This window comes from Chiloscyllium plagiosum, unplaced genomic scaffold (genome assembly GCF_037043375.1).
Source record: "Chiloscyllium plagiosum isolate Xiang-an unplaced genomic scaffold, Cpla_swu_hap1 HiC_scaffold_19, whole genome shotgun sequence".
Classification (NCBI taxonomy): domain Eukaryota; kingdom Metazoa; phylum Chordata; class Chondrichthyes; order Orectolobiformes; family Hemiscylliidae; genus Chiloscyllium; species Chiloscyllium plagiosum.
Genome location: NW_028270157.1, coordinates 76,103,809 through 76,175,897, shown reverse-complemented (window position 1 = coordinate 76,175,897; position 72,089 = coordinate 76,103,809). Strand labels below are relative to the sequence as shown.

The window sequence follows — 72,089 nt, the reverse complement described above, 5'->3', positions numbered from 1 at the left end:
CTGGGATGCCAGGGGCGAGATTGCAGATCCTTTGGGCTTTGATCTTTATGTAATCATTGTCTACAGGAATAGAGACAAAAGACTGGGGAAAGCAAATGTTGTTCCCTTGTTCAAAAAATGGAGTAGTGACAACCCTGGTAATTATAGACAAATGAGCCTTATTTCGGTTGTGGGTAAAGTGTTGGAAAAGGTTATAAGAGATAGGATTTAAATAATCTAGACAGAAAGAAATTGATTAGGGATAGTCAACTTATGTGAAGGCTGTGAAGGTTTTGTGAAGGACAGGTCATGCCTCACAAACCTTACTGAGTTCTTTGAGAAGGTGACCACATAGATGGATGCAGGTAAAGCGGTTGATGTGGTGTATATGGATTTCAGTATGGCATTTGATAAGATTCTCCACGGTAGGCTATTGCACAAAACAAGGAGGCTTGAGATTGGGGGTGATTTAGTGGTTTGGATCAGAAATTGGCTAGCTGATTGGAAATGTTCATCCTGAAGTTCAGTTATTTGTTGTGTACCGCAAGGATCTGTTTTGGGGCCACTTCTGTTTGTCATTTTTACAAATGACCTAGATGAGGGCATAGAAAGATGGGTTAGTAAATTTGTGAATCTTACTAAGGTCAGTGGAGGTATTGATAGTGCTGAAGGATGTTGCAGTTACTGGGCTGAGAGATGGCAAATTGAGTTTAATGTGGAAAAGTGTGAGATGATTTACTTTGGAAAGAGTAACAGGAATAAAGAATCCTGAGCTAATAGTAAGATTTTTGGTAGTGTAGATGAGCAGAGAGATCTCGGTGTCCATGTACGTAGATCCCTGCAAGTTGCCACTCAGGTTGATAGGAAGGCATATGGCGTGTTAGCTTTTATTGGTAGAGGATTGAATTTCAGAGCCACGAGGTCATGTTGCAGCTATACAAAACACTGGTGTATTACGTACAGTTCTGGTCACCGCATTTTAGAAGGATATGGAAGCTTTGAAAAGGGTGCAGAGGAGATTTACTCGGATGTCACCTGGTATGGTGGGAAGGTCTTATGAGGAAAGGGTGAGGGACTTGAGGCTATTTTTATTTGAGAGAAGAAGGTTGAAAGGTGACTTAATTGAGACATATAAGATAATCAGAGGTTTGGATAGGGTGGACAGTGAGAGCCTTTTTTCTCAGATGGTGATGGCTAGCATGAGAAGACATAGCTTTAATTGAGGGGTGATAGATATAGGACAGATGTCAGAGGTAGTTGTACTCAGAATAGTAGGCATGTGTAACACACTGCCTGCAACAGTCATAGAATCACCAACTTTAAAGACATTTAAATGATCATTGGATAAACATGTGGATGAAAATGGAACAGTGTAGGTTATATGGGCTTCAGATTGGTTTCACATGTCAGAGCAAACATCGAGGCTGAAGGGCCTGTATTGCGCTGTAACGTTCTACGTTCTATGCCTGCAGTCAAACCTACATTGAGTTTGAAAGGATCAAACAAAGTAATTTTGATAGATTGTTAAGGACATTAAAATAGAGCAAACTTATGACACTGTTAGAGAGACAATTATTTTGGAGAAGTTCAAAAATTCACTTCCTGAAGTAATGAGAACTCATGTGGAAGAGTAGACTGTTAAAACAGAAGGATTAGCGCTGAAGTGGCTGATGATTACCAGTTGGTCCGCAAATCAAAGTTTGGTTTCCAAAATCAATTTCAATCCATGGGGAGAAGAGAAATCCTCATGTCAGAAGGGAAAGGTAAATCTTGTTGAAGATCATAAGGGTAACTTACCACAGGGTAAAAAGAAAACCTTTGAAGGGGAAAGAGAAGTTAAAATGCTCTGGTATTTTCACTGCAATAAAGTAGGACACATGAAATCACTGTTAGGAAAATCCCTGGGGAGTCAGATGTAGGAAAACCCGATATGGCTGTGGATTTTGTAGTGGTAACGGCTTGCCCAGTGGAGGCTAGAAAACTGCACGAGAATGTACAACTTGTTGGAGGTTGGTAAAGGTAGAAGTGCCTGACCTTCTTAAACCATATACCTGAGAAGGTAACATTTACCCGCATATGTCAGGAGCAAGGTAAAGAAGTTACAATATTAGAATGTACAGAATCCTCTCAATCTTTCATGTTGAAAGATAAGGAGATATGTACCTCGGAAGGATTATTGCCAGAAAGTGTGTGAGTAGTGATGGAAAAGGGTAGACCAGATCTAAAAGTTGAAGTTCTAAATTGGAGAAAGACCAATTTTGACTGTATTAGGCAAGAACTTTCAAAAGTTGATTGGAGGCAGATGTTCGCAGGTAAAGGAACGGCTGGAAAATGGGAAGCCTTCAGAAATGAGATAGCAAGAATCCAGAGAAAGTATATTCCTGTCAGGGTGAAAGGGAAGGCTGGTAGCTATAGGGAATGCTGGATGACTAAAGAAATTGAGGGTTTGGTTCAGAAAAAGAAGGAAGCATATGTCAGGTACAGACAGGATAGATCGAGTGAATCCTTAGAAGAGTATAAAGAAAGTAGGAGTATACTTGAGAGAAATCAGGAGGGCAAAACGGGGACATGAGATAGCTTTGGCAAATAGAATTAAGGAGAATCCAAAGGGTTTTTACAAATATATTAAGGACAAAAGGGTAACTAGGGAGAGAATAGGGCCCCTCAAAGATCAGCAAGGTGGCCTTTGTGTGGAGCCATAGAAAATGGGTGAGATACTAAATGAATATTTTGCATCAGTATTTACTGTGGAAAAGGATATGGAAGATATAAACTGTAGGGAAATAGATGGTGACATCTTGCAAAATGTCTAGATTTCAGAGGAGGAAGTGCTGCATGTCATGAAACGGTTAAAGGTGGATAAATCCCCAGGACCTGATCAGGTGTACCCTCGAACTCTGTGGGAATCTAGAGAAGTGATTGCTGGGCCTCTTGCTGAGATATCTGAATCATCGATAGTCACAGGTGAAGTGCCGGAAGACTGGAGGTTGGCAAACGTGGTGCCACTGTTTAAGAAGGGTGGTAAGGACAAGCCAGGGAACTATAGATCAGTGAGCCTGACCTTGGTGCTGGGCAAGTTGTTGGAGGGAATCCTGAGGAACAGGCTGTACAAGTATTTGGAAAGTCAAGGACTGATTCGAGATAGTCAACATGGCTTTGTGCGTGGGAAATCATGTCTTACAAACTTGATTGAGTTTTTTGATGAAATATCAAAGAAGATTGATGAGGGCAGAGTAGTAGATATGATCTATATGGACTTCAGTAAGGCGTTCGACAAGGTTCCCCATGGGAGACTGATTAGTAAGGTTAGATCTCATGGAATACAGGGAGAACTAGCCATTTGGATACAGAACTGGCTCAAAGGTGGAAGCCAGAGGGTGGTGGTGGAGGGTTGTTTTCCAGACTGGAGGCCTGTAACAAGTGGAGTGCCACAAGGATTGGTGCTGGGCCCTCTATCTTTTGTCATTTACTCCAACCGAGCATAAGAGGTACAGTTAGTAAATTTGCAGATGACACCAAAATTGGAGGTGTAGTGGACAGCGAAGAGGGTTATCTCAGATTACAACAGGATCTTGACCAGATGGGCCAATGGGCTGAGAAGTGACAGATGGAGTTTAATTCAGATAAATGCGAGGTGCTGCATTTTGGGAAAGCAAATCTCAGCAGGACTTATACACTTAATGGTAAGGTCCTAGGGAGTGTTGCTGAACAAAGAGACCTTTGCGTGCAGGTTCATAGCTCCTTGAAAGTGGAGTTGCAGGTAGATAGGATAGTGAAGAAGGCGTTTGGTATGCTTTCCTTTATTGGTCAGAGTATTGAGTACCGGAGTTGGGAGGTCATGTTGTGGCTGTACAGGACATTGGTTAGGGCACTGTTGGAATATTACGTGAAATTCTGGTCTCCTGCCTATCGGAAAGATGTTGTGAAACTTGAAATGTTTCAGAAAAGATTTACAAGGATGTTGCCAGGGTTGGAGGATTTGAGTTACAGGGGGAGGCTGAACAGGCTGGGGCTGTTTTCCATGGAGCATCGGAGGCTGAGAGGTGACCTTATAGAGGTTTACAAAATTATGAGAGGCATAGATAGGATAAATAGGCAAAGTCTTTTCCCTGGGGTCGGGGAGTCCAGAACTAGAGGGTATAGGTTTAGGGTGAGCGAGGAAAGATATAAAAGAGACCTCAGGGGCAACTTTTTCACGCAGAGGGTGGTATGTGTATGGAATGAGCTGCCAGAGAAAGTGGTGGAGGTTGGTACAATTGCAACATTTAAGAGGCATTTGGATGGGTATATGAATAGGAAGGGTTTGGAGGGATATGGGCCGGGTGCTGGTAGGTGGGATTAGATTGGATTTGGATCTCTGGTCGGCATGGACGGGTAGGACCTAAGGGTCTGTTTCCATGCTGTACATCTCTATGACTCTATGACTCTAGTGGGAATTCATGGTGAGAGAAGAAGTGCTCAGTTATACAGAGTAAGATTAGAGTATCCAGTGAAGAGTGGAGAAGTCATGGTAGGAGTACTGGACAATTCTCAGTTACAGGACTACAAGTTGTCCTTGCTAACAATAAAGCTGGCTCACAGGTAGGAGTGCTGCCTAATGTAGTTGAAAAGCCAGAAGAAACTCAGGCAACTGAACTATTGGAGTGCACATACCTTGGGAATTTTCTTGACTGCCTGGTAACAAAGTCATAAAGTCACCAGTTGAAACAGGAGAGATCAAAGAGCAGAGATAAGAAAGTTGAAGTGAAGTTAACAGAGAGCCTGTTTGATTAAATGGTTGAGAAAAATTAGGGGACGATAGATGGCAAAGCAGACATCTTGAGCTCAGATAAATTAACTGAGTTACAGCAGAAAGAAGAAAATTTAAAGTGATTATATCAAAAGGCACACAGAGACAAAGAATCTGAATGCTGTCTTCATGAGGAAATGGAGACAATTAGATTACTTACAGTGTGGAAACAGGCCCTTCGGCCCAACAAATCCACACCGACCTACCAATCACCCAGACCCATTCTCCTATATTTACCCTTTCACCTAACACTACGGGCAATTTAGCCTTGCCAATTCACCTAACCTGCACATTTTTGGATTGTGGGAGGAAACCAGAGCACCCACAGGGAGAATGTACAAACTCCACACAGAGAGTCACCTGAGGTTGGAATTGAATCCGAGTCTCTGGTGGTGTGAGGAAGCAGTGCTAACCACTGAGCCACCATGCCGCCCTCCAGGTAGATAGGAAATGTTTCCCATTGTTCTTCAAGTCGTATTGCCAGTCAGTTACAGAAAGGAGCTGTTGTGGGTGGCAGATGGGCTACCAATAGGGGATTACTGAGCAGTGAGAAAAACTCCAGGTAAAATCCAAAATAGAATTACTACCTGGACTGCACAAGGATGTAGTTGAATTTTGCCAGACATGTCATTCATGTCAGGTAACTGGAAAACTACAGGCAGTAATTAATTAATTGCGCTTCGGCGGGTCGGTGTGGACTTGTTGGGCCGAAGGGTCTGTTTCCACACTGTAAGTAATCTAATCTAAACCTTTAATATCTATTCCTGCATTTCAGATGAGTCTAAATTGATTGTGCAGGATCAGTATTTGTCAACAATAATGAATGCGTTCACTAGATTTCCAAAAGGCTTTACATTACACAATAGCACAGCTAAAACAATTAGAAAATAGAACATAGTACACAGAACATAACAGCGCAGTTTAAATCCTACGACCCTGGATGTTTGCACCAACCTGTGAAACCAATCTGAAGCCCATCTATCCTACACTATTCCATTTTCATCCATATGTTTATCCAATGACCGTTTAAATGCCCTTAAGATTGGTGAGTCTACTACTGTTTGAGACAGGGTGTTCCACACCTCTATTACTCTCTGAGTAAAGTAACTACCTCTGACATATCACCCCTCAATTTAAAGCTCTGTCCTCTCATGTTAGCCATCACCATCCAAAGAAAATGGCTCTCACTGTCCATCCTATCTAACAGTCTGATTATCTTATATGTCTCACCTTACCTTATTTGCATTAAACCCCATTTGCTATCTCGCAGTCCAGCTCTTCAACTTATCTATGTCACTCTGTAACTTGCAACATCCTTTGGCACTAGCCCCAACTCCACTGATTTTAGTGCCATCTGCAAAGTTACTAACTCATCTTTCTGTGCCCTCATCCAGGTCATTTATAAAAATGACCAAACAGCAGTGGTCCAAAACACATCCTTGCTGTCCACCAATAGTAACTCAACTCAAGGATGAACATTTCCCATCAACCACCAGCCTCTGTCCTCTTTCAGCTAACGAATTTCTGATCCAAGCCTCTAAATCACACTCAATCCCATGATTCCATACTGTGTTCAGTAACCTACCACGGGGAACCTCTTCAAAATCCTTATTGAAATCCATATACACCACATCAACCACTTTATCCTCATCCACCTGTTTGGTCATCATCTCAAAGCACTCATTAAGGTTTGTGAGGCATGACCTACCCTTCACAAAACCAAATCAACTTATTCCTCTCTAGACGATTATGAATCCTATCTGTTATAACCTTTTCCAACACTTAACCCAAAACTGGTAGATGGACCCCATCCACCATCCCCTGAGAAAAGGAACAGAAAGTGACTTCATCACAGGAAATGACATCACCAACCCCAAGAAACCCAAACATATAAATAGAAAGCAGGAATTTTCAGTATTGCTTCACCTGAGGCCCACTGACGATGTTACCTAGTAGGGTAATGGAACGTCTGGAAATGAACCTTGCAGCTCAGTGAGCAAACCTACATCCAAAACCTCAACCTGAGCTACAAATCTTCTCAAACCTCGCTACCAGGATTGTCACTAGTCCCTTTCTTGAACAAGGGGACAACATTTGCTATCCTCCAGTCTTCTGACACTATTCCTGTAGACAATGACAATATAAAGATCAAAGCCAAAGGATCTGCAATCTCCTCCCTGGCTTCCCAGAGAATCCTAGGATAAATCCCGTTGGCCCAGAGGACTTATCGATGTTCATTCTTTCCAGAATTGCTAACAATTCCTCCTTGCAAACCTCAATCTAGTCTAGTCTCGTAGCCTGTATCGCAGTACTCTCCTCAACAATATTCTCTTTGCCCAGTGTGAATACTGACCAAAAATATTCACTTAGTACTTCTCTGATCTCCTTGGACTCCACGTACAAATTCCCGCGACTATTCTTGATTGGCCCTAATCTTACTCACGTTATTCTTTTCTTCCTGATATACCTGTAGAAAGCTTTAGGGTTTTCCTTGATCTTATCTGCCAATGAGTTCTCATGTCCCCTCCTCGTTGTCCTTAGCTCTCTCTTTAGGTCTTTCATGGCTAATTTGTAACTCTCAACTGCCCTAACTCAGCCTTCACATCTCATCCTAACATAAGCTTTCTCCTTCCTCTTGACAAGAGATTCAAGTTCTTTTGTAAACTGTGGCTCCCTCGCTCGACCACTTTCTCCGTGCCTAACCAGAACATACTTATCAAGGACACGCAGTAGCTGTTCCTTGAATAAGCTCCACGTTCAACTGTACCCATCCCCTGCAGTTTTCTTTCCCATCCTATCCATCTTAAAACTTACCTAATTGAATCATAATTGCCTTTTCCCCAGCAATAACTCTCGCCCTGCAGCATATATCTATCCTTTTCCATTGATTGGAGAGGAATTGCTCAAATTTTTAACTAGATACGGAATACTCACAGACAGACAAACAGATAAAGGGTCAAACTTCACATCGAAGCTATTCAAGGAAGTTATAGACAGCTTAGGAATAATACAATTTAAATCTGCTGTGTACCATCCAGAATCACATGGAGCGTGAGAAAGTTGGCATCAGATATTAAAGACCATGTCAAGGGCTTATTGTGAAGTCTATCCAGATGGCTGGGATAAGGGCATTCAGTTTATACTTTTTGCGATCAGAGATGCAACAAATGAATTGACCAAATTCAGTCCATTTGAATTAGTTTTGGGCATGAAGTGAGAGGACCAGCAAAATTCATTAAGGAGAAATTGGTAAATCAGAATTAGATTAGATTAGATTAGATTAGATTACTTACAGTGTGGAAACAGGCCCTTCGGCCCAACAAGTCCACACTGCCCCGCCGAAGTGCAACCCACCCATTCCCCTACATTTACCCCTTTACCTAACACTACGGGCAATTTAGCTTGGCAAATTCACCTGACCTGCACATCTTTGAACTGTGGGAGGAAACCGGAGCACCCGGAGGAAACCCACACAGACACGGGGAGAACGTGCAAACTCCACACAGTCAGTCGCTTGAGGCGGGAATTGAACCCTGGTCTCTGGCGCTGTGAGGCAGCAGTGCTAACCACTGTGCCACCGTGGCGCCCACATGTGCCAACGTGCCACCCACAATTCAGACACCACAAATTTGGACTATGTGTCATATTTTAGAGACCAATTAAATAAAGCGGGAGAATTGGCTCGACAGCATTTCAAACGATCACAACATACAATGAAACAGGAAGCAGACAATGAATCAAAAACTTGCAAGCCTGCTATCGAAGATAAGGTGCTAGTGTTATTTCCACTGATAGGTGAACCTTTCAAAGCCAGCTTTAGTGGACCTTATCAAGTCCAATGGAGATTGAGTGAGCTGAACTATTTGATAAGAACTATAGACAGAATGAAATCCTACAGAGTATGCCATGTGAATATACACAAGGAATATTTTGACAGGGAAGGAAAGCCAAAGGAGACCGTGTTATTGGTTACAACGCAGAGAGAAGATCTAAGTTCAGAAGATTGGACATTCCTCAAATTAAATTGGACAATGAGGGAGTTGTCAAACATTGCGATAAATTATTGAGTTCCCTTCCAGAGGAGAATTGAAATGATTTGAAAGGGTAATAAATATCGCATAGAGAGATTTTTGGAAATAAGCTGGGAAGTACTAACTAACTTAATTATGCATGATGTGGATATAGGAGATACTGTTCAGATTAAGCAACATCCTTGTAGGCATAACCCTGTAATGATGGCACAGGTTCGAATGGAGATCCAATGCATGCTCCATGTTAACACATTCAAAGTAAGTTACAGCGACTGGAGCTCACCCATAATAATTGGTGTCAAAGCAAGATTTGTAGGCAATGGTTATGTGTGGACTATCGCAAAGTCAATGCAGTTTCAATGGCTAATGCATATCTGATGCTGTGTTTGGAAGGCTGTGTTGAAAACTGAGACAAGCAACTTACATTTCTAGGTTGGATTTGCTCAGAGGATATTGGCAAGTACCTTTGTCCGAAAGAGCGAAGACAATTTTGTAATTCTGAATGCAATGTATCAGTTCAAAGTCATGCCATTTGGTATGAAAAATGCGCCAGCCACATTTCAGAGACTAACTAATAAGGCATTTCCAGTCTACCCAATTGTGTAGTTTATAATGATGATCTGGTGAGTTTTAGTCATAAATGGAAGGAACATTTACAACATTTATCAGAATTGTTTGATTGACTTCGGGAGGCTATAAGTGAATTTGCCAAAGCCACAGTCACCTTCATGGGCCTCATGGCATTTATCCTAGGATTCTCTGGGAAGCAAGGGAGGAGATTGCAGAGCCATTGGCCTTGATTTTTATGTCCTCTTTGTCTACAGGAGTAGTGCCAGAAGACTGGAGGATAGCAAATGTGGTTCCCTTGTTCAAAAAGGGGAGTAGGGATAACCCTAGTAACTATAGGCCGGTGAGTCTCACTTCTGTTGTGGGCAAAGTCTTAGAGAGAATTGTAAGGGATAGGATTTATGCACATCTGGATAGGAATAATGTGATCAAGGATAGTCAGCATGGTTTTGTGAAGGGCAGGTCGTGCCTCACAAACCTTATTGAATTCTTTGAAAAGGTGACGAACGAGGTTGATGAGGGGAAAGCGGTAGATGTGGTATATATGGATTTTAGTAAGGCGTTTGATAAGGTTCCCCATGGTAGGCTACTGCAGAAAATACGGAGATATGGCGTTGAGGGTGAGTTGGAGGTTTGGATTAGGAATTGGCTGGCTGGAAGAAGACAGAGGGTAGTAGTTGATGGCAAAGTTTCTTCATGGAGTGCCGTCACTAGCGGTGTTCCGCAAGGATCTGTTTTGGGACCATTGCTGTTTGTCATTTTTATAAATGACCTGGAAGAGGGGTTAGAAGGTTGGGTGAGCAAGTTTGCGGATGATACGAAAGTCGGAGGAGTTGTTGACAGTGAGGAAGGATGTGGCAGGTTACAGCAGGATAGAGAGAAGCTGCAGAGCTGGGCAGAAAGGTGGCAAATGGAATTCAATGTAGCTAAGTGTGAGGTGATTCACTTTGGGAAGAATAACAAAAAGATGGGGTACTGGGCTAATGGTCGGATACTTGGTAGTGTGGATGAGCAGAGGGATCTTGGTGTCCATGTACACAGATCTCTGAAAGTTGCCACCCAGGTAAATAGTGCGGTGAGGAAGGCATATGGCGTACTGGCTTTTATTGGTAGAGGAATTGAGTTCCGGAGTCCTGAGGTCATGATGCAGTTGTATAAGACTCTGGTGCGGCTGCATCTGGAATATTGTGTGCAGTTTTGGTCGCCATACTATAGGAAGGATGTGGAGACACTGGAACGGGTGCAGAGGAGGTTTACCAGGATGTTGCCTGGTATGGAAGGAAGATCGTATGAGGAAAGACTGAGACACTTGGGGCTGTTTTCATTAGAGAAAAGAAAGTTTAGGGGTGACTTGATTGAGGTGTACAAGATGATTAGGGGGTTAGATAGGGTTGACAGTGTGAACCTTTTCCCGCGTATGGAGTCAGGTATTACAAGGGGGCATAGCTTTAAATTAAGGGGGGGTAGATATAGGACTGAAGTTAGGGGTAGGTTCTTCACTCAGCGAGTCGTAAGTTCATGGAATGCCCTGCCAGTAGCAGTGGTGGACTCTCCCTCTTTATGGGCATTTAAGCGGGCATTGGATAGGTATATGGAGGATAGTGGGTTAGTATAGGTTAGGTGGGCTTGGATCGGTGCAACATCGAGGGCCAAAGGGCCTGTACTGCGCTGTATTCTTCTTTGTTCTATGTTCTATGTTATTGGACATGGACAAGTGACCTCACAGAATGCAAAACCAAAGATAATTGGGAAGTTTCCCATACCATCGACAAAAAAAACGATATTATGGTTCCTGGTGCTAAGTGGATTTTATCGAACATTCATACCAAATGTTAGCAGTGTGATTGCTCCACTCACTGAATTACTGAAGAGATGCAGGAAGTTTCAGTGGACAGCAGACTGTCAGAAGGCATTTGATAGCCTGAAAGCTGTGTTAACCGCTGCCCCAGTTAGCTACACCTAATTATGCAAAGCTATTCAAGGTGGATATCGATGCGAATGATGTGGGTGTCAGTGTTGTACTCTTATAGTAAGACAATGAGAAAATAGAAAGAGTTATCAGGCATTTCTCCAGGAAACTGAACATGTTTCAGCAAAAATATTCAACATTTGAGAAGGAGATTTTGAGCTTGGTGTTGACGTTATATCACTGGTAACATAAACATTGAAATATTGTATCTGAGACAATCATACACACTGATCATAACCCATTAATGCAGTTAGGTAAGGTTTAAGATACATAGGATGCTGAGAGATAAATGGGAGGGGGGGTGGGGCTAGGGAAAAGATAGCAGGGAATATGATAGGTCGATGAAGGTGGGGGAGAAGGTGATAGGCCGGAGAGGAGGGTGGAGCAGTTCGATAGGGAAGAAGGCGGACAGGTCAAGAGGGCAGTGCCCAGATGGAGGATTGGCATGGGATAAGGTGGGGAGGGGAGGTGAATGGAGAAACTGATGAAATCTACCATACAACTCTTGAGATTTTATAGCTGATTTTCTGTGTGGTGACTGACACATCATCATCAGAGCTGAAAAGTGTGTTGCTGGAAAAGCGCAGCAGGTCAGGCAGCATCCAAGGAGCAGGAGAAACAACATTTCGGGCATAAGCCCTTCTTCAGGAATATCATCAGTGCAGAGCAATTCTCTGACCGAAGACGAGCTATATTTTTCACTTTCTTTTCAGTTTGGACCAATTGTTGACTGTACTGTCTGACCTGGAATACAGATGAACGTTCATATCAGCAGGGGATACCAGGAAAAAGAAAATGGGGGTGAAAATACCAAACTCCATTCTTAACCTTGAAACTGCCAGATGTGGTGCGTCAGACTTCACGATACATAACAGAATAACAAGATTAGATTGAAGAGCTATGCTGGATTAAGCATTTGTTGTAATCCCCTCTGTAACCTTTGCTTTTGTGAATGTGATGGCTTTTGTGTTAAAAAATATCCTGAAGCAAGGGCAGCAAAAACAACAGAATCCAACCCTTACAACCCCTCTTTGAAAATTATTTAATGGTGGACCAGCATATATTGTCTATCCCTCATTGTCCTTGAGAAGATGGTGTGGAATTACTTTCTTGAGCTGCTGCAGTCCATGGGGTACTGTGGTTCACTTCTGAACTTCTTCATGTGTCATTACTTTTAAGGACCCGAGGGAATTCCTTCTGCCATACAGAGCAGATAAGCGGGTTCTCTCTGGTGTGAACTCGCTGGTGAGACCGGAGTATTGAGAATCTCACTAATCCCTATCCCCACACAGTACAGGTAAATGGTCACTCACTGGCTTATTCTCACTGTTTACTGTCTCCACCCACTCTAACTTGAGTTTCCCATAAGCAGTCCCTCAGTTACAACCACACTGCACTCCTCACAGAAACACCAGGGACACATGTACCCCACCCCTCATTCATTCCGATTGGTTGGAGGACTAGCTCCTCCCGGGCCACCCTGTGACAGTGAGAGGGTGGGAGGTACAATGTAGATACAGAGCTGCAAGAACATGATTCCCACCCCAAAGACCACTCTGTGGTTTGAGATTCCCTCAGTTTCAATAATGGTCACTCATTCAAGACAGAGATAAGGAATTTCATCTCTCAGAGGGCACTGAATCTGTGGGTTACATTACTGCAGAATACTGTCAAGGCTGAGTACTTCAATATGATCATCAGAAATAGGGGAAGGATGAGGCCGTTTAGCCCTCGAGCATGCTCTACTATTCAATATGATATGGCTGAGCGGATGTTCCACAAGTCCACTTTCCTGCGCTTACCCCAATCTGTTTATTCCACAAAAGACCAAGAATCTATCCATCGCAGCCTTAAATGTAAATAAGGACTCTGTTCAGACAGCTCTCTGTGGATGCCCAAAGTCTCACAGCTCTTTGAGAGGAGAGATTCCTTCTCACCTCAGCGTTAAATTAGTGTTCCTTTATTCTGAGAGTCTGCCCTTTTGTCTTAGACTCTCCCACAAAGGGAAGCATCCTTTCAGCATTTTCCCTTTTAAGAATCTTATATATTTCAAACAGATTGCCACTTCAGACTGAGATAGACACATTTTTAACCTGTTGAATAAAGGCAAAATTCTGGGGAGCCTCTAAATCTAAAACAAACAGAGAACACTGTCACAACTCAATAGGTCCAGCAGCATCTCTACGTACCTTCCTGAACAAGGGAACAACATTTGCTATCCTCCAGTCTTCTGACACTATTCCTGTAGACAATGACAACACAAAGATCAAATAGGTAAAAACAAGGACTGCAGATGCTGGAAACCAGAGTCTAGATTAGAGTGGTGCTGGAAAAAACACAGCAGGTCAGGTAGCACCTCCATCCCCACTCCCATTCACCCATTGTACTCTTTGCTACCTTCCCCCACCCTCCTCTCTGACCTATCACCTCCATCCCCACCACCATTCACCAATTGTAATCTATGCTACTTTCTCCCCACCCCCACCACCCTCTCATTTATCTCTCCACTCTGCAGGCACCCTGCCTCTATTCCTGATGAAAGGCTTTTGCCCAAAATGTCGATTTTCATGCTCCTCGGATGCTGCCTGACCTGCTGTGCTTTTCCAGCACCACTCTAATCTAGACATAAATATCAAAGTCAAAAGCTCTGCAATCTCCTCCATGGCTTCCCAGAAAATCTGAGGATAAATCCCATCCATCCCAGGAGACTTATCTATTTTCCCACTTTCCAGAATTGCTAACACCTCCTCCTTGTGAACCTCAAACCCACCAATCTAGTAGCCCGCATCTCAGTATTTTCCTCAATCTTTCTCTAGTCATTCTTTTATTCCTGATATACCCTAGAAAGGGGTGGGGCACATGTGTCCCTAGTGTTTCTGTAAGGAGGTGCAGTGTGGTTGTAACTGAAGTTGTAACTAGAAAGCTTTAGGGTTTTCCTTGATCTAACCTGCCAATGACTTCTCATGTCCCCTCCTGGCTCTTCTTTGCTCTCTCTTTCGGTCTTTCCTGGCTAACACTATAACCAGAGGCCCAACGGGAAGATAAATGTTTAAAAGATATATAGCGTACCTTGTGTACAGGTAGAGCATACACTGAGCGGACATGGACAAGGGGCTGCTGGGTAAGTGTGGCTTTATATTCGGGCGGTTGCTTTACCCAACACACTGCTCGGGTAGTGTCTCCCACCCATCCTCCTCCTCGAACCAAAAATAATGTTCTGTGTGTCAGATTGGTAAGGTGACTCGTTTCTTTTTTTCTGAGTTTTTCAGTAGTTTCGTTGGGAATTTGTAATAGTGGGAATGGAGGTGAGGGCAGTTGAATGTTCCTCCTGCAGAATGTGGGAGGTAAGGGTCACCACTAGTGTCCCTGCTGACGACATCTGCGGGAAGTGCACCCAACTCCAGCACCTCAAAAACCGCGTTAGGGAACTGGAGCTGGAGCTGGATGAACTTCAGATCATTTGGGAGGCAGAGGGGGTTATTGAGAGGAGTTACAGGGAGGTAGTCACTCCTCAGGTACAGGAAAAAGACAAAGACAGATGGGTGACAGTCAGGGACAGAAAGGGAACCGGCAGGCAGTGCAGGGATCCCCTGTGGCCATTCCCCTCAACAACAAGTATACCGTTTTGGATATGTTGGGGGGTGACTTACCAGGGGAAAGCAGTGGGGCACCTGCTGCTCGTAAGGGAAGGAGGAAGAGGAGCAGAGCAGTAGTCATTGGGGACTCGATAGTTAGGGGAACAGATAGGAGGTTCTGTGGGGACGAGAGAGACTCACGGTTGGTGTGTTGCCTCCCAGGTGCCATGGTTCGTGATGTCTCTGATCGTGTTTTTGGGATCCTTAAGGGGGAGGGGAGCAGCCCCAAGTCATGGTCCACATAGGCACCAACGACATAGGTAGGAAGAGAGATGGGGATTTAAGGCAGAAATTCAGGGTGCTCGGATGGAAGCTTAGTGCGAGAACAGAGTTGTTGTCTCTGGTTTTGTTACCTGGGCCACATGCTAGTGAGGCGAGGGATAGGGAGAGAGAGTAGTTGAACATGTGGCTACAGTAATGGTGCAGAAGGGAGAGTTTTGGATGCCTGAATAATTGGGGCTCTTTCTGGGGTAGGTGGGACCTCTACAAACAGGATGGTCTTCACCTGAACCAGAGGGGTACCAATATCCTTAGGGGGAGGGTGGGGGCGGGAATTTGCAAACGCTGTTTGGGAGGGTTTAAATTAATTCAGCAGGGGAATGGAAACCGAAACTGCAGTTCAAGTATACGGGAGGATGAGAGTAGTAAAGTCAGAACCAAGATTTCAAGATCGCAAAAAGCAAGAAGTTGGTTTGAAGTTTTAGATTAGATTACTTACAGTGTGGAAACAGGCCCTTCGGCCCAACAAGTCCACACCGCCCCGCCGAAGCACAACCCACCCATACCCCTACATTTACCCCTTACCTAACACTACGGGCAATTTAGAATGGCCAATTCACCTGACCTGCACATCTTTTGGACTGTGGGAGGAAACCGGAGCACCCGGAGGAAACCCACACAGACACGGGGAGAACGTGCAAACTCCACACAGTCAGTCGCCTGAGGCGGGAATTGAACCCGGGTCTCTGGTGCTGTGAGGCAGCAGTGCTAACCACTGTGCCACCGTGCCACCCTACTTTAACGCCAGGAGCATCTGGAATAAGGTGGGTGAACTTGCAGCGTGGTTTGATACCTGGGACTTCGATGTTGTGGCCATTTCAGAGACATGGGTAGAGCAGGGACAGGAATGGTTGTTGCAGGTTCCAGGATTTAGATGTTTCAGTAAGGACAGGGAAGGTTGTAAAAGAGGGGGAGGTGTATATTGTTAGTCAAGGACAGTATTACGTTGGCAGAAAGGATGTTTGAGGACTCATCTACTGAGGTAGTATGGGCTGAGGTTAGAAACAGGAGAGGAGAGGTTACCCTGTTGGGAGTTTTTTATAGGCCTCCAAATAGTTCCAGAGATGTAGAGGAAAGGATAGCAAAGATGAGCCTTAATAGGAATGAGAGTGACAGGGTAGTTGTTATGGGGAACTTTAACTTTCTAAATATTGACTGGGAATATGAGAGTTCAAGCACTTTAGATGGGCCAGTTTTTGTCCAATGTGTGCAGGAGGGTTTCCTGACAGAGTATATAGACAAGCCAACAAGGGGCGATGCCATATTGGATTTGTTACTGAGTAATGAACCTGGCCAGGTGTTAGAGAGAGCTCAGAAGAGCTAGGAGGGGATATGAGAAGTCGTTGGTGGATAGGATCAAGTAAAACCCTAAGGCTTTCTATAGGTACATCAGGAATAAAAGAATGAACAGACTAAGATTAGGGCCAATCAGGAATAGTGGTGGGAGGTTGTGCATGGAGACAGAGGAGATAGGGGAAGCGTTAAGTGAATACTTTTAGACAGTATTCACACTAGAAAAAGACAATGTTATTGTGGAGAATATTGAGATACAGGCTACTAGACTAGATGGGATTGAGGTGTTAAGAAGGCATGTAGTGCGTCAGCTTTTATTGGTAGAGGGATTGAATTTCGGAACCATGAGATCATGCTGCAGCTGTACAAAACTCGAGTGCAGCCACATTTGGAGTATTGTTTACAGTTCTGGTCACTGCATTATCGGAAGGATGTGGAAGCTTTGTAAAGGGTTCAGAGGAGATTTATTAAGATGTTGCCTGGTATGAATGGAAGGTCTTATGAGGAAAGGCTGAAGGACGTGAGACTGTTTTCCTTTTGAGAGAAGAAGTTTGAGAGGCGACTTAATTGAGACATACAAGATAATCGGAAGCTTAGATAGAGTGGATAGTGAGAGCCTTTTTCCTTGGATGGTGATGGCTGGCCTGATGGGACATAGGTTTAAATTGTGGGGTGATATATATAGGACAGATGTCAGAGGTAGTTTGCTTACTCAGACAGTAGTAGGGGCATGGAACCGCCTGCCAGCAACAGCTGTAGACTCGTCAACTTCACAGGCAGCTAAATGGCCATCGGATAGACATGTGGATGAGAATGGAATAGTGTAGGTTAGATGGGCTTCAGATTGGTTTCACAGGTCAGTGCAACATCGAGGGCCGAAGGGTCTGTACTGGGCTGGAATGTTCTATGTCCTATGTTCTAATGCTCAAGCACTCTAGCTGAGCCTTCACGTATCATCTGAACAAAAGCCTTCTTCTTCCTCTTGACAAAAAGATTCAACATAGTCATAGAGTCATAGAGATGTACAGCATGGAAACAGACCCTTTGGCCCAACTTGTCCATGCCGTCCAAATATCCCAACCCAGGTAAATAGTGCGGTGAAGAAAGCATATGGCGTACTGGCTTTTATTGGTAGAGGAATTGAGTTCCGGAGTCCTGAGGTCATGTTGCAGTTGTATAAGACTCTGGTGCGGCCACATCTGGAGTATTTTGTGCAGTTTTGGTCGCCATACTATAGGAAGGATGTGGAGGCACTGGAACGGGTGCAGAAGAGGTTTACCAGGATGTTGCCTGGTATGTTAGGAAGATCGTATGAGGAAAGGCTGAGGCACTTGGGGTTGTTTTCATTGGAGAAAAGAAGGTTTAGGGGTGACTTGATAGAGGTATACAAGATGATTAGGGGTTAAGATAGGGTTGACAGTGAGAATCATTTTCCACGTATGGAGTCAGCTATTACGAAGGGGCATAAATTAAGGGGGGGTAGGTATAGGAAAGACGTTAGGGGTAGGTTCTTTACTCAGCGAGTCGTGAGTTCATGGAATGCCCTGCCAGTAGCAGTGGTGGACTCTCCCTCATTATGGGCATTTAAGCGGGCATTGGATAGGCATATGGAGGATAGTGGGCTAGTGTAGGTTAGGTGGGCTTGGATCGGCGCAACATCGAGGGCCGAAGGGCCTGTACTGCGCTGTATTCTTCTATGTTCTATGTTCAATCATGTTCCACCTGCCAGCACCCGGCCCTTATCCCTCCAAACCCTTCCTATTCATATACCCATCCAAATACCTCTTAAATGTTTCAATTGAACCAGCCTCCACCACTTCCTCTGGCAGCTCATTCCATACACGTACCACCCTCTGCGTGAAAAAGTTGCCCCTTAGGTCTCTTTTATATCTTTCCCTTCTCACCCTAAATCCATGCCCTCTTGTTCTGGACTCCCCGACCCCAGGGAAAATACTTTGTCTATTTATCCTATCCATGCCCCTCATAATTTTGTAAACCTCTATAAGGTCACCCCCTCAGTCTCTGACGCTCCAGGGAAAACAGCCCCAGCCTGTAGAGCCTCTCCCTATAGCTCAAATCCTCCAACTCTGGCAACATCCTTGTAAATCTTTTCTGAACCCTTTCAAGTTTCACAACATCTTTCCGATAGGAAGGAGACCAGAATTGCACGCAATATTTCAACAGTGGCCTAACCAACGTTCTGTACAGCCGCAACATGACATCCCAACTCCTGTACTTAATACTCTGACCAATAAAGGATAGCATACCAAACGCCTTCTTCATTATCCTATCTACCTGCGAATCCACTCCAAGGTCTCTTTGTTCAGCAACACTCCCTAGGACCTTACAATTAAGTGTATAAGTCCTGCTAAGATTTGCTTTCCTAAATGCAGCACCTCACATTTATCTGAATTAAACTCCATCTGCCACTTCTCAGCCCATTGGCCCATCTAGTCCAGATCCTGTTGTAATCTGAGGTACCCCTCTTCGCTGTCCACTAACCTCCAATTTTGGTGTCATCTGCAAACTTACTAACTGTTCCTCTTATTCTCGCATCCAAATCATTTATGTAAATGACAAAAAGTAGGGGACCCAGCACCAATCCTTGTGGCACTCCACTGGTCACAGGCTTCCAGTCTGAAAAACAACCCTCCATCACCACCCTCTGTCTTCTACCTTTGAGCCAGTTCTGTATCCAAATGGCTAGTTCTCCCTGTATTCCATGAGATCTAACCTTGTTAATCAGTCTTCCATGGGGAACCTTTTCTTACTGAAGTCAATACAGATCACATCTACCGCTCTGCCCTCATCAATCCTCTTTGTTACTTCTTCAAAAAACTCAATCAAGTTTGTGAGACATGATTTTCCACGCGCAAAACCATGTTGACTATCCCTAATCTGTCCTTGCCTTTCTAAATACATGTACATCCTGTCCCTCAGGATTCCCTCCAACAACTTGCCCACCACCGGGGTCAGGCTCACTGGTCTATAGTTCCCTGGCTTGTCTTTACCACCCTTCTTAAACAGTGGCACCACATTAGCCAACCTCCAGTCTTCCGGCACCTCACCTGTAACTATCGATGATACATATATCTCAGCAAGAGGCCCAGTAATCACTTCTTTAGCTTCCCTCAGAGTTCTAGGGTACACCTAATCAAGTCCTGGGGATTTATCCACCTTTATGCGTTTCAAGACATCGAGCACTTCCTCCTCTGTAATATGGACATTTTGCAAGCTGTCACCATCTATTTCGCTACTTTCTGTATCTTCCATATCCTTTTCCACATTAAATACTGATGCAAAATACTTGTTTAGTATCTCCTCCATTTTCTGCATCTGACACAATGGCCGCCTTGCTGAGCTTTGAGGGGCTTATTCTATCCCTAGTTACCCTTTTGTCCTTAATGTATTTGTAAAGAAAAACCCTTTGGATTCTGCTGAACTCTATTTGCCAAAGCTATCTCATGTCCCCTTTTTGCCCTCCTGATTTCCCTCTTAGGTATACTCCTACTGCCTTTATACTCTTCTAAGGATTCACTCGATTTATCCTTCTTCAGTAAATCACAGCTCCTTCACTTGACCACTTCCTCCCTGCCTGACAGGCACATACTTATCAAGGACATGCAGTGGCTGTTCCTTGAATAAACTCCACAATTCAATTGTGCCCATCCCCTGCAGTTTCCTTCCCCATCCTATCCATCCTAATTCTTGCCTAATTGCTTCTTAATTGCCTTTCCTTCAGCAATAAGTCTTGCCCTGTGGTACATACCTAACCCTCCCCATCATGAAAGTAAACATAACCGAATTGTGGTCACTATCACCAAAGTGCTCACCTACCTCCAAGTCTAACACCTGGCCGGGCTCCTTACCCAGTATCAAATCTAATGTGGCCTCGCCCCTTGTTGGCCTGTCTACATACTGCGTCAGGAAACATTCCTGTACACTTTAGGGTGTAGGTTTGCTCACTGAGCTGTAGGTTTGATATCCAGACGTTTCATTACCTGGCTAGGTAACATCATCAGTAGTGACCTCCAAGTGAAGCGAAGCTGTCGTCTCCTGCTTTCTATTTATATGTTTGTCCTGGAACGGGTTCCTGTGGTTTGTGGTGATGTAATTTCCTGTTTGTTTTCTGAGGGGTTGATAGATGGCATCTAGATCTATGTACTTGTTTATGGCGTTGTGGTTGGAGTGCCAGGCCTCTAGGAATTCTCTGGCATGTCTTTGCCTAGCCTGTCCCAGGATAGATGTGTTGTCCCAGTCGAATTGGTGGGATCTCCGCTATCAGGATTCATAGCAGAAGCAGTAATGCAAAGGCTAGAACAAACAGCCCTACCAACCATCAAACCAAAAATCTGGGTTCGCTACGTAGATGACACCTTTGTCATCACAAAACGAAACAAGATAGCAGAGACATTTAACATCATCAACAATACCCTCACAGGCATAAAGTTCACCAAGGAGGAAGAAACCGACAATAAATTCGCATTCCTGGATGTCACAGTCGAAAGAACGGACAACGGAGAACTACAAACCTGTGTATACAGAAAACCGACAAACACTGACCAAATACTTAACTACACCAGCAACATCCCAACACACACAAACAAAGCTGTATCAGAACATTATTCCAACGAGCCACCACACACCGCAGCACAGACGAACTTTGGAAAACAGAGAACCACCTATACAACGTATTCAAGAAGAACGGATACTCAAAAAACACAGTGCGCAGATTCCTCAGGAACAAACCACGACAAGCAGACCAAACACAGCCAGAAACCCTAACCACCTTACCATACATCAAAGAAGTCTCAGAAATGACAGCCAGACTACTAAGACCCCTTGGAATCCTAGTAGTACACAAACCCACCAACATTCTCAAACAAAAACTAACAAACTTAAAAGACCCCGTACATCCCATGGACAAAACCAACGTCATCTATAAAATTCCATGCAAGGACTGCCACAAACACTACGTAGGACAAACAGGAAGAAAGTTAGCCACCAGGATACATGAACACGAGCTAGCCTCAAAAAGACACGACCCTCCCTCCCTCGTAGCCCTACACACAGATGAAAAAAACCACCATTTCGACTGGGACAACACATCTATCCTGGGACAGGCTAAGCAAAGACATGCCAGAGAATTCCTAGAGAATTCCATGGGCTCACCGATCTCGGGACTCATAGCAGAAGCAGTAATGCAAAGGTTAGAACAAACAGTCTTACCACAAATTCAACCCAAACTCTGGGTCAGATACGTTGATGACACCTTTGTAATCATTAAAAACACGGAAATAAAGAATACACGCCGGATCAGCAACTCCACACGCACAGGAATCCGATTCACGAGAGAAGAAGAAAAGGACAACCAACTCCCATTCCTAGACGTGATGGTACAGAGAACACCGAACGGAGAATTCACCACTAAGGTACACAGGAAAGCCACACACACAGACTAAGTCCTGAACTATGAAAGTAACCACCCCAACACACACAAACGAAGTTGCATCAAGACACTATTCAAAAGGGCCACAACACACTGCAGTACACCAGAACTGCAAAAAGAGGAAGAGGAACACCTATACAAGGTATTCGCCAAAAATGGATATCCTCGCAATTTCATCAACAGATGCCTAAGGGAAAGACAACAGAACGAGGACATGCCGCAATCCAAAGGACTAGCCACACTACCATACATCAAGAACATCTCTGAACTGACAGCCAGACTACTGCGACCACTAGGACTTATAACAGCACACAAACCAACAGCCACTCTCAGACAACAACTCACCAGAACGAAGGACCCGATACCCAGCATGAACAAAACTAATGTAGTGTACAAAACCCCTTGATAGGACTGCACAAAACACTATATAGGACAAACAGGAAGACAGCTAACGATCCGCATCCACGAACATCAACTAGCCACGAAATGACACGACCAGCTATCCCTAGTAGCCACACACGCAGACGACAAGCAACATGAATTTGACTGGGACAACACTACCATTATAGGGCAAGCGAAACAAAGAACAGCCAGGGAATTCCGAGAAGCATGGCACTCATCCACAAACTCCATCAACAAACACATAGACCTGGACCCAATATACCGGCCACTACAGCGGACAGCTGGAACTGACAACCGGAAGCGGCAGGGACAGGCCACTATAAATGCCGGAGGAAACACCACAGAAGCGCTTCACAGGAGGCTCCCAAGCACTGAGGATGTCACGTAGACAGGGGACGAAACGTTTGCAACAAAAACTTCCAGCTCGGCGAACAGAACCACAGCAACGAGCACCCGAGGTACAAATCTTCTCACAAACTTTGAATTCCTAGAGGCCTGGCACTCTAACCACAGCGCCATAAACAAACACATAGATCTAGATGCCATCTATCAACCCCTCAGAAAACGAACAGGAAATGACATCACCACAAACCCCAGGAACCCCATCCAGGAGAAAGATATAAATAGAAAGCAGGAGACAACAGCTTCGCTTCACTTGGAGGTCGCCACTGATGATGTTACCTAGCCAGGTAATGAAACGTCTGGATATCAAACCTACAGCTCAGCGAGCAAGCCTACATCCCTAAACCTCAACCTGAGCTACAAACCTTCACAAACCTTACAAACTCCTGTACACACTGGGCAAAAACTGACCCATCTAAAGTACATGAACTTTCGTGTTTCCAGTCAATATTTGGAAAGTTAAAGGCCCCCATCACAAGTCCCCTGTTACTCTTGCTCCTATATAGAATCATCTTTGCCATCTTTTCCTCTACAGTTCTGGAATTATTCAGAGGCCTATAGAAAACTCTCAATAGGGTGACCTCTCCTTTCCTGTTTCTAACTACAGTCCATACTACCTCAGCAGACGAGTCCTCAAACGTCCTTTCTGTTAACGTAATACTGTCCTTGACTAACAATGCCATACTTCCCCCTGTTTTACCATCTTCTCTGTTCTTACTGAAATAACTAAATCCCGGAACCTGCAACAACCATTCCTGTCCCTGCTCTATCCATGTCTCCGAAATGGCTACATCATCGAAAGCCCTGAGGACCCGGACTTTGGGCTGAATCTGTCTCTCTCCAGCTCAGCCTCTTCGACACAATAATAAACAAAACTATATATTGATCTGCTCCTTGACACTTTTTAATGAACATTTTTATTTTTTTACAAATTGAAGTTATAGATTCCGTTGTTGGAATGGTGCCTTTTCTTACTGGCCCCTGAGTTAAAACCAGCACAACCCTCAGTCTGTTACCACAGCGACAGGCTGCTTCATTGCTGAAACCGTGAACTGAAATGTGAAAATCCCGGGTGGATTGATTAATGAATGAGTTTGATTGACTGATGAATTTGGGTAAAGGGATATTTCAGCACATTCTTCAGCTGCTGCCTGAACTTAGTCTGGGTCACGGCATAAATCGCGGTGTTTGTGCAGCAACTGAGGAGCTGCAGCATGAAGCCCAATTCCTGCACAAAGAGATGTAGATATACAGGGGAATACACAATCCAGTCTATCCGGTACCATAGAGTAAACACCGTTAGCGTTGACCACAACAGGATGAAATTAGACGAGATTACAAACAGTAAAATGATGGATTTTGTTCGATTTTGCATTTCTGTGTCAGACTGAGCGTCTCCATTGGTGTGAGAGCGGAGTCTCCTGCGGGCTCTGCTGGTCACTAAAATGTGTCTGACGGTGAAAGCGTTGAGCAGCAGAATCAGCAGAAATGGAAGAACAGGGTTTAGAATGTAATGAAGGAACTCGATTGTGACCCAGACGGGAGAGTCAAGAACACCGTATGCAAAATCACAAAACCAGGGAGTGTTCTCCAGCAAATACTGACATGTGAGCATAAAATACCAGAAAATGTTCTTTAAACAGCTCAGCACAGTCACTGCTCCCAGAGCCACAGCCGCCGTTTTCTCACTGCAATATTTACTTTTCAGCTTCTGGCAACAAATGGCCACAAACCGATCAAAGGTGAAAGTGACGGTGAACCAGACAGAGCAGTCAGTGACTGCATAAAGCAGGACGGCGTGGATATTACAAATGCGGACCCAAGTCAGGAAATAAAACTCTTCCTGGTACATAATGGGAATGTGTCTCAGTATCAGATCGAGGATAATGACCAGGAGATCTGCTGCTGCCATGGCCCCCAGGTAACGTCTGACACATGGAGACAATCCACAATCTTTATAAAGCAGGACATAGATCGTCACTACGTTAACTGTGAGGGAGGAAAACAAAAACAAATACACATGAGCCTGGAGACAAAGTTGAGAATCTAAAATTTGAATTTAAGTTGTTATCAGAAGCAACAAGTCAATTTTTTTGATTAAAATGGCTTTTCAATTTAAAATAACATAACAAAATGGCTTTAGAATTTTCTAAGACACTGTGAATTTGAACTAATACTTTACTGAGTTGGTTCTATTTCGAGATAAGGCAAACAATGGAATTTTCATAAAATGAATACTGACATATTAATTGACCATTTGAACTAACCTTGAACTGCTACTATGACATGATGATTTACATAATTAAGACCCCTTTCCCAGGGAATATCATTGGATTAGCCTGTTGTCAATCATTACATTTGATTGATCTTTTCTTGTGAATAAGGCTGCGCTGTCTCCTAAAAAAAACACATAAATAATGTGTAATTTTTTAATGTAGTTGCGCTATTTCTCCACAGAACACAGAAGTTTTTAATCTCTGTGTTGCTAGACAAATCTGTGCCAGGCTGCCTTAATTTTTTAAACTGGTAACCTTGTTTTAAACAGATTGCACTCCGAGTGATTCTTTTGACCGATCTTGAACCAAGGGCCCCCCCCCCCCTCCCCTGGAGAGACCATATCTTCAAAATGACCATTTTGACTGAAGATCCATTGAGATTTTCAAATGTGTCACTGTATTCAGAGATATTTTGAAATAATTGGAGCTTAAATGACAATCATAAAGTTCTGAAGTATCCTTTTAAAATGAGGTAAATCACAAGAAAGACTCTCACCCCCAAACAACCCAGCCAACAACCCAGCATGGATAAAAAAAACTTATCTGACCGACTCTTAACAGACACTGAGAAGGACATCTTAGTAAGAGAAATAAATTACAACTTCCAGGATTCAGACAAGAAAGATTTCTTAGCAGCATTAGAGACAACCCTGAAAGACAACCAATTCACAGAGGAAACCTATCAAACCATCAGACAGACAGTCGCACCAACATGAAACAGGAAAAAGGAAGGAAACACACTCAATACGCAAGAAAGGAACGTGCTAGAAAGTTTAAAAAAAACATTGTTATCCTACCTGCAGACAAAGAATGCTTGACATTCATTTTAAATCAAAGAGACTATATTGAGAAAGTGAGCGCACTACTTGCAGATACCAACACTTACCAACAAGTGGCAATAGACCTGACCCCACAACTACAGAACCGCATCACAGCCCTACTCAAAAATCTTCAGAAATCTGGATAAATAAATAAGACCAACTTCCAAAAAATGAAACCAGAAATATCTAACACACCACGCTTTTACAGATTACCCAAAATTCACAAACCAGGAGTCCCCCTCAGACCCATAGCTACCCGTAACACGAACTTATGGATTGGCCAAGGAGTTACACCAAAGACTAAAACACTTACTAGAAGACTCACACCACTCTATCCAATCCACCCAAGAATTCCTGAAGATCATCAAAGACACCAAAATAGAAGAGGATGAAATAATGGTCTTTTTTGATATAACAGCTCTGTCACATCTATCAACGTTAACCTGGCCAAGGAAACACTGATTACATTAGTAGCAGTAATGCAGAGACTCGAACAAACAGCTCTGCCAACCATCCCACCCAAACTTTGGGTCTGCTACTTCATCGCAAAATGGAACAAATTAGAGGAAACCTTCAAGACCATCAATAATACCCTTACTGACATAAAATCCACTAAAGAGGAGGAAACCAACAACCAACTGCCATTCCTAGATGTCACAGTAGAACGAACAGCCAATGGGGAACTTCAAACCAGCGTCTAGGTTTTTAAGAGGGCATTGGATAGGTATATGGAGGATAGTGGGTTAGTGTAGTTTAGGTGGGCTTGGATCGGCGCAACATCGAGGGCCCAAGGGCCTGTACTGCGCTGTATTCTTCTATGTTCTATGTTCTATGTCTACAGGAAAACAACACAAACAGATCAAATACTGAACCATAGAAGCAATCATCCCAACATCCACAAACAAATCTGTATTTGAACATTATTTCAATGAGCCAACACACACTGCAGCACAGAGGAACTACACAGAGCAGAGAAAAATCACCTATACCGTGTGTTCAAAATGAACGGCTACCCAATGAACACAGTCCGCAGATTTCTCAGCAACAAATCCCAACAATCAGACAAAATATGTCCAGAAACCCGAGTCACTCTCCCCTACATCAAAGACATCTTGGAAATGACTGCCAGAGTGCTCAGACTCTTTGGCATCATGGTATCCCACAAACCCACCAACTCACTAAAACAGCAGCTGATAAACCCTCTATACAGATAACTCGCAAAATTGTATCACCACAGAAAATTACATTACCACAGGAAATGACATCACCAACCCAAGGAAACCTAAACACATAAATGGAAAGCGGGCCATGCCACTAGTGCTTCATCTGGAGGCTCACTGAAGATATTACCTAGTATGGTGACGAAACATCTGAAAATGAACCTTTCAGCTCAATGAGCAAACCTACATCCACACATCCATAAGAGCAGAATGTCAGTTATATGATGTGCAGGGGAATGTCAGTTGTAGAATGTGATAGTGTTATAAATTCCACATCACAAAGACCCTTCAGTCCATCAAGTTTGATGAGATCCACTCAGCCTCGTGGTGGAAGCCTTTCCCCAAACTCGTAATAACTGGCACTTCACACACAGTATCAATAAGATTAAGCCAAAACCTTTATCATTTGATGTAAGATCCTCATTTATGATCAAACACATGTCATCCCTTATTTGAAAATTCCTCACGTCCTTTTCATTTTTATATAACCCCCTCAGCGATAAAATGTTCTGGACGTTCCATTCTCAATATCGTTCATCCTGTCATGGAGTCTCTCTAATGTCATTAAATCATTTCCAATTACCTCGATGGATGCAGTGAATTCCACAATATTTGGTGATAAAACAATGAACATTCAGAGAGTGCCTTTCATTCAGCTTTTGAAGCCATTATTCCCTGCTCCATTTTCACCTTTGTTTCTTCACCAGTCAAAATGAACAATAATCTGACATTATCATACTCTCAGAATCAGGCCTGATGGGTAATGGTTCATGAAGCCCCATCACCATCCCTGGGTATATCCCTGGGTAAATCAGTTCTCCTCGATAGTGACAGCAAATCGGAGGAAGTGTTGAGGGTGACAAGGAGACAGAACATACTCTGGGTGTGGTACTTCAATGTCCATCAGCAACAGAGTCTCCTCAGACCCCATCACCGACTGAGCAGGATGAGGCCGAAACTACACCGCAACCAGAATGTGGCATGTGATGAGTGAACTAATAAGAGGAAAGTATTCTCACTAAACGACTTGTCACAGCTGTACCTGTTCCTAACAATATCTAATGGAGAGCCCAACACGCAATCCTGGAGGAGGGAAACTCATCCTCATATTGAAGATATTGTCCACTGGGATAAATTAATCTTCATCAGTTTAATAGAAACTAACATCAGCAGTGATACAGCAACCAGTGCTTGTTCCTCAGCTATTAGAAACCAATATCAATAGTTTAGACAAATGGAACACATGTATTCCAACTAAATTTGTCAAGGACGCTAAGAAGGGAAGGAAGAAAGTTATCAAGAGGAGGCAGAGAAACTGTAAATGGATAAGCAATGGACAATATAAGTTGGTAACTGTGAATCTGCATTGTTCAGGAAGAATAAAAGGCTGTGTATCACAGAAGCGGAGAGAGGTGACATGACAAAGGAAGCACAGACATAGAGCAGACAAAGGAAGCACATGGTGAGGACAGTGCAGGAGAGAGAGAGAGGACCTGCACAGTTACTGCCTTTGCTGCTTTTGAATTCATGTGTCGCTGGACATTGGAGTGCGTCTGGGAAAATTAACAGTGAATTTCACAACTAATCTTGGAGGAACCAGTTTGGGTGAAGTTCAGATAAGTTCATTGTTGTTTTAAGTCTCCAAGAGAATCAGATAAGTTCATTGTTGTTTTAAGTCTGTCCAAGAGAAAGGCTGCAGTAGTGAGTACAGTGGGTTATTTCTTGATTATAAGTTTTTGGAGATAAGTCTATTGATTAAACTTAAAATACAAGCCATAACTATTAATTTAACCTGGTGCAGTGTTTTTAAAGGAATAAGACAGTGTTATTTTCTGGGTCTGTAGATTGTGAAGGAGCAAAAATGGCCTTTGCAGTGATATGTACTTCTTGTCAGATGTGGGAGTTTAAAGAGAGTTTAAGGGTTACTGCGGATTATATCTGCCATAAATGCATAAATGCTGTTGGATGCAAATCTAATCAGAGCGAATGGAGAGACTGATAGAAGCGATGAGGAATTTGCAACAGCAACAGTATGTGATGGATGGCAGCTTAAGGAAGGGGGGAAAAGTTTCAGACACAGTCACAAAGATGGGTTAACTCCAGGAAGGGTAAGAGAGGTAGGCAGCTGGTGCAGGAGGCTTTTGTGGATATCCCCATTTCAAACAGGTTTGCTGTTTTGGAAAATGTAGGGGGTGATGGATTCTCAGGGGAACGTAGCACCAACAGCCAAGTCTCTGGTATTGAGACTGGCTCTAATGCAACGAGGGGTACGTCAGGTTCCAAGAGATCAATTGTGTCAGGGGATTCTGTAGTCAGAGGTACAGACAGACGTTTCTGTGGCCAGCAGTGAAAAAGCAGAATAGTGTGTTGTTTCCCTGGTGTCAGGATCAAGGATGTCTCAGAGAGGGTGCAGAATGTTCTCACGGGGGGAGAGGGGCCAGCAGGAGGTCATTGTCCACATTGGAACCAACAACATTGGAAGGGAAAAGGTTGAGACTCTGAAGGGAGATTACAGAGAGTTAGGCAGACATTTAAAAAGGAGGTCCTCAAGGGTAGTAATATCTGGATTACTCCCAGTGCTCCGAGCTAGTGAGGGAAGGAATAGGAGGATAGAGCAGATGAATGCATGGCTGAGGAGCTGGTGTATGGGAGAAGGATTCACATTTTTGGATCATTGGAATCCCTTTTGGAGTAGAGGGGACCTGTACAAGAAGGACGGATTGCACCTAAATTGGAAGGGGACTAATATACTGGCAGGGAAATTTACTAGAACTGCTTGGGAGGATTTAAACTAATAAGGTGGAGGGTGGGACCTAGGGAGATAGTGAGGAAAGAGATCAATCTGAGACTGGTACAGTTGAGAACAAAAGTGAGTCAAACAGTCAGTGCAGGCAGGGACAAGGTAGGACTAATAAATTAAACTGCATTTATTTCAATGCAAGGGGCCTAACAGGGAAGGAGAAAGTGAGGACTGCAGATGCTGGAGATCAGAGCTGAAAATGTGTTGCTGGAAAAGCGCAGCAGGTCAGGCAGCATCCAAGGAACAGGAGAATCGACGTTTCGGAAGGGCTTATGCCCAAAACGTCAATTCTCCTGCTCCTTGGATCTTGGATGCTGCCTGAGCCAAACAGGGAAGGCAGATGACCTCAGGACATGGTTAGAATCATGGGACTGGAAACATTGCAATTACAGAAACATGTCTCAGGAATGGGCAGGACTGGCAGCTTAATGTTCCAGGATACAAATGCTACAGGAAGGATAGAAAGGGAGGCAAGAGAGGAGGGGGAGTGGCATTTTAGATAAGGGATAGCATTACAGCTGTGCTGAGGGAGGATATTCCAGGGAATATTCCAGATGAACAGTTCATCCACTTTACTAACACCTTCCACCCCGACCTCAAATTTACCTGGACCATCTCAGACTCCTCCCTCTCCTTCCTAGACCTCTCCATCTCTATCTCGGCGACCGACTCAACACAGACATTTACTACAAACCGACCGACTCCCACAGCTACCTAGATTACACCTCCTCCCACCCTGCCCCCTGTAAAATCGCCATCCCATATTCCCAATTCCTTCATCTCCGCCGCATCTGCTCCCAGGAGGACCAATTCCAACACCGAACAACCCAAATGGCCTCCTTCTTCAAAGACAGCAATTTCCCCCCCGACGTGGTCGACGATGCCCTCCACCGCATCTCCTCCACTTCCCGCTCCTCCGCCCTTGAACCCCGCCCCTCCAATCACCACCAGGACAGAACCCCACTGGCCCTCACCTACCACCCCAGCAACCTCCAGGTACAGCATATCATCCGTCGTCATTTCCGCCACCTCCAAACGGACCCCACCACCAAGGATATATTTCCCTCCCCTCCCCTATCAGCGTTCCGAAAAGACCACTCCCTCCGCGACTCCCTCATCAGGTCCACAACCCCCACCAACCCAACCTCCACTCCTGGCACCTTCCCCTGCAACTGCAAGAAATGCAAAACTTGCGCCCACACCTCCCTCCTCACTTCCCTCCAAGGCCCCAATGGATCCTTCCATATCCATCGTGAATTCACCTGCACCTCCACACACATCATTTACTGCATCCGCTGCACCCGATGTGGCCTCCTATACATTGAGAAAAAGGCCGCCTACTTGCCGAACGTTTCAGGGAACACCTCTGGGACACCCGCACCAACCAACCAAACCACCCCGTGGCTGAACACTTTAACTCCCCCTCATACTCCGCGAAGGACATACAGGTCCTTGGCCTCCTCCATCGCCAGACCCTGGCCACACGACGCCTGGAGGAAGCGCGCCTCATCTTCCGCCTGGGAACCCTCCAATCATATGGGATGAATGTAGATTTCTCCAGCTTCCTCATTTCCCCTCCCCCCACCTTATCTCAGTCCCAACCCCCGGATTCAGCACCACCCTCTTGACCTGCAATCTTCTTCCTGACCTCTCCGCCCGCATCACCTCTCCGGCCTATCACCCTCACCCTCACCTCCTTCCACCTATCATATTCTCAGTGCCCCTCCCCCAAATTCCCTCCCCCCCTACCCTTTATCTCAGCCCGCTTAGCACACCAGCCTCATTCCTGAAGAAGGGCTTATGCCCGAAAATTCGATTCTCCTGCTCCTCGGATGCTGCCTGGCCTGCTGTGCTTTTCCAGCAACACATTTTTCAACTCTGGTCTCCAGCATCTGCAGTCCTCACTTTTTCCATAGTGAAGAAGGTGTTTGGTATGCTTTCCTTTATTGGTCAGAGTATTGAGTACAGGAGTTAGGAGGTCATGTTGCGGCTGTACAGGACATTGGTTAGGCCACTGTTGGAATATTGCGTGCAATTCTGGTCTCCTTCCTATCGGAAAGATGTTGTGAAACCTGAAAGTGTTCAGAAAAGATTTACAAGGATGTTGCCAGGGTTGGAGGATCTGAGCTACAGAGAGAGGCTGAACAGGCTCATAGAGCATCTTTATTCCCGCCCACCTTCCAAGGACACCTTCGCACACCTCCAATACACTGCATCCACCTGGACACCCTGCACTGGCCTATTACCTGCCCTCGACCTCTTTATTCCCAACTGCCGCCGGGACATTAACCCCCTCAACCTGTCTACCCCCCTCCCCCACTCCAACCTCTCACCCTCACAACGCGCAGCCCTCCAATTCCTCTGCTCCAATCCCAACCTCACCATCAAGCCAGCAGATAAAGTGGTAGTCTGGTGCACTGACCGCTACACCGCTGAAGCCAAACGCCAACTCGAGGACACCTCTTCCTACCACCCCCTCGACCATGACCCCACCCCTCATCACCAAACCATCATCTCCCAGACCATACAGAACCTCATCACCTCAGGAGATCTCCCACCCACCGCTTCCAACCTCATAGTCCGGGAACCCCGCACTGCCCGGTTCTACCTCCTTCCCAAGATCCACAAGCCTGACCACCCTGGCCGACCCATTGTCTCAGTATGCTCCTGCCCCACTGAACTCATCTCTACCTACCTCGACACTGTCCTATCCCCCCCTAGGCCAGGAACTCCCCACATACGTTCGAGACACCACCCACACCCTCCACCTCCTCCAAGACTTCCATTTCCCCGGACCCCAACGCCTCATCTTCACCATGGATATACAATCCCTCTACACCTCCATCCGCCATGACCAGGGCCTCCAAGCCCTCCGTTTTTTCCTCTCCCGACATCTCCAACAGTACCCTTCCACCGACACTCTCATTCGTTTGGCCGAACTGGTCTTCATCCTTAACAATTTCTCCTTTGAATCCTCCCACTTCCTCCAGACCAAAGGGGTAGCCATGGGCACACGTATGGGCCCCAGCTATGCCTGTCTCTTTGTTGGCTACGTAGAACAGTTGATCTTCCGTAATTACACCGGCACCACTCCCCACCTCTTCCTCCGCTACATTAATGACTGCATTGGCGCCACCTCGTGCTCCCGCGTGGAGATTGAGCAATTCATCAACTTCACCAACATATTCCACCCTGACTTTAAATTTACCTGGACCATCTCTGACATCTCCCTCCCCTTCCTGGACCTCTCCATCTCCATTAGTGAAGACCGACTTGACACTGACATTTTTTACAAACCCACCGACTCCCACAGCTACCTGGATTACACCTCTTCCCACGCTATCTCCTACAAAAATGCCATCCCGTATTCCCAATTCCTCCACCTCCACCGTATCTGCTCCCAGGAGGACCAGTTCCACCACAGAACACACCAGATGGCCTCCTTCTTTAGAGACCGCAATTTCCCTTCCCATGTGGTTAAAGATGCCCTCCAACGCATCTCATCCACATCCTGCACCTCCGCCCTCAGACCCCACCCCTCCAACCGTAACAAGGACAGAACGCCCCTGGTGCTCACCTTCCACCCTACCAACCTTCGCATAAACCAAATCATCCGCCGACATTTCCGCCACCTCCAAACAGACCCCACCACCAGGGATATATTTCCCTCCCCACCCCTTTCCACCTTCCGCAAAGACCGTTCCCTCCGTGACTACCTGGTCAGGTCCATGCCCCCCTACAACCCACCCTCCCATCCTGGCACCTTCCCCTGCCACCTATGGAACTGTAAAACCTGCGCCCACACCTCCTCCCTCACCTCTATCCAAGGCCCTTAAAGGAGCCTTCCACATCCATCAAGGTTTTACCTGCACATCCACTAATATCATTTATTGTATCCGTTGCTCCCGATGCGGTCTTCTCTACATTGGGGAGACTGGGCGCCTCCTAGCAGAGCGCTTTAGAGAACATCTCCGGGACACCCGCACCAACCAACCACACCGCCCCGTGGCCCAACATTTCAACTCCCCCTCCCACTCTGCCGAGGACATGGAGGTCCTGGGCCTCCTTCACCGCCGCTCCCTCACCACCAGACACCTGGAGAAAGATCGCTTCATCTTCCGCCTCGGAACACTTCAACCCCAGGGCATCAATGTGGACTTCAACAGCTTCCTCATCTCCCCTTCCCCCACCTCACCTCTCTTCCAGCTCAGCACTGTCCCCATGACTTGTCCGGACTTGTCCTACCTGTCTATCTCCTTTTCCACCTATCCGCTCCACCCTCTCCTCCCTGACCTATCACCTTCATCCCCTCCCCCACTCACCCATTGTACTCTATGCTACTTTCTCCCTACCCCCACCCTCCTCTAGCTTATCTCTCCACGCTTCAGGCTCACTGCCTTTATTTCTGATGAAGGGCTTTTGCCCGAAACGTCGATTTCGAAGCTCCTTGGATGCTGCCTGAACTGCTGTGCTCTTCCAGCACCACTGATCCAGTGACAGGAAACAAAGAGTAGGGATAAATGGCTCCCTTTCGCAATGGCAGGCGGTGACCAGTGGGGTACCGCAGGGATCTGTGCTGTGACCACAGCTTTTTACAATATATATTAACGATAAAGAAGATGGTATTAGTAATAACATTAGCAAATTTGCTGATGATACAAAGCTGGGTGGCAGGGTGAAATGTGATGAGAATGTTAGGAGATTACAGGGTGACCTGGACAGGTTAGGTTAGTGGACAGACGCATCACAGATGCAGTTTAATGTGGATAAATGTATGGCTATCCACTTTGATGGCAAGAACAGGAAGGCAGATTACTACCTAAATGGAGTCAATTTAGGTAAAGGGGCAGTACAAAGGGATCTTTGTAGTCAATGAAGGGAAGCATGCAGGTACAGGAGGTAGTGAAGAAGGCTAATAGCATGCTGGCCTTCATAACAAGAGGGATTGAGTATAGAAGCAAAGAGGTTCTTCTGCAGCTGTACAGGGCCCTGGTGAGACCACACCTGGAATACTGTGTGCAGTTCTGATCTCCAAATTTGAGGAAAGACATTCTGGCTATTGAGGGAGTGCAGCGTAGGTTCACGAGGTCAATTCCTGGAATGGCGAGACTATCTTACGTTGAAAGATTGGAGCGACTGGGCTTGTATACCGTCAAGTTTAGAAGACTGAGAGGGGATCTGATTGAGACATATAAAATTATTAAAGGATTGGACACTCTGGAGGCAGGAAACATGTTTCCACTGATGGGTGAGTGCCGAACCAGAGGACACAGCTTAAAAATAAGGGGTAGGCCATTTAGGACAGAGATGAGGAGAAACTTCTTCACCCAGAGAGTGGTGGGTGTGTGGAATGCTCTGCCCCAGTGGGCAGTGGAGGCCCAGTCTCTGGATTTGTTTAAGAATGAATTGGATTGAGGAATCAAGGGTTATGGAGATAAGGCAGGAACAGGATACTGATTGAGGATGATCAGCCATGATCATATTGAATGGTGATGCAGGCTCGAAGGGCAGAATGGCCTACTCCTGCACCTATTGTCTATTGTCTATTGAAAAAGTTGCCCCGCTGTTTTCCCTGGAGCGTCAGAGGCTGAGGGGTGACCTTATAGAGGTTTACAAAATTATGAGGGGCATGGATAGGATAAATAGGCAAAGTCTTTTCCCTGGGGTCGGGGAGTCCAGAACTAGAGGGCATAGGTTGAGGGTAAGAGGGGAAAGATATAAAAGAGACCTAAGGGGCAACATTTTCACGCAGAGGGTGGTGCGTGTATGGAATGAGCTGCCAGAGGAAGTGGTGGAGGCTGGTACAATTGCAACATTTAAGAGGCATCTGGATGGGTATATGAATAGGAAGGGTTTGGAGGGATATGGGCCATGTGCTGGCAGGTGGGACGAGATTGGGTTGGAATATCTGGTCGACATGGACGGGTTGAACCGAAGGGTCTGTTTCCGTGCTGTACATCTCTATGACTCTATGACGTAGTGGTGCAATGTGTGTTGGAGTGTTCACTTGAACTGTTCAGACATCAGAAATACTGCTCCATCTCCCTGATGGTCTGCTCCCTGATGTTCCCAGTGTCTCCAGCATCCTCGATACAAACAGAATATTTTGACGTGCTGGTGAGGGCAAGGGTGTTTCGAATCGTATATCAAGGGGTTGGTCTTTATTCAAGTTGCCATAATTTCTTTCGACGTGGAGGTCCTCAGACAATGGAACTGGCTGACTGCTTCTGAATGAAGAGGCTGTGGCTGCTGTCAGGATATTGGATATTCCCCAACATGATATACTGTGCATGGACACACCCAATATTAATGGGGTGAGATGGAGGGTCCAATCTCAAAAATGAGAACTTAAAATCAAGGCATTGCCAGATCAGCTGAAATGGTTAGTTATACCACATTCCTGAAGAAGGGCTTATGCCCGAAACGTCAATTCTCCTGTTCCTTTGATGCTACCTGACCTGCTGCGCTTTTCCAGCAGCACATTTTTAAGTTATACCACATTCGCAATCAACTTCACAGGACTAGCCCAGACAAGATAAACCCAGAAGAGGTATCTGTTCCATATGGGAGCACTGTGTAGACCAGGTTGGCGTACTGCTCAATATAATCAGCAATCTGTCCAGACGCCTGTCCAACAGGCCTCACCAGTGTATTGATCTGAAAAACCGGATGAGATATTTGTCCAGCATGGGGAGTTGGACGAACCAGGCTAATGCAGCAATCTCAAACTGGGACGAGTCATCTGTCGAGGACGGGGAGGTGTGCCGACAACAGTTACATTGATCTAAAACCTGGACTAGATATCTGTCCAGAATGGGAGGCTAGGCAGTGAACACCAGTGAATTGAACTGGAAATCTGGAGCAGTTATCCTCCAAGCATAGAGAGATGTGTATGCCAGTGCGTTGCTCGGTAACGCAGTGTCAGATTGCTGCCCAGCTTGGGGAAACCGTGGGCGGCACAGTGGCACAGTGGTTAGCACTGCTGCCTCACAGCACCAGAGACCCGGGTTCAATTCCCGCCTCAGGCGACTAACTGTGTGGAGTTTGCACGTTCTCCCCGTGTCTGCGTGGGTTTCCTCCGGGTGCTCCGGTTTCCTCCCACAGTCCAAAGATGTGCAGGGTCAGGTGAATTGGCCATACTAAATTGCCCGTAGTGTTAGGTAAGGAGTAAATGTAGGGGTCTGGGTGGGTTGTGGGTCGGTGTGGACTTGTCAGGCCGAAGGGCCTGTTTCGACACTGTAATGTAATCTAATCTAATCTAAACTTGCAGCCTGTCTAGGAAGTGAAAGGACCTGTGGTTCCCATCCATCTACAGCTCCGTGTCTGCCTTGTGCCATGAAAAGGGGAGCTGTGGGTAGGAAATCATTGCCAGGGAGAGGTGTTGGGGGAATCAGTTTAAATACCAACAAGTGGGAGGGGTTTGGGAAACAGACAAAAAGGGGGAGATTGAGATACAATGTCAGGGAAGGATGTCTCCACGAGGACATTTCGATAGGATCTCACAACACAGGCAAGTGTTTCCAGGAATGATGGGTGAATGAGATTTTGGTGTGAGTTCAGATGGTGGAAAGTTTTGGATGATTATTGCTTCTGCACCTTTGTACTGGGAGTGGGATCAGCACAATCTTTGACTCATTGGACTGAATCGAACAATACTTTGTCTCGGTGTCATTTTCATTTCGTGTGGCAGAGGATTAGTCTGCACGAGGCCAAGCTAGTTTTTTGGTACTCTCTTATCCAACTTGCCTGCCCCACCCATCCTGGCTCTTAGTCAATGCCAGCCCAATTCTCCCACCCACCATAGATGCCCCTGCTGGATGCCCCCGGATATTCCATGATCTCTGCCACTTGTCTCACCTTAAAAAGGCCAATGGGCACATCGTTGAGCTTTTTCATTGTGAAGCAGTCCTGTATGGTTTACTCTGAGCATGGCAGATAAAGGGATATTTCACCATGATTTATCGACAGAGGCAGGGAGGTCCTGGTGAATGGGTGAGTACAGAGGGGGACTATTCTCTTCCCAGACGAGGCCACATTACCAAACTGACCAAGCATGGTCTGGGCTCATCACCCAGCTCAGTGCAGTATCTGCGGTCTGAAGGAATGTCCAGCAATACAAGACAAGGAACAATAACCTTCCCCGCTCTGCCAGGATCAGCATCACTGTATTTTCTCCGCTCCCTCACTGCCTATCTGTTATATTACCTTCCCCTGAACAAGACTCATGCTCCACCACTCTCACTGCTGTATGCAGCCCTCCCCGTCCATCACACTCTCTCTCTCTCTCTCTCTCTCCCCCTTGTCTCCACTATACACGAGCACTAATGACATTGCATGAATTCAACAGTGTGCAACGACTCAGTCTCGGCACCTCACCACTTCACCACACTAACAGCAAGGCCTCCCACTCCCACCAATACACACTCCCTCCTTTTCTCTCTTTCCAGCAGAAACAGCCTGTTACAGGACAGAAAGGGCCAGGCTGGGTTATGGAGTGCCCAACATCGGTTCCCTCACCCCACTCCCTCCGCCAAGTGGAGAGGACCCTGGCACCAACTCATTAAGGAGCAATGTTCAGTCAAGGGCAATTCTCACTTTAAACCCACCATTAGTTCCGTTTCTACCTGGCACATCTGAGAACCCATGGTCCCGGTGCCATCTCCCTATTGTTTGAGCCAGTACAAATGCAATCTCCACAGTCTCGGTGGGCAGGAGGGTGGACACACTACACATTGTCTCTATCATCTCCCAGAAAGGGAGCAGGGAGGCTCCCTCCTACACGCTTTTTTTCAGATAACTCAGATATTGAAACTAATCTGCTCGACTTACTGTTCTCCAACTTGGCCTGACGTCTTCAATCATCTGTGCTCAGATACACCCAGGATGCTCTGTCCCTGCATCCCCTTTATAACTGCACCACGTATTTTATATTGACTTTCAATGCTCTTCCCATCCAAGTGTAACACCTCACACTGCCCCACGGTAATCCTCACCAGTCAATGCTTCACCAACTTGTTGCATCTGTGTGTATATGTGTCCGTGTGTCTGTGTCTTTGTAAAACCCCCAAAGTCATTTCTTTCCCACCCAGAAATCTCTGAGAGACTGAAAGTGCCATTACTGCACCAAGCACAGTCTCAACCAAACGAATCCAGCACCCAGTGCAGAAGACACGAAAACCTAACACTCACCGTCTGAGAGTCCAGCAGCTCTAAATGCAAACTGGAATTATGGAATCAATCCCGACTAGAGCCCCCAGGGTGTTATGGACCAGGCCAGACCCCTTGCTCATTGGGGAAACTGAGGCCTGGTGCAGATCTGATTACCTTTGTGAATACCCTTGCCAATTTTTATAGGTGCACCATCCAGAGCATTCTGTCTGGGTGTATCACTACCTGGTATGGCAACTGTACCATTCAGGATCAGAGACGGTTACAGAGAGTGGGGAACTCGGCCCAGACAATCACAAAGGCCAACCTCCCATCTACAGAATCCATCTACCAGGCCCAATGTCAAGGAAAGGATGGCAGCATTCTCAAAGATCCATCCCACTCTGGCTATGATTTTCTACAACCAGAAACCTGAACATACGCACCAGCCGGTTTCGTAACAGTTTCTACCCTACTGTTGTTAGAATACTGAATGGACTCACAAACTCTTAACATTCCCCTGTACCTGTGTTTTTGTTTCTGCCGCTGTTTACCTGTTATTTACTATCTCTGCTACTTAACTCTGTGATCTGCCTGTATTGCTCACAAGACAAAGCTTTTCACTGTGCCTCGGTACACGTGACAAAAAATTCAACTCAACTCAATTAACTATATCCAAGCATTGTCGAAATTTGGTGAGATAAATGTAGAAGCCTTTTTCATCTCAGTTGAGAAATTGAGGAAACAAATGAACACAGAACATAGAAGAAAGAACAGTACAGCTCCGTACAGGCCCTTCGGCCCTCGATGTTGCATCTACCTGTGGAACCAATCTGAACCCTATCAAACCTACACCAGTCCATTATCATCCATATGTTTATCCAATGACCATTTAAATGCCTCTAAAGTTGGCGAGTCTACTACTGTTGCAGGCAGTGTGTCCCACACCCCTACTACTCTGAGTAAAGAAACGACCTCTGACATCTGTCCTATATCTATCATCCCTCAATTTAAAGCTATGTCCCCTTGTGCTAGCCATCACCATATGAGGAAAAAGACTCTCACTGTCCACCCTATCTAACCCTCTGATTATCTTATATGTCTTAATTAATTCATCTCTCAACCTTCTTCTCTCTAACAAAAACAGCCTCAAGTCCCTCAGCCTTTCCTCATAACTCATTCCTTCCATACCAGGCAACAGCCCAGTAAATTTCATCTGAACCCTTTCCAAAGCTTCCACATCTTCCTATAATGCAGTTACCAGAACTCCAAGTGTAGCCACAGCTGCAGCATAACCTCATGGTTCCAGAACCCGATGCCTCTATTAATAAAAGCTAAAACACTGTCTACCTTCTTAACAACCCTGTCAACCTGGGGGGCAACTTTCAGGGATCGGTGTACCTGGACACCAAGATCTCTCTGCTCATCTACACTACCAAGAATCTTCCCATTAGCCCAGTACTCAGCATTCCTGTTACTCCTTCCAAAGTGAATCACATCACACATTTCCACATTAAACTCTACTTTCCACCTCTCAGCCCAGCTTTGCAACTTATGTATGTCTGTCTGTAACCTGCAACATCCTTCAGCACTACCCACAACTTAGTGCCATCCGCAAATTTACTAATCTATGCCTCTATGCCTTCATCTAGCGGGTCATTTATAAAAATGACAAACAGCAGTGGACCCAAAACAGATCTTTGCAGTATAACACCAGTAACTGAGTTCCAGGATAAACACTTCCTTTTCACCACCATTCTCAGTCTTCTTTCAGCTAGACAATTTCTGATCCGACCCATTAAATCACCCTCAATCAACTTTATCGAACACCATGTGGGTAGCACAGTGGCACAGTGGTTATCACTGCTGCCTCACAGCGCCAGGGATCCGGGTTCAATTCCTGCCTCAGGCAACTGTCTGTGTGGAGTTTGCACGTTCTCCCCGTGTCTGTGTGGGTTTCCTCTGGGTGCTCCAGTTTCCTCTCACAGTCCAAAGATGTGCAGGTCAGGTGAATCGGCCATGCTAAATTGTCCATAGTGTTAGGTGAAGGGGTAAATGTAGGGGAATGGGTCTGGGTGGGTTGCTCTTTGGAGGGTCAGTGTGGACTTGTTGAGCTATAGGGCCTGTTTCCATACTGTAGGGAATCAAACCTAATCAAACGCCTTACTGGAATCCATATACATCACATCAACCACTTTACCCTCATCTACCTGTTTGGTCACCTTCTCAAAGAACTCAATAAGGTTTGTGAGGCACAACCTATCCTTCACAAAACCGTGTTGACTATACCTAATCAACTTATTCCTCTCTAGAAGATTATAAATTCTATCTTTTATAACCTTTTCAACACTTTACCCACAACTGAACTCAGGTTCACTGCTCTATAATTTCCAGGGTTGTCTTTACTCCCGTTCTTGAACAAAGGGACAACATTTGCTATCCTCCAGTCTTCTGGCACTATTCCTGTAGACAATGATGGTATAAAGATCAAAGCCAAAGGCTCTGCAATCTCTCCTTGGCTTCCCAGAGAATCCTAGGATAAATCCCATCTGGCCCAGGGGACTTATCTATTTTTACACTTTCCAGAATTGCTAACACCTCCTCCTTGTGAACCTCAATCCTGTCTAGTCTTGTAGCCAGCATCCCAGTATTCTCCTTGATAACATTGTCTTTTTCCAGTACAAATACTGACAGAAAATATTCATTTCATGCTTCCCCTATCTCCTTAGACTTCACGCACAACTTCCCACCACTATCCTTGGCTGGCCCTAATCTTACTCTAGTCATTCTTTTATTCCTGATATACCCAGAGAAAGTTTTAGGGTTTTCCTTGATTGTATCTGCCAACGATTTTTCATGTCCCCTCCTGGCTCTTCTTAGCTCTCTCTTTTGGTCTTTCCTGACTAGCTTGTACCTCTCAAGCGCCCTAACTGAGCCTTCACGTCTCATCCTGATGTAAGCCTTCTTCTTTCTCTTGACAAGAGGTTCAACTTCTTTTGTAAACCACAGCTCCCGTGTTTGACCACTCCCACCCTGCCTGACAGTTGCATACTTGTCAAGGACACGCAGTAGCTCTTCCTTGAATAAGTTCCACATTTCTATTGTGTCCATTCCCTGCAGTTTCCTTGCCCATCCTAAGTCTTGTCTAATCGCATCATAATTGCCTTTCCCCCAGCAATAACTCTTGCCCTGCGGTATATCACTATCCATTTCCATCGCTAAAGTAAACATAACCAAATGGTGGTCACACACCAAAGTGCTCACTACCTCGAAGTCTAACACTTGACCACATTCAGTACACAATAACAAATCCAATGTGGCCTCACCCCATTTTGTCTACATACTCTGTCAGGAAACCTTTCTGCACACATTGAATAAAAATTGACCCATGAATCTGAAACCCTCCCTCTTGCACCATCCCTGCAGCCACGTGTTCAACTCCTCTCTCTTCCTATTCCTCATCTCTCTAGCACATTGTACAGACAACAACCTAAAGATAACAACTCTGTTTGTTCCAGCTCTAAGCCTCCTCCCTAGCTCCCTGAATGTTTGCCTCAGATCTCCATCTTTCTTCCTACCTATGACGTTGGAGTCTATGTGGACCACGACTTGGGGCTCCCCCTCCCCCTCAAGGTTCCCGAAAACACGATCCGAGACATCATGAACCCTGGCACCTGGGAGGCAACAAAGCACAAAGAAAATTCCAGCATAGGAACAGGCCCTTCGGCCCTCCAAGCCTGTGCTGATCCAGATCCTCTGTGTAAACCTGCCACCTATTTTGTAAAGATTTTTCTGCAAAAACAAGTGGGAATCAATATTTCTGAACAATAATGGATGTGCCCTCTGGATTTGCAGATGGCATTTAATTATGCAATATCACTGCTAAAAAGATTGTAGAAAAGATACTCAAGGTTTTCACTGGAAACAGACTACCACAGAGATACAATCAGATCAAGGATCAAATTTTACGACATTTTGCCGAGAGATGTGAGGGAGGAGCGAAGGACTGCTGGGAAGGTGAGTAAAAACCATTTTTTTGAACAGAGCGAGAAGAGAGGGCGGAGAGAAACAGGGAGATGGTTACTCCCCAGACACAGGATAAGGACAGCTGGGTTACAGTCATAGAACATAGAACATTACAGCGCAGTACAGGCACTTCAGCCCTTGATGTTGCACCACCCTGTCATACCAATCTGAAGCCGATCCCACCTACACTATTCCATGTACGTCCAAATACTTGTCCAATGTTGACTTAAATGCACTTAAAGTTGGCGAATCTACTCCCGATACAGGCAAAGCATTCCATACCCTTCCTACTCTGAGTAAAGAAACTGCCTCTGACATCTGTCCTATATCTATCACCCCTCAATTTAAAGCTATGCCCCCTCATGATCGCCATCACCATCCTTGGAAAAAAGCTCTCCCTGTCCACCCTATCTAAACCTCTGATTATCTTATATGTCTCTATTAAGTCACCTCTCAACCTTCTTCTCTCCAACGAAAACAGCCTCAAGTCCCTCAGCCTTTCCTCGTAAGACCTCCCCTCCATACCAGGCAACATCCTAGTAAATCTCCTCTGCACCCTTTCCAAAGCTTCCACATCCCTCTTATAATGCAGTGACCAGAACTGTACACTATACTCCAAGTGCGGCTGTACCAGAGTTTTGTATCATTAGCCCAGTACTTTGCATTCCGGTTACTCCGACCAAAGTGAATCACCTCACACTTGTCCGCATTAAACGCCATTTGCCACCTCTCAGCCCAGCTCTGCAGCTTATCTATGTCCCTCTGTAACCTACAACATCCTTCGTCACTGCCCACAACTCCACTGACCTTTCTGTCATCTGCAAATTTACTAACCCACCCTTCTACGCCCTCATCCAGGTCGTTTATAAAAATGACGAACAGCAGTGGACCCAACACCGACCCTTGCGGTACACCACTTGTAATGGACTCCAGGATGAACATTTCCCATCAACCACCACCCTCTGTCTTCTTTCAGCAAGCCAATTACTGATCCAAACTGCTATATCTCCCACAATCCCAAACCTCCGCATTTTGTCCAATAGCCTACTGTGGGAACCTTATCGAACGCCTTGCTGAAATCCATATACACCACATCAACCGGTTTATTCTCATCTACCTGCTTGGTCACTTTGTCAAAAAACTCAATAAGGTTTGTGAGGCTCGACCTACCCTTCACAAAACCGTGCTGACTATCCCTAATCAAATTATTCTTTTCTAGATAATTATAAATCCTACCTCTTATAACCTTTTCCAACACTTTACCAACAACCGAAGTAAGGCTCACTGGTCTATAATTCCCAGGGTTGTCTCTACTCCCCGTCTTGAACAGAGGAACCACATTTGCTATCCTCCAGTCTTCTGGTACTATTCCTGTAGACAATGACGATTTAAAGATCAATGTCAAATACTCGGACTATAGTCGGGGGAGGAAAGGGAACAGACGGTCAGAGCAGGGATCCCTTGTGGCCGTTCCCCTCAGCAATAAGTATACCGTGTTGGATATGGCTGGTGGAGACAGCCTACCAGGGGAAAGCCATAGTTGTCAAGTCTCTGGCCCTGAGCCTGGCACTGTGGCTCAGAAGGGAAGGGGGAGAATAGAAAAGTGCTAGTAATAGGGGACTCAATAGTTAGACGGATTGACAGAGATTTTGTGGTCAGGAACGGGACTCCCAGAAGGGACATTGCCTCCCTGGTGCCAGGGTCCGGGATGTCGCCGATCGGGTTCACAGGATTCTGAAGGGGGAGGGTGAGCAGCCAGAAATCGTGGTACATATTGGCACCAATGATATAGCCAGGAAAGGGATTGAGGATCTGAAAAGTGACTACAGAGAGTTAGATTGGAAGCTGAAGAGCAGGACAAGTAGAGTGGTGATCTCAGGATTGCTACCGGTGCCACGAGATAGTGAGATGAGGAACAGTCAGCAAATGTAGCTTAACACGTGGCTGTGAGGCTGGTGCAGGAGGGAGGGCTTCAGATACCTAGACCATTGGGATACCTTCTGGGGAAGGTGGGACCTGTACATGAAGGACGGGTTGCACATGAATTGGAGGGGTACAAATGTCCTGGTAGGGAGATTTGCTCGCGTGGTTCGGGAGGGTTTAAACTAGTTTGGCAGGGGGTGGAAATCAGAGCTACATATCTGAGAGGGGGGCAGTTGTAGATGGGGCAGTGACAGGATGTAGTTAGTCTATCAGGAAGGTTTCTCACGCGATGAAACAAAGGGATCTGTTAAAGTGTGTCTACTTTAATGCAAGGAGTGTCTGGAATAAGAGTAAGGACTTAGAGCATGGATCAGTACTTGGGGCTATGATGGTGTGGCCAGAACAGAGAAAAAGCTCGAACTTTTCTCTCTGGAGAGAAGAAGGAAAATAGGAGACCTGATCGAGGTGTACAAGGTAATGGGAGGCATAGATAGAGTCAATAGCCAGAGACATTTCCCCAGATTGATTGGTATGAGAGGTCACAGTTTTAAGATATTTGGAGCAAGATATAGAGGGGAACGTCAGAGGAAGAGAGCTGCAGGAGCTGGGCGGAAGTGAAGTCGGAGCGCAGAGGCAGTTGGGAAGGTGAGTGACTGTTATTTAAGTAGGTGTATCCAGGGTGGTTATCGCTGGTTTGCTTCCAGTTCCTCAGGCTGGAGAGGACAGGAACAGGGAGATAATGGACTTGAATGTGTGGCTGGGGAACTGGTATAGGAAGCAAGGATTTAAATTCTTGGATCACTGGGGTATGTTTAGCGGTAAGGATAAATTATACAAGACGGATGGGTTAGCTGTCTTCCTGTGTGTCCTATGTAGTGTTTTGTGCAGTCCTTGCATGGGATTTTGTACACTACATTGGTTTTGCTCATGCTGGGTATCGGTCCTTTGTCCTGGTGAGATGTTGTCTGAGAGTGGCTGTTGGTTTGTGTGCTGTTATGAGTCCTAGTGATCATAGTGTACAAAATCCAATGCAAGGACTGCACAAAACAATACATAGGACACACAGGAAGACAGCTAACGATCCACATCCATGAACACCAACTAGCCATGAAACAACATGACCAGCTATCCTTAGTAGCCACACACGCAGATGACAAGCAACATGAGTCTGACTGGGACAACACGACTATTATAGGACAAGCCAAACAGAGAACAGCCAGGGAATTCCGAGAGGCATGGCACTCATCCACAGATTCAATCAATAAGCACATCGACCTGGACCCACTGCAGCGGACAGCTGGCACTGACAACCGGAAGCGGCAGGTACAAATCACTATAAATACCAGAGGAAACATCACAGAAGCGCTTCACAGGAGGCTCCCAAGCACTGAGGATGTCACCTAGACAGGGGACCAATCGTCTGCAACACAAATTCCCAGCTCGGAAAACAGAACCACAACAAGAGAAGTCAAGAAAGACAACGGTATCAATGGAGCAGAAAACTCAAAAAGGATCATGCCATAAGGTTGAGTGAAATAGGGATTGATAGGAAGGGTGAGGGGTGTAACAAATTAAAAATATTATATATGAATGCACAAAGCATTAGAAATAAGATGGATGAGCTTGAGGCTCAGTTAGAAATTGTCAGGTATGATGTTTGGGGATAACTGAGACGTGGCTTCAAGTGGACAGGGCCTGGGAAATGAATATTCAAGGCTATACGTGCTATCGTAAGGGCAGACTGACGAGCAGAGGGGGTGGGATGGCCCTGTTGGTAAGGAACGATATTCAGTCCCTTGTGTGGGAGGACCTAGAATCAGGGGATGTAGAGTCAGTATGGATAGAACTGAGAAAGACCCTAATGGGAGTTATCTACAAGCCCCCAAACAGTAGTCTGGGTATAATGTGTAAGTTGAATAAGGAGCTGAAATTGGCCTGTCGCAAATATATTACTACAGTTGTTATGGGGGATTTCAGCATGCAGGTAGACTGGGAGAATTAGGATGGTACTAGACCCCAAGAAAGGGAGTTTGTGGAGTGCCTGCGAGATGGATTCTTAGAACAGCTGGTGCAGGAGCTGACCAGGGAAAAGGCAATTCTGGATCTGGTATTGTGTGACGAATCAGATTTGATCAGGGACCTCGAAGTGAAGGAGCCATTGGGAAGTAGTGACCATAATACAATAAGTTTTAATCTGCAATTTGAAAGGGAGAAGGTACAATCGGAAGTGACAATATTTCTGTTGAATAAAGGGAACTATGTAGCTATGAGGGAGGAGCTGGCCAAAGTTCAATGATGCAATACCTTAGCAGGGACGACAGTGGAGGAACAATGGCGAATATTTCTGGGTATAATGCAAAAGATGCACAATCAGTTCATTCCAAAAAGGGAGAAAGATCCTAGGAGGAGGCAGGGGTGGCCGTGGCTGATGAGGGAAGTTAAGAAACATATAAAGTCAAAAGAGAAAAAGTATAACATAGCAACGATGAGTGGGAAAATAGAGGACTGGGAAGCTTTTAAAGAACAACATAGGATAACTCAGAGAAGGAAATACGCAGAGAAAAATTGAGGTACGAAGGTAAATTAGATAAAAATATAAAGGAGGATATTAAAAGCTTTCATAGGTACGAGAAAGGGAAAAAAATGGTTAAGACTAAAATTGTGTCCTTGAAGACAGAAATGGGTGAATATATTACGGGGAACAAAGAATTGGCAGAAGAGTTGAATTGGTACTTCAGATCTGTGTTCACTGGGGAAGACACAAGCAATCTCCCTGAGGTAACAGTGGCTGAAGGACCTGAACTGAAGGGAATTTATATTAGACAGGAATTGGTGTTGGAGAGACTGTTAGGTCTCAAGGCTGATAAGTCCCCGGGACCGATGGTCTACATCTCAGGGTATTGAAGGAGGTGGCTCGAGAAATCGTCGATGCATTTGTGATAATTTTCCAATGTTCTATAGATTCAGGATCAGTTCCTGTGGATTGGCGAGTGGCTAATGTTGTCCCACTTTTTAAGAAAAGAGGGAGAGAAAAAGCAGGAAATTATAGACCAGTTACTCTGACCTCAGTGGTGGGAAAGATGCTGGAGTCAATTATAAAGGATGAAATTACGACACATCTGGATAGCAGTAACAGGATAGGTTAGAGTCAGCATGGATTTATGAAAGGGAAATCATGCTTGACTAATCTTCTGGAATTTTGTTTTTAGATTAGATTACAGTGTAGAAACAGGCCCTTCGGCCCAACAAGTCCACACCGAACCGCAACCCACCCAGACCCATTCCCCTACATTTACCCCTTCACCTAACACTAAGGGCAATTTAGCGTGACCAATTCACCTAACCAGCACATTTTTGGATTGTGGGAGGAAACCGGAGCACCCGGAGGAAACCCACGCAGACAATGTGCAAACTCCACACAGAGAGTTACCTGGGTCTCTGGCACTGTGAGGTAGCAGTGCTAACCACTGTGCCACCGTGCTGCCCAATTTATTCTCCACACATTGCATGTTACCAGACCTGCTGAGCATTTCCAGCATTTTTTACATTCTGGATGTCCAGCATCTGCAGTATTTTGCTTTTGTATTAGCTTCAAATTCAAGTATTTGCTGTTGAAACACTTTGCAGAACAGCACAAACTGCTTTAAATAGCTAGCAATTCTCGATTCTTTGAAAAATTCTCAAACACATAAGGACCAAACATCTCTTTCAGACAGATTAATGGGAAAAAACACACTGAGATATACAATAACTCCAATTTATATTTTACTTTTAAGGCAATAAAACATCCCAAAATGATTGAGAAGAGCATTATCAAATAAAATTTGGCACTGAGCTACAAGATATTCGGCAAGTGACCAAAAGCTTTTTGAGGATGTAACTCTGAAGATGGACAAGGGAGATCCAGTGGATGTTGTGTACCTGGACTTTCAGAAAGCTTTTGATAAAGTCCCACATATGAGGTTAGTGAGCAAAATTAGGGCGTATGGTATTGGGGGCAAAGTACTAACTTGGATTGAAAATTGGTTGGCTGACAGGAAACAAAGAGTAGTGATAAACGGCTCCCTTTCGGAATGGCAGGCGATGACCAGTGGGGTACCGCAGGGATCAGTGCTGGGACCACAGCTTTTTCAATGTAGATTAATGATATAGATGAAAGTATTAAAAGTCATATTAGCAAATTTGCTAACGACACAAAGCTGGGTGGCAGGGTAAAATGTGAGGAGGATGTTAGGAGATTACAGGGTGAGTGGACAGATACATGGCAGATGCAGTTTAATGTGGATAAATGTGTGGTTATCCACTTTGGTGGCAAGAACAGGAAGGCAGATTACTACCTAAATGGAGTCAAGTTAGATAAAGGGGCAGTACTAAGAGATCTGGGTGTTCTTGTACATCAGTCAATGAAAGCAAGCATTCAGGTACAGCAGGCAGTGAAGAAAGCTAATAGCATGCTGGCCTTCATAACAAGAGGAATTGAGTATAGAAGCAAAGAGGTCCTTCTGCAGCTGTACAGGGCCCTGGTGAGACCGCACCTGGAATATTGTGTGCAGTTCTGGTCTCCAAATTTGAGGAAAGACATTCTGGCTATTGAGGGAGTGCAGCGTAGGTTCACGAGGTCAATTCCTGGAATGGTGGGACTATCTTAAGCTGAAAGATTGGAGTGACTGGGCTTGTATACCCTTGAGTTTAGAAGACTGAGAGGGGATCTGATTGAGACATATAAGATTATTAAAGGATTGGACACTCTGGAGGCAGGAAACATGTTTCCGCTGATGGGTGAGTGCTGAACCAGAGGACACAGCTTAAAGATACGGGGTAGACCATTTAGGACAGAGATGAGGAGAAACTTCTTCACCCAGAGAGTGGTGGGTGTGTGGAATGCTCTGCCCCAGAGGGCAGTGGAGGCCCAGTCTCTGGATTCATTTAAGAAAGAGTTGGATAGAGCTCTTAAAGATAGTGGAATCAAGGGTTATGGAGATAAGGCAGGAACAGGATATTGATTGAGGATGATCAGCCATGATCATAATGAATGGTGGTGCCGGCTCGAAGGGCAGAATGGCCTACTCCTGCACCTATTGTCTATTGAAGGTTCTTTACACAGAGAGTTGTGAATGCATGGACTGCGTTGCCAGCGGTGTTGGTGGAAACAGAGTCATTAGGGACATTTAAGCAACTGCTGGGCATGCACATGGACAGCACTGAATTCAGGGGTATATAGGTTAAGTTATTATGGATGTAGGTTTGCTCGCTGAGCTGAAAGGTTCATTTCCAGACGTTTCATTACCTTACTAGGTAACGTATTCAGTGGACCTTATGGGAAGCAATGCTGAAAATTCCTGCTTTCTATTTATATGCTTGGGTTTCTTTGGGTTGCTGATGTCATTTCCTGTGGTGACATTATTTCCTGTGGTGAAGTCACTTCCTGTTCCTTTTCTCAGGGAGTGGTAGATGGGGTCTAGGAATTCTCATGCATGTCTCTGTTTGGCTTGTCCTCGGATGGATGTATTGTCCCAGTCGAAGTGGTGTCCTTCCTCATCCGTATGTGAGGATACTAGTGAAAGAGGGTCATGTCTTTTTGTGGTTAGTTGGTGTTCATGTTTCCTGGTGGCTAGTTTTCTGTCTGTTTGTCCAATGTAGTGTTTGTTATAGTCCTTGCACGGTATTTTGTAAATGACATTAGTTTTGCTCATTGTCTGTATAGGGTCTTTCAAGTTCATTAGCTGCTGTTTTAGTGTGTTGGTGGGTTTGTGGGCCACCATGATGCGAGGGGTCTGACTAGTCTGGCAGTCATTTCCGAGATGTCTTTGATGTAGGGGAGAGTGGCTAGGGTTTCTGGACGTGTTTTGTCTGATTGTTTGGGTTTGTTGCTCAGAAATCGGCGGACTGTGTTCATTGGGTAGCCATTCTTTTTGAACACACGGTATAGGTGATTTTCCTCTGCTCTGCGTAGTTCCTCTGTGCTGCAGTGTGTGTTGGCTCATTGAAATAATGTTCTAATGCAGCTTCATTTGTGGGTGTTGGGATGACTGCTTCTGTCGTTCAATATTTGGTCCGTTTGTGTTGTTTTCCTGTAGACGCTGGTTTGTAGTTCCCCATTGGCTGTTTGTTCTACTATGACATCGAGGAATGGCAGTTTGTTGTTGTTTTCCTCCTCTTTAGTGGATTTTATGCCAGTAAGGGTATTGTTGATGGTCTTGAAGGTTTCCTCTAATTTGTTTCATTTTGTGATGACAAAGGTGTCATCCACGAAGCAGACCCAAAGTTTGGGTTGGATGGTGGGCAGAGCTGTTTGTTCAAGTCTCTGCATTACTGTCTCTGCTAGGAACCCTGATATCAGAGATCCCATGGGTGTTCTGTTGGTTTGTCTGTAGGTTTTGTTGTTGAAGGTGAAGTGGGTGGTAAGGCATAGGTCCACTAGCTTGGTGATATTCTCCTTGTTGATGAAGTTAGTGGTGTTTGGTGTTTGTGTCTTTAGGTCTTCTAATAGTGTAGTCAGTGTTTCCTTGGCCAGGTTAATATTGATTGAAGTATAAAAGGCTGTTAAAAAATAAATAAGACCCCTTCCTCATCCAAGTCATTTATAAAAATCACAAAGAGGACACAGGTCCCTGTGGAACACCACTGGTCAGTAAGCTTCAGGCTGAATACATTCCATCTACAAACACCCTCTGTCTTCTATGGGCCAGTCAATTCTGTATCCAGACAGACAGGTTTCCCTAAATCCCATACCTCAATTTCGGAATGTGCCTACCATGGGGAACCTTATCAAATACCTTGCTAAAATCCACTGCTCTAGCTTCATCAATGTGTTTTGTCACATCCCCAAAGAACTCAATAAGGTTTGTGAGGGATGACCTTCCCCTCACAAAGCCATGAGCTGAAAATGTGTTGCTGGAAAAGTGCAGCAGGTCAGGCAGCATCCGAGGAGCAGGAGAATCGACGTTTCGGGCATAAGCCCTTCTTCACATTTTCAGCTCTGATCTCCAGCATCTGCAGTCCTCACTTTCTCCTCACAAAGCCATGCTGACTATCTCTAATCACAGCTGAAAATGTGTTGCTGGAAAAGCGCAGCAGGTCAGGCAGCATCCTGAAGAAGGGCTTATGCCCGAAACGTCGATTCTCCTGTTCCCTGGATGCTGCCTGACCTGCTGCGCTTTTCCCACAACACATTTTCAGCTCTGATCTCCAGCATCTGCAGACCTCACTTTCTCCTATCTCTAATCACACTATGCTTTTCCAAATAATTATAAATCCAGTCTCTCAGATCCACTCCAATAATTTTCACACCACCAAAGTAAAGCTGACTGGTAGTGAGAGAGAAGAAGAAGGGGAGAAGAAGAAGAAGAAGAAGGGGAGAAGAATCAGAAGAAGAAGGGGAGAAGAAGAAGGGGAGAAAAGAAAGTAGCTTTTTTATTTGTCATTTCTACCATTTCCAACTGTTACATTACAAAACGAGACAGTGTTCCTCCAGGACCAAGGTCTGTAATTCCCAGAGTTATACCCATTCCTTTCCTTGAACAAGGGAATAACATTTTCCACCCTCCAATTAACTGGTATTACTTTAGTGTACAGTGAGGACGCAAAGATCATCACCAAAGGTGCAACAATCTCTTCCCTCGTTTCCCGTAGTAACCTTGGGTATATCTGTATGGCCCAGGGGACTTATCTATCCTCACGTTTTTCAAAATTTCCAGCACATCTTCCTCCTTAGCATCAACCTGTTCGAGCATATCAGCTTGTTTCACGCTGTGCTCACAAACGACAAGATCCCTCTCTCTGCTGAATACCGAAGCAAAGTATTCATTAAGGACCACCTCTACCACCTCTGATTCCAGGCACAAGTTCTCTCCACTATCCCTGCTCGGCCCGACCACCACATTGGCCATCCTCTTATTCCTCACTTTAAGCGTAGAACACCTTGGGGTTTTCCTTAATCCTACTCCCCAATGGATTTTCATGCTCCTTTCCAGCACCAGTTCTGCAGCCACGTGTTCAGCTGCACTCGCTCTCTGTTCCTGACTTCAGTAGCCCGTTGGACTATTAGCAATCCTGAGATTACTGCTCTGCTCGTCCTGCCTCTTACCTCCAACCTCAATCCTTTTATTCACTTTTTAATTCCTCCTCCATTTTCCTAGCAATGTCATTGGTACTGATGTGTACAACAACTTCCAGTTGCTCACTCTCCCCCTTTAGAGTCATGTAGATTTGATTGGAGACATCCCTGATACTGAAACCTGTGAGGTAACATACCATCTGGGAGTTTTGTTCATGACCACAGAATCTCCTGTTTGTTCCTCTAACCACTGAATCTCCAATCACTTTCGCTCTCTATTCACCCCATTTCCCTTCTGAGCCAGAGAACCAGGTTCAGAGAAAATGGAATAAAAATAGAATATCATAGTGAATGTTTGCATGGTTATAGTCAAAGTAATGTATAGGTATTGTAGCATACTAAACTAACAGAGTAAGACTAAGGGGTTTAAAATGAACCAATCTTGTATATTGACGATTCAATTTCTTACCAAAGGGATAGGCGTGTCGATGCTCTCACTTTAACAACGTTATTTTGTCCTTGAGTTTTTTTAAAGAGGTGATAAAGGCAGAGGTTTAACAATGGCAGAGGAGTAGCCAATTCTCCCAGTTCAATTTGCTTTGTCTAATTTGCTGTGGCTGGAAAGATTTCAGCTTCAGCAGATGATTCATGACTGACTTTCGATCTGAAATTTCTCTGGATGTTGTTCCCTCCTGCCTGTCAGAACCTGTGTTTCAATTTACCTTTTTCCAAGTGGTGTGTCTTTGGGATATCACAGGATTGGAACAGTTACTTAGTTACATTGCTTTATCAGTTCCGTTAAGTTTTCCAACAGCTATATTTTTACTAAATTCCATTTTCTTTTGTTAGCACTCCATCTGTAGTGCTTAAATAAATTCAGTCTTGCTTAAAGGCTGGTGGTTTGACCAGCTTCATCACACCTGGAATGCCCACTTCATATCTACCTTTAAAATAAGAAAAAGTTAGGGTCTAGGCTACTTTCTAAAGATATTTTGAGGCGGGTCTGACCTAGTCCATAATAGAGAGAACACAAGAAACAGGAACAGTTCATTTAGCCCCTCGGGTCTGCTTTTCCATTCAGTAAGATCATGGCTGATCTGCTGTTGGCATCAACTCCTATTTCATATCCACTTCCTTGTAGCCCTCAACTCTCTGATATTTCAAAAGATCCATCACATTACAGGTGATCACCATTGCACTACATACACACACAGGTATTCCTACACATACACAAGGACACAGGTACACACAGACACCCACACACACCCTTATAGACACACACACTCCCACACTCACATGCACCCCCTCACAGACTTGAGACTCTCTGCACTCACTACACACACTTTCTCATACTCACAAACCCCCACCCCAGACAGACAGACACACACACACACACACACACACACACACGGACACAGACAAAGACCCACATGCACACATTTTGTGGGGTGAATTTGTACTTGCAGAGTTACATTTCACTTTGCTCAAAAACTGCATACGTTCATGTAGAACTCTGAGCTCAAAAACTGCATGAATTTATGTAAAACTCTTATCTCATTTTTAGATTAGAATCAATCTAAACATCAGGTCATAGACAGAGAACACAGGGGGCTAACACCTTCAACATATTGGTTCAGACTCCACTCTACAGGCTCACTGCCTTTATTCCTGATGAAGGGCTTTTGCCCGAAACGTCGAATTTGAAGCTCCTTGGATGCTGCCTGAACTGCTGTGCTCTTCCAGCACCGCTAATCCAGAATCTTCAACATATTGTCTAGCTGCAACAGCTAACCCGAGATTGCAACTTTGAAAAAAAGGGTTTTGTGATTTACACATGAAAGAAGTGAAACTATCACTGTATTCTAACAGATGAAAGGCTTAACAGACAATCAATTTTTCAATGTATAATTTCAGTTCTCAGAAGGGAAGGGGGAGAATAGAAAAGCGCTAGTGGTAGGGGACTCAATAGTTAGACAGATTGACAGGAGATTTTGTGGTCAGGAACAGGATTCCCGGAAGGTATGTTGCTTCCCCGGTGCCAGGGTCTGGGATGTCGCCGATTCTGAAGGGGGAGGGTGAGCAGCCAGAAATCGTGGCACATATTGGCACCAATGATACAGCCAGGAAAGGGACTGAGGATCTGAAAAGTGACTACAGAGAGTTAGGTTGGAAGCTGAAGAGCAGGAGAAGTACAGTAGTGATCTCGGGTTTGCTACCGGTGCCACGAGATAGTGAGATGAAGAACAGGCAGGGAATGTAGCTTAACACGTGGGGAGATTGAAGATCTCATAGGTGAGCAGTTTCTGGAAAAATGCAGAAGTAGCAGGGTTGTTGTTATGGGTGATTTCAACTTTCCCAATATCGACTGGAACCTCCTAAGTGCAGATGGTTTGAATGGAGCCGTTTTTGTCAGGTGTGTTCAGGAGGGTTTCCTTACTCAGTATGTAGTCAGACCGACGAGGGGAGAGGCCAGTTTGGATTTGGTGCTCGGCAACGAGCCAGGACAGGTGTCAGACCTCATGGTGGGAGAGCACTTTGGTGAAAGTGATCACAAATGCCTCACATTTGCCATAGCCTTGGAGAGGGTAAGGAGCAGTTACTGAGGGAAGATAGTGAATTGGGGAAAAGGAAATTCTGACACTATCAGATAGGAGTTGGGAAGTACAGACTGGGAGCAATTGTTCCACAGAAAGAGCACAGTAGACATGTGGAGACTATTTAAGGAGCAGTTGTCAAGAGTGATGCACAAATTTGTTCCTCTGAGACAGGTAAGAAGGGGTAAGATTAAAGAGCCTTGGATGATGAGAACAGAGGAGCTTCTCATCAAAAGGAAGAAGGCAGCTTACTTAAGGTGGAGGAAGCAAGGATTTAGCACAGCTTGAGAGGATTACAGGCTTACTAGAGACGAGCTCAGAAATGGACTGAGGAGAGCCAGGAGGGGGCATGAAAAAGGCTTGGCAAGAAGGATTAGGGAGAACCCAAAGGCATTTTACTCATACATGAGGAATAAGAGAATGATCTGGGAGAAGGTAGGGCCCATCAGGGATAGCGGAGGGAACTTGCGCGTGGATCCTCAAAGCTCCTTGCATGCTGCCTGAACTGCTGTGCTCTTCCAGCACCACTAATCCAGAATCTCAGCAGATAGGGGCAGCCCTGAATGAATTTTTTGCTTCAGTTTTCACCAAGGAAAGTGAACTTGTTGGAAATGAAAACTTTGAGGAGCTGGGATACAGGCTTGACCAGATCAAGATTGATGAAGATGATGTGCTAGAAATTCTGGAAAACATTAAGATTGATAAGTCCCCAGGGCCAGACCAGATTTAAGGAGAAAGTGAGGTCTGCAGATGCTGGAGATCAAAGTTGAAACTTTATTGCTGGAACAGCACAGCAGGTCAGGCAGCATCCAGGGAACAGGAGATTCGACGTTTCGGGCACAGGCCCTTCTTCAGGAATGAGCAGAGAGTGTTCAGCAGGAGAAGATAAAAGGTAGGGAGGAGGGACTTGGAGGAGGGGCGTTGGAAATGTGATAGGTGGAAAGAGGTCAAGGTGAGGGTGATAGGTCGGAGTAGGATGGAGGCGGAGAGGTCAAGAAGAAGACTGCAGGTCAGGAAGGCGGTGCCGGGCTGGAGGGATTCGGCTGAGACAAGGTGGGGGGAGGGGGGATGAAGAAACTGGTGAAGTCCAAGTTCATCCCCTGTGGTTGGAGGGTTCCCAGTCGGAAGATAAGACGCTCCTCCTCCGACCGTCGCGTTGTTGTGGTTTGGCGGTGGATGAGTCCAATGACCTGCATATCCTCGGTGGAGTGGGAGGGGGAGTTGAAATGCTGTGCTACAGGGTGGTTGGGTTGGTTCGTCCGGGTGGCCCAGAGGTGCTCTCTGAATCGCTCCGCAAGTAGGCGGCCTTCTCCCCAATATAGAGGAGGCCACACCGGCTGCAGCGGATGCAGTAGATGATGTGGGTGGAAGTGCAGGTGAATCTGTGGCGGATATGGAAGTTTCTTTTGGGGCCTTGGAGAGAAGTGAGGGGGGAGGTGTGGGCGCAAGTTTTGCACCTCCTGCGGTTGCAAGGGAAGGTGCCAGGAGTGGAGGTTGGGTCGGTGGGGGGTGTGGATCTGACAAGGGAGTCGCGGAGGGAGTGGTCTCTACGGAAAGCTGATAGGGGAGGGGAGGGAAATATATCCTTGGTGCTGGGGTCTGTTTGGAGGTGGCGGAAGTGACGGCGGATGATGCGCTGTACATCTACTACAAACCAACCGACTCCCACAGCTACCTGGACTACACCTCCTCCCATCCTGCCCCCTGTAAAAACGCCATCCCATTCTCCCAATTCCTTCGTCTCCGCCGCATCTGCTCCCAGGAGGACCAGTTCAAAATACGTACAACACAGATGGCCTCCTTCTTCAAGGACCGCAATTTCCCCCCCGACGTGGTCGACGGTGCCCTCCACCGCATCTCCTCCACTTCCCGCTCCTCCGCCCTTGAGCCCCGCCCCTCCAACCGCCACCAGGACAGAACCCCACTGGTCCTCACCTACCACCCCACCAATCTCCATGTACAGCGCATCATCCGCCGTCACTTCCGCCACCTCCAAACAGACCCCAGCACCAAGGATATATTTCCCTCCCCTCCCCTATCAGCTTTCCGTAGAGACCACTCCCTCCGCGACTCCCTTGTCAGATCCACACCCCCCACCGACCCAACCTCCACTCCCGGCACCTTCCCTTGCAACCGCAGGAGGTGCAACACTTGCGCCCACACCTCCCCCCTCACCTCCCTCCAAGGCCCCAAAGGAAACGTCCATATCCGCCACAGATTCACCTGCACCTCCACCCACATCATCTACTGCATCCGCTGCAGCCGGTGTGGCCTCCTCTATATTGGGGAGACAGGCCGCCTACTTGCGGAGCGATTCAGAGAGCACCTCTGGGCCACCCGGACGAACCAACCCAACCAACCTGTAGCACAGCATTTCAACTCCCCCTCCCACTCCACCGAGGATATGCAGGTCATTGGACTCATCCACCGCCAAACCACAACAACCCGACGGTCGGAGGAGGAGCGTCTTATCTTCCGACTGGGAACCCTCCAACCACAGGGGATGAACTTGGACTTCACCAGTTTCTTCATCCCCCCTCCCCCCACCTTGTCTCAGCCGGATCCCTCCAGCCCGGCACCGCCTTCCTGACCTGCAGTCTTCTTCTTGACCTCTCCGCCTCCATCCTACTCCGACCTATCACCCTCACCTTGACCTCTTTCCACCTATCACATTTCCAACGCCCCTCCTCCAAGTCCCTCCTCCCTACCTTTTATCTTCTCCTGCTGAACACTCTCTGCTCATTCCTGAAGAAGGGCCTGTGCCCGAAACGTCGAATCTCCTGTTCCCTGGATGCTGCCTGACCTGCTGTGCTGTTCCAGCAATAAAGTTTCAACTTTGATCTCCAGCATCTGCAGACCTCACTTTCTCCACATTCTCAAAAAACTCAATGCGGTTTGTCAGACACAATCTTCCCTTGATGAATCCATGTTGACGATTTCCAATCAAATTGTTGTTTGCCAGATGACTATAAATTTGTCCTCTGATTCTCTGAGATTTCAGGGAGGAGATTGCAGAGCCTATGGCGTTGATCTTTACGTCATCATTATCGACAGGTGTAGTGCCAAAAGACTGGAGGATAGCAAATGCTGTTTCCTTGTTTAAAAAGGGGAGTCGTGACAACCCTGGTGATTATAGGCCGGTGTGCCTCACTTTTGTTGTGGGTAAAGTGTTGGAAAAGGTTATAAGAGATAGAATTTTATAATCACCTGGAAAGGAATAATTTGATTAAGGATAGTCAATACGGTTTTGTGAAGGGTCAATCGTCCCTCGCAAACCTTATTGAGTTCTTTGAGATGGTGACCAAACAGGTGGATGAGGGTAAAGTGGTTGATGTGGTGTATATGAACTTCAGTAAGGTGTTTGGTAAGGTTCCAACAGTAGGCTATTGCACAAAATATGGAGTTTCGGGATTGAAGGTGATTTAGCAGTTTGGATCAGAAATTGGTGAGCTGAAAGAAGACAGAGGGTGGTGGCTGATGGGAAATGTTCATCCTGGAGCTCAGTTACCAGTGGTGTACTGCAAGGATCTGTTTTGGAGCCACTGCTGTTTGTCATTTATATAAATGACCTGGATGAGTGTGTAGAAGGATGGGTTTGTAAATTTGCGGATTATATTAAGGCCAGCAGAGTTGTGGGTAGTGCTGGTGGATGTTGTGGATTACAGAAGGACATAGATAAGCTGCAGAGCTGGGCTGAGAAGTGGCAAATGGAGTCAGTGTGAGGTGGTTCACTTTGGAAGAAGTAACAGGAATACAGAGTACTGGGCTAATGGTCAAATTCTTGGCAGTGCAGATGAACAGAGAGGTCTCGATGTCCAGGTGCATAAATCCCTGAAAGTTGCCACCCAGGTTGATAGGATTGTTAAGGAGGCATATGGTGTGTTGGTGTTTATTGGTAGGGGGATTGAGTTCCAGAGCCATGAGGTCATGCTTCAGCTGTACAAGACACTGGTGTGGCCGCACCTGGAATACTGCCTGCAGTTCTGGTCACCACATTATAGGAAGGATGTGGAAGCTTCGGAAAGGATTCAGAGGAGATTTACTGGAATGTTGCCTGGAATGGGAGGAAGGTTTTACAAGGGAAAGCTGAGGGAACTGAGGCTGTTTTCGTTAGAGAGAGGAAGGTTGAGAGATGACTTAATTGAGACATACAAGATAATCAGGGGTCAGATCGAGTGGACAGTGAGAGCCTTTTTCCTTGGATGGTGAAGGCTAACATGAGGGGACATATCTTTAAGTTGAGGAGTGATAGATTTAGGACAGATATCGGGGTAGTTTCTTTAATCAGAGAGTAGTAGGGGTGTGAAACGGCCTGCCTGCAACAGTAGTAGACTTGCCGATGTCAAGGGCATTTAAATGGGCATTTTTAATTCATATGGATAATAATGGAATGGTGTTGGTTCGATGGCCATCAGATTACTTCACAGTTTGATGCAACATCGAGGGCCGAAGGGCTGTACTGCGCTGTGACGTTCTATGTTCCTAGAGAATCCTTGGATAAATCCCATCCTGCCCAGGAGACTTACCTATTTTACACTTCCCAGAATTGCTAACACCTCCTCCTTGTGAACCTCAATCCCATCCAGAGTCAAGAGTGTGGTGCTGGAAAAGCACAGCAGGTCAGGCAGCATCCGAGGAGCAGGAGAGTCGACGTTTTGGGCAAAAACCCATCATCAGGTCTAGTAGCATGTATCTCAGTATTCTCCTCAACAACATTGTGTTTTCCTGTTGTGAATACTGATGAAAAATATTCATTTAGCACTTCCCCTATCTCTTCAGACTCCACACACAACTTCCTACTACTAATCTTGATTGGCCCTAATCTTATTCGCGTCATTCTTTTATTCCGGATATACTTATAGAAAATCTGAGGGATTTCCTTGATCCTATCCACCCACAACTTCTCATATCCCCTTCTGGCTCTTCTTAGACGCTCGCTTTAGGTCTTTCCTCATTAACTTATAACTCTCAAGTGCACTGACTGAGCCATCATGTCTCATCGTGACTTAAGCCTTCTTCTTCCTCTTGACAAGAGATTCAACTTCCTTTGTAAACCATGGCTCCCACAGTCGACAACCTCCTACCTGCCTGACCAGTACATACTTATCAAAGACAAGCAGTAGCTTTCCCTTGAATAAGCTCCACATTTCAATGGTGCTCATCTCCTGCAGTTTTCTTCCCCATCCTATGCATCCTAAAACTAGTTGAATTGCATCATAATTGCCTTTCGCCTATCTATAACTCTTTCTCTGCAGTATATACCTATTCCTTTCCATCACTAAAGTAAACATAACCAAATTGAGGTCACAATCACCAAAGTGCTCATCTACCTCCAAATCTAACACCAGCTTGGTTCATTCCCCCGTACCAAATCCAATGTGGCCTTGCCCCTTGTTGGTCTGTCTACATACTGTGTCAGGAAACCCTCCTGTACACATTGGACAAAAACTGACCCATCTAAACTACTTGAACTACAGTATTCCTAGTCAATATTTGGAAAGTTAAAGTCCCCCATAACAACTCCCATGTCACTCTCACTCCTATCGAGGATCATCTTTGCGATCTTATAGTCTACATTCTGGAACTACTCCGAGGCTTATAGAAAACCCCCAACCCCAGCCCATACTGCCTCAGCAGACGATTCCTCGAATGTCCTTTCTGCAACCGTAATACTGTCCTTCTATTCCAAGTGTGGTCAAACCAGAGTTTTATAGAGTTGCAGCAAAACTTCACAGCTCTTAAACTCAATCCCCCTGTTAATGAAAGCCAAAACACCATATGCTTTCTTCATGATCCCATCAACTTGGTTGGTAACTTTGAGGGATCTATGTACATGGGCCCCATGCTGCCAAGAATTGTGTATTTCAGCATTCAAATTCAGCATTGAGTTCGATCTGCCAGTTCTCAGCCCAGCTCTGCATCCTGACAATGTCACGTTGTAGCCTGCAACAACCCTCAACACTATCTACAACACCTTTATGTCTTTGGCAAACTTGTTAACTCACCCTTCCACATCTTCATCCAAGTCAATTATCAAAACTACAAACAGCAGAGGCCCGAGAACAGATCCCTGCAGGACACCACTGATCACTGGCCTCCAGGCGGAATACTTTCCATCCACTACTACTTGCTGTCTTCTTTCAGCCAGCCAATTCTCTATCCAGATCGCCAAATTTCCCTGTATCCCACAAGTCATAACTTTCTGAATGAGCTTATCAAATGCTGTATTGAAATCCATATAGACCATATTCACTGCTCGGCCTTCATCAACCTGTCTTGTCACATCCTCAAAGAACTCAGTAAGGCTTGTGAGACATGACCATGCCCCTCACAAAGCCATGCTGACTATCTTAAATCAAACCATGTTTTTCCAAATAGTCATAAATCCTCTCTCTCAAAATCATTGCCAATACCTTGCTTACCACAGACAAAAGACTGACTGCTCTGTAATTCCCAGGGATTTCCCTATTCTCTTTCTTGAACAGAGGAATGACATTCACCTCCCTCCAATCAGTTGGTACTATTCCCGTAGAGAGAGAGGATGCAAAGATCATCGCCAGAAGCGCAGCAATCTCATTCCTCGCTTCCTGTAATAAACTTCGATACATCTGATCTGGTCCTGGAGACTGACCTATCTTGATGTTTTCCAGAATTTCCAGCACTTCCACTTCCTTAATATCAATTTGTTCAAGAAATTTTAACCTGGTCCATGGTGTTCTCACAATCAACAAGGTCCCTGTCTCTTGTGAATACTGAAGTAAAAAACTTATTTATGCCTCCCTTACCTCTTCAGACTCAGGGCACAAGTTCGCTCCAATATCCCTGAACAGCTCTATCCTCTCTCTGATCATTCTCTTATTCCTCACATACGCGGAGCTTGCCTTTGGGTTTTCCATAATCCTTCTCACCAATGCTTTTCCGTGCCCCTCCCTCCTATCTCTCCTCAGTCCATTTTTGAGTTCTTCCGTCACTACCCTGAAATCCTCTAAAGCTGTGCCAGACCTTTGTTTCCTCAACCTTAAGTAAGCTTCCTTCCAACTTATGATGAGAAGTGCCTTTGATCTTGTCATCCAAGACTCGTTCACCCTACCATTCCTTCCCTGTCTCAGTGGGACACCGTTATCCAACACTCGCAAGAAGTGCTCCTTAAACAGCTTCCACATTTCTGTTGGGCATTTCCCGCAGAGCAATTGTTCCCAATTTGTACTCCACAGCTCCTGCCTAATAGCAGTGTAATTTCCCCTCCCCCAGTTAAAACCCTTCCCTCCTGTCTGTTCCTATCCCTCTCTATGGCTGTGATAAAGGTGAGGCAGTTGTGGTCACTGTCACTGAAATGCTCTCCCACTGAGAGATCTGACCCCTTGCCTGGCTCACTGCCTAACACCAAATCCATCTATGGCCTGTCCCCTTGTCGGCCAATCTACATATTGCATCAGGAATCCTTCCCGGACACACCTGACAAAATAGGCTCCATCCAGACCATCGGCACTAAGAACATTCCAATCAGTATTCGGGAAAACAAAATCACCCATAACAACAATTCTGTTAGACCTGCAGATCCCACCTTCCCCGGAAGGTACCCCAATGAACGATGTATCTGAAGCCCTCCCTCCCTCCCTCCATCCTGTGCCAGCCCTATAGCCACATGTTCAGCTGCACTCGCTCCCTGTTCCTCACCTCACTAGCACGTGGCACCGGTAGTAATTCTGAAATTACGACTCTGCTCATCCTGCTTTTTAGCTTCCACCCTAACTTCCTGAAATCACATTTTAGACCCTCATCCCTTTCCCTGGGTATGTCATTGGTGCCAATTTGCACTATGACCTCTGACTGCTCATCCTCCCCCTTTCAGAATCTTATCGACTCAATCAGAGACATCTCAGATCCGAGCACCTGGGAGGCAATGTACCTTCCGGGAGTCCCATTCGTAACCACAGAATCTCATGTCATTTCTTCAAACTGTTGAGTTTCCTACCACTTTCTATTCAACCCCCTTCCCTTCTGTACGGCAAGGCCAGGCTCAGTGCCAGAGACCAGGCTACTATGGCTTTCCCTGGTAGGTAGCACACCCCCCACCCCCACCCCCACCCCCACCCACCCAATTCAGTGTACTTATTATTGAGAGGAATAGCCACAGAGCATCCCTGCACTTTCTAACTGATCCGTTTCCGTCCTCTGACTGTAACCCCTCTACCTTTTTCCTGTACCTGAGGTATGACTACCTCCCTATAACTCCTCTCAATTACCCCTTCAGCCTACCTAATGATCCAAAGTTCATCCAGCTCCATCTCCAGTTCCCTAACGCAGTTTCAGAGGAGCTCAAGTTGAGTGCACTTCCTGCAGATGATGTCATTGAGGGCACTCATGATGACCATCACCTCCCACATTCTACAGGAGATGCATGTTGCTGTTATTGTGACTGAGGTGCAGTTACATTGTCAGCTCCAGGGGATCCCCGCACTGTCTGCCTGTTCCCTTTCCGCCCCCTGACTGTAACCCATTTACCTTTTTGTATCTATCCGAGCAGCTGACAATGTGCTGTACCTCAGTCACAATACAGCAACACCACGACTGCCTGTGAAGTTGATTGGAGATGCTGTTTTGGTGATGGCCTCGTGGTATTATCTCGAGACGATTAATCAAGGAACTCAGATAATGACCCAGACCATGGAGTCAAATCCTCCCAAAGTAGATTGTGGAAATTGAATTCAATCAAATACCTGGAATTAAGAACCTAATGAAACTATAATCGATTGTCAGAAAGCCAATCTGGCTCACTAAATTCCTTCAGAGAAAGTAATCGATCATCTTCACCTAGCCTTGGCCTATATGTGACTCCAAACCTGCAGCCATGTGGTTAACTCTGAACTGCACTTGGAAATGGCCAAGCCAGCCACTGAGTTATGCCAATCACTATGAAGGCTTAAAGAAATGAAACAGTGTGGATCTAGGCACTGGCAATGCACAACATGTGGACTGCAGCGGTTAAAGAAGGCAGCTCACCAACACTTTCTCAACAGCAACTAGGAAAAGAAAATAAATGCTGGCCCTTGAATAAATTAAAGAAGACCATACTCAGGGAAGAGAGGGTGATTCACTTTACACAGGGACTTGGATATATACCTAAATGATCATGATCTTCAAGAAGATGGAAAAGGTGAAAAATAAGTGAGATTCACCTCACATTTTATTTCCATTCCGACTGATCATTAGCAATCTCTTTGATTGCTTCTTTCTTTTCCCTGTCTCTCTCTTTCTTCATCTATTCAACTCATGCCTTCTCCCCTTCAAAGCAAACATCTCTGCAGCTGGCATAAATCACACAATTTCCCAGTTGTTTTCAGTTCTGATGTATGGTCAATCGATTGCAAAATGTTTTTCTCTCTACACAACTCTGCCTCAGTTTCCCCAGCACTTTCCCTGGTAGTTATTTGTGAAATTTGTTTTTATTCCAATTTGTATTATTTGAATTTAAGTTCTGCCATCAGCTGTGGTAGGATTTGAAACAGTGTCTTCAGTGTAATAACCTGTGCCTCTGAATTGCCAGTCCAGCAGCATTATTACAATGATGCAGTGTCCCTATCATGAACTAACCTTAGAGACAAGAACAAATTTGTGATCGAAGTATTTGTAATTGGAAGCATGACCAGAGGAGAGGTGGAACCATAAAGTCTGAATTTTACCAAGGTGTAGGTAATGGCTTATTCAGCAACAGCACTGATGCAGAGGAGGAGACTGGAGATATTATGGAGCTAGTATTGGATAGGTTTGGTGATGGGGAGAACACAGAGACATAAATCAGTTCAGGCCAAAAAAAGGGGCCCGAAGTTTTGAACAGTCTTGCTCTCAAATGTTTGTGAGCTGGAGGTCTGAAATTTGTGGATGATGCACTGAGTTTGTAACTGAAACTAGACAATAGCGTATTGCCTTTGCCAAATATGGGTAACAGAAATGGCAACTAAGTTCAACATGGTTTATGGAATTATTAAATGGACGGAGATAGAGAGGCTTACCAGGAACACCAACAATCGCAAGGATGGGATAGTAACCTTCTTGAATAATCATCAATACACCTCTTATCCGTTCTGGTAATGTTGAGTAATGCGAGTAAAGCAAGTAAAGACCCCAGAATAAACTCCTGTCCATCATTGTAACACCCCTGTCCATCACTGTAACATCCCAGTCCATCACTGTAACACCCCTGTCCATCACTGTAACATCCCAGTCCATCGCTGTAACTCCCCTGTCCATCGCAGTAACATCCCCTGTCCATCGCTGTAACTCCCCTGTCCATCGCTGTAACATCCCCTGTCCATCGCTGTAACTCCCCTGTCCATCGCTGTAACATCCCCTGTCCATCGCTGTAACTCCCCTGTCCATCACTGTAACACCCAGTCCATCGCTGTAACACCCCAGTCCATCGCTGTAACTCCCCAGTCCATCGCTGTAACTCCCCTGTCCATCGCTGTAACACCCCTGTCCATCGCTGTAACTCCCCTGTCCATCGCTGTAACATCCCCTGTCCATCGCTGTAACTCCCCTGTCCATCGCTGTAACATCCCCTGTCCATCGCTGTAACACCCCAGTCCATCGCTGTAACTCCCCTGTCCATCACTGTAACATCCCAGTCCATCGCTGTAACATCCCAGTCCATCGCTGTAACTCCCCTGTCCATCGCTGTAACATCCCCTGTCCATCGCTGTAACATCCCAGTCCATCGCTGTAGCTCCCCTGTCCATCACTGTAACACCCCAGTCCATCGCTGTAACTCCCCTGTCCATCACTGTAACATCCCAGTCCATCGCTGTAACTCCCCTGTCCATCACTGTAACTCCACTGTCCATCGCTGTAACATCCCAGTCCATCGCTGTAACTCCCCTGTCCATCACTGTAACACCCAGTCCATCGCTGTAACTCCCCTGTCCATCGCTGTAACTCCCCTGTCCATCGCTGTAACTCCCCTGTCCATCGCTGTAACTCCCCTGTCCATCGCTGTAACATCCCAGTCCATCGCTGTAACTCCCCTGTCCATCACTGTAACTCCCCTGTCCATCGCTGTAACATCCCAGTCCATCGCTATAACTCCCCTGTCCATCGCTGTAACTCCCCTGTCCATCGCTGTAACATCCCAGTCCATCGCTATAACTCCCCTGTCCATCGCTATAACTCCCCTGTCCATCGCTGTAACTCCCCTGTCCATCGCTGTAACATCCCAGTCCATCGCTGTAACTCCCCTGTCCATCGCTGTAACTCCCCTGTCCATCACTGTAACTCCCCAGTCCATCGCTGTAACTCCCCTGTCCATCGCTGTAACTCCCCTGTCCATCGCTGTAACTCCCCTGTCCATCGCTGTAACTCCCCTGTCCATCGCTGTAGCTCCCCTGTCCATCGCTGTAGCTCCCCAGTCCATCGCTGTAACACCCAGTCCATCGCTGTAACTCCCCTGTCCATCACTGTAACTCCCCTGTCCATCACTGTATCACCCAGTCCATCGCTGTAACTCCCCTGTCCATCGCTGTAACATCCCAGTCCATCGCTGTAACTCCCCTGTCCATCGCTGTAACTCCCCTGTCCATCGCTGTAGCTCCCCTGTCCATCGCTGTAACTCCCCTGTCCATCGCTGTAACACCCCAGTCCATCGCTGTAACACCCAGTCCATCGCTGTAACTCCCCAGTCCATCGCTGTAACACCCAGTCCATCGCTGTAACTCCCCTGTCCATCACTGTAACACCCAGTCCATCACTGTAACACCCCTGTCCATCGCTGCAACATCCCAGTCCATCGCTGTAGCTCCCCTGTCCATCGCTGTAACACACAGTCCATCGCTGTAACTCCCCTGTCCATCGCTGTAACATCCCCTGTCCATCGCTGTAACTCCCCTGTCCATCGCTGTAACTCCCCTGTCCATCACTGTAACTCCCCTGTCCCTCACTGTAACATCCCCTGTCCATCGCTGTAACTCCCCTGTCCATCGCTGTAGCTCCCCTGTCCATCGCTGTAACACCCAGTCCATCGCTGTAACTCCCCTGTCCATCGCTGTAACATCCCCTGTCCATCGCTGTAACTCCCCTGTCCATCGCTGTAACATCCCAGTCCATCGCTGTAACACCCCAGTCCATCGCTGTAACTCCCCTGTCCATCACTGTAACATCCCAGTCCATCGCTGTAACATCCCAGTCCATCGCTGTAACACCCCAGTCCATCGCTGTAACTCCCCTGTCCATCGCTGTAACATCCCCTGTCCATCGCTGTAACTCCCCTGTCCATCGCTGTAGCTCCCCTGTCCATCGCTGTAACTCCCCTGTCCATCGCTGTAGCTCCCCTGTCCATCACTGTAACACCCAGTCCATCGCTGTAACTCCCCTGTCCATCGCTGTAACATCCCCTGTCCATCGCTGTAACTCCCCTGTCCATCGCTGTAACATCCCAGTCCATCGCTGTAACACCCCAGTCCATCGCTGTAACTCCCCTGTCCATCGCTGTAACATCCCCTGTCCATCGCTATAACTCCCCTGTCCATCGCTGTAACTCCCCTGTCCATCGCTGTAACTCCCCTGTCCATCGCTGTAACTCCCCTGTCCATCGCTGTAACTCCCCTGTCCATCGCTGTAGCTCCCCTGTCCATCACTGTAACACCCCTGTCCATCGCTGTAACTCCCCTGTCCATCGCTGTACCTCCCCTGTCCATCGCTGTAGCTCCCCTGTCCATCACTGTAACACCCCTGTCCAGCACTGTAACACCCCTGTCCATCGCTGTAACACCCCTGTCCATCGCTGTAACTCCCCTGTCCATCGCTGTAACACCCCAGTCCATCGCTGTAACACCCCTGTCCATCGCTGTAACACCCCTGTCCATCGCTGTAGCTCCCCTGTCCATCGCTGTAACACCCCTGTCCATCGCTGTAGCTCCCCAGTCCATCACTGTAACACCCCTGTCCATCGCTGTAGCTCCCCTGTCCATCGCTGTAGCTCCCCTGTCCATCACTGTAACATCCCCTGTCCATCGCTGTAGCTCCCCTGTCCATCGCTGTAACATCCCAGTCCATCGCTGTAACTCCCCTGTCCATCACTGTAACACCCCTGTCCATCGCTGTAGCTCCCCTGTCCATCGCTGTAACATCCCAGTCCATCGCTGTAACTCCCCTGTCCATCGCTGTAACTCCCCTGTCCATCACTGTAACACCCCTGTCCATCGCTGTAGCTCCCCTGTCCATCGCTGTAACTCCCCTGTCCATCGCTGTAACTCCCCTGTCCATCGCTGTAACTCCCCTGTCCATCGCTGTAGCTCCCCTGTCCATCGCTGTAACTCCCCTGTCCATCGCTGTAACTCCCCTGTCCATCGCTGTAACACCCAGTCCATCGCTGTAACTCCCCTGTCCATCGCTGTAACATCCCCTGTCCATCGCTGTAACTCCCCTGTCCATCGCTGTAACTCCCCTGTCCATCGCTGTAACTCCCCTGTCCATCGCTGTAGCTCCCCTGTCCATCGCTGTAACTCCCCTGTCCATCGCTGTAACTCCCCAGTCCATCGCTGTAGCTCCCCTGTCCATCGCTGTAACACCCAGTCCATCGCTGTAACACCCAGTCCATCGCTGTAGCTCCCCTGTCCATCGCTGTAACACCCAGTCCATCGCTGTAACACCCAGTCCATCGCTGTAGCTCCCCTGTCCATCGCTGTAACACCCAGTCCATCGCTGTAACACCCCAGTCCATCGCTGTAGCTCCCCTGTCCATCGCTGTAACACCCCAGTCCATCGCTGTAGCTCCCCTGTCCATCACTGTAACACCCAGTCCATCGCTGTAACACCCCAATCCATCGCTGTAGCTCCCCTGTCCATCACTGTAACACCCTGTCCATCGCTGTAACTCCCCTGTCCATCGCTGTAACTCCCCTGTCCATCGCTGTAACTCCCCTGTCCATCGCTGTAGCTCCCCTGTCCATCACTGTAACTCCCCTGTCCATCGCTGTAACACCCCAATCCATCGCTGTAGCTCCCCTGTCCATCGCTGTAGCTCCCCTGTCCATCGCTGTAGCTCCCATGTCCATCGCTGTAGCTCCCCTGTCCATCGCTGTAACTCCCCTGTCCATCGCTGTAACTCCCCTGTCCATCGCTGTAACTCCCCTGTCCATCGCTGTAACTCCCCTGTCCATCGCTGTAGCTCCCCTGTCCATCACTGTAACTCCCCTGTCCATCGCTGTAACACCCCAATCCATCGCTGTAGCTCCCCTGTCCATCGCTGTAGCTCCCCTGTCCATCGCTGTAACACCCAGTCCATCGCTGTAACACCCCAGTCCATCGCTATAACTCCCCTGTCCATCGCTGTAACACCCCTGTCCATCGCTGTAGCTCCCCTGTCCATCGCTGTAACTCCCCTGTCCATCGCTGTAACTCCCCTGTCCATCACTGTAACTCCCCTGTCCCTCACTGTAACTCCACTGTCCATCACTGTAACACCCAGTCCATCGCTGTAACTCCCCTGTCCATCGCTGTAACTCCCCTGTCCATCGCTGTAACATCCCAGTCCATCGCTGTAACTCCCCTGTCCATCGCTGTAACATCCCAGTCCATCGCTGTAACACCCCAGTCCATCGCTGTAACTCCCCTGTCCATCGCTGTAACATCCCCTGTCCATCGCTATAACTCCCCTGTCCATCGCTGTAACTCCCCTGTCCATCGCTGTAGCTCCCCTGTCCATCGCTGTAACACCCAGTCCATCGCTGTAACTCCCCTGTCCATCGCTGTAACTCCCCTGTCCATCGCTGTAACTCCCCTGTCCATCGCTGTAACTCCCCTGTCCATCGCTGTAGCTCCCCTGTCCATCACTGTAACACCCCTGTCCATCGCTGTAACTCCCCTGTCCATCGCTGTAGCTCCCCTGTCCATCGCTGTAACTCCCCTGTCCATCGCTGTAACTCCCCTGTCCATCGCTGTAGCTCCCCTGTCCATCGCTGTAACTCCCCTGTCCATCGCTGTAACTCCCCTGTCCATCGCTGTAACTCCCCTGTCCATCGCTGTAACTCCCCTGTCCATCGCTGTAGCTCCCCTGTCCATCGCTGTAACACCCCTGTCCATCGCTGTAACTCCCCTGTCCATCGCTGTAGCTCCCCTGTCCATCGCTGTAACTCCCCTGTCCATCGCTGTAACTCCCCTGTCCATCGCTGTAACACCCCTGTCCATCGCTGTAACTCCCCTGTCCATCGCTGTAACACCTCAGTCCATCGCTGTAACACCCCTGTCCATCGCTGTAACACCCCTGTCCATCGCTGTAGCTCCCCTGTCCATCACTGTAACACCCCTGTCCATCGCTGTAACTCCCCTGTCCATCGCTGTAACATCCCAGTCCATCGCTGTAACTCCCCTGTCCATCACTGTAACACCCCTGTCCATCGCTGTAACTCCCCTGTCCATCGCTGTAACTCCCCTGTCCATCGCTGTAACTCCCCTGTCCATCGCTGTAGCTCCCCTGGCCATCACTGTAACACCCAGTCCATCGCTGTAACTCCCCTGTCCATCGCTGTAACACCCCAGTCCATCGCTGTAACTCCCCTGTCCATCGCTGTAACTCCCCTGTCCATCGCTGTAACTCCCCTGTCCATCGCTGTAACATCCCAGTCCATCGCTGTAACACCCCTGTCCATCGCTGTAACACCCAGTCCATCGCTGTAACACCCCTGTCCAGCGCTGTAACTCCCCTGTCCATCGCTGTAACTCCCCTGTCCATCGCTGTAACTCCCCTGTCCATCGCTGTAACATCCCAGTCCATCGCTGTAACTCCCCTGTCCATCGCTGTAACTCCCCTGTCCATCGCTGTAGCTCCCCTGTCCATCGCTGTAACTCCCCTGTCCATCGCTGTAACTCCCCAGTCCATCGCTGTAACACCCAGTCCATCGCTGTAACACCCAGTCCATCGCTGTAACATCCCAGTCCATCGCTGTAACACCCCAGTCCATCGCTGTAACACCCCAGTCCATCGCTGTAGCTCCCCTGTCCATCGCTGTAACACCCCAGTCCATCGCTGTAACACCCCAGTCCATCGCTGTAACACCCCAGTCCATCGCTGTAACATCCCAGTCCATCGCTGTAACTCCCCAGTCCATCGCTGTAACATCCCAGTCCATCGCTGTAACTCCCCTGTCCATCGCTGTAACATCCCAGTCCATCGCTGTAACACCCCAGTCCATCGCTGTAGCTCCCCTGTCCATCGCTGTAACATCCCAGTCCATCGCTGTAACACCCCAGTCCATCGCTGTAGCTACCCTGTCCATCGCTGTAACATCCCAGTCCATCGCTGTAACACCCCAGTCCATCGCTGTAGCTCCCCTGTCCATCGCTGTAACACCCCAGTCCATCGCTGTAGCTCCCCTGTCCATCACTGTAGCTCCCCTGTCCATCGCTGTAACACCCAGTCCATCGCTGTAACACCCAGTC

General features: G+C 46.4%; 1 protein-coding gene across 1 annotated transcript; it reads right to left on the bottom strand.

The window, feature by feature from the left end:
• Nucleotides 1–23,876: 23,876 nt before the first annotated feature.
• On the bottom strand, nt 23,877–65,804 carry LOC148146813 (putative G protein-coupled receptor 139). The gene is made up of 2 exons (XM_087996919.1): nt 65,672–65,804; nt 23,877–24,784 (listed from the first exon to the last, which is right to left on the bottom strand). Exons 1-2 carry the CDS (start codon nt 65,802–65,804, stop codon nt 23,877–23,879), a joined length of 1,041 nt encoding a protein of 346 aa, XP_087853045.1.
• Between the last annotated feature and the right edge of the window lie 6,285 nt (nt 65,805–72,089).

Bases quoted from the DNA above. Each gene is read 5' to 3' on its own strand.
- LOC148146813 (XM_087996919.1), bottom strand. From the start codon at position 65,804: ATGGACAGGAGTTTATTCTGGGGTCTTTACTTGCTTTACTCGCATTAC. The intron at 24,785-65,671 runs GTAAGCCTCTCT...CCTCCCTCACAG, and splicing joins TGCGATTGTTGGTGTTCCTG to TTAACGTAGTGACGATCTAT.